This window comes from Alosa alosa, chromosome 9 (genome assembly GCF_017589495.1).
Source record: "Alosa alosa isolate M-15738 ecotype Scorff River chromosome 9, AALO_Geno_1.1, whole genome shotgun sequence".
NCBI lineage: Eukaryota > Metazoa > Chordata > Actinopteri > Clupeiformes > Clupeidae > Alosa > Alosa alosa.
The window spans coordinates 13,796,692-13,857,639 of record NC_063197.1 but is presented as its reverse complement, the minus strand read 5'-3'; the positions used below and the strand labels follow the sequence as shown (position 1 = coordinate 13,857,639).

Below are 60,948 nucleotides of genomic sequence, written 5' to 3'. Positions count from 1 at the left end.
GGGGGGGGCACCAACAAGGAGCACTCAAGAGCAACAGGGGCAAGGAAAAACTCCCTTACCAAGGAAGAAACCTTGGGCAGATCCACTGCTCAAGGGGCTAACCCAACTGCCAGGGGTCTTGGTGTGTGTGTTGGGGGGATGACAGGGGAGATGGGATAGTGTGCTGTGTATGTGGGGAGAGGGCAGTGTGCAATATGTGTATTGGAGAAGCTTCCTCATGATAATGTGGAAGACAAGACAGTGTGCTGTAAGTATGTTGGGGATGTGTGTTGGAGAAGCTTCCTGATGAAATAATGTGCTGTGTATGTAGGGGAGAGAAGTTGAAAAGGGTCCTGTGGCTAGACCAATAAAAATGTGCTATTCTTTTCAGAAATCATGGACTTCTCTGGGCTAAAGAGGAGAGGGACTATTCAACTATCCAACGTATCCAACTTGTTATAGAGCTCAGTTCAAAACCTAGCATCGACGATATGGAGGTGCATTAATGCCTATGGCATGGGCATTTTGCACATCTGGCAAGGCACAATCAATTCTGAATGATGTACACAGGTTTTGAGCAACATATACTGTCATCCAGAAAATGTCTTTTCAGGGAAGACTTCAAATATTTCAGGAAAGCAATGCCAAAATAAATTCTGCACATATTTAAACAGTATTTCTCCATAGAGGAAGAGTCCAGGTGCTAAAATGGCCTGTCTGCAGTCCAGACCTGCATCATGGAATGCCCATCTGCATCATGGAATGAAAAACATGATTAAGAAGTCCCCAGACTTTTAAGCAGCTAAAATCCTATATCGGGCAGGAATGGGACCACATTTCATTCTCTAAATTCTAGCAACTGGTCTCCTCAGTTCCTAAACATTTACAGAATGTTGTTAAATGAAGAGGTGAAGCAGCACAGTGGTGAAAATGCCCCTGTCCCAACATTTTTGGGATGTGTTGCTGCCATTAAATTCAAAATGAACATATTTGTTTTCCAAAAAACAATACAATTTCTCTCCTTCAACAGTTGATATGTTGTCTTTGAACTATTCTTAATTACATATAATATAGGGTTGGCATGATTTGTGATTTGTGTCTAATTTGCATATTATGACGTCATATGGTGGCGGCCATCTTGGATTATAGAATTTTCATGAAAAGTCGCATGTTTGAATGATAAAATGCACCACTTCTTTCCCCCCAAAATGCCCCTCACCTTCTATATTGCACAATACTGAATGCTAAGGTAAATACTAAGTAGTAAACAAACTGTGTAAATCATTACTAATAAATGGCAGAAACAAACCAAATGCATAGCGGTAGGATGGCCTTTTGCTGTAGAGATTTTCCATTTACTACATACAGTAGGCACTCTGATTCCATCTATGGGGCACATATATATTATTCAGATGACACACAAACACAAGTAGACAAGACCTGTTTAGTTCAAAAGCTCACTTGCCACGGCAAGGCACAGATAAGGAGTGAGATGACGAGACAAGACAAGAGACAATGTTAGTATTTGTTTTCTTTTTGTTGTTTTTGTTGATGTTTTTTGTTTTGTTTTTTTCTTAGCTGACAAAGACACACACATCACAAGGACATGAACACACAAAAAAGAACACATATATGTCCTAAATGGTCAGGGAAATAGATAATTGCCAGACTGCCATCTTCTCATCCATATCTGCACAGTTTCAAATATATCCTTAAAGGCAATTATTTTTCAGCCTGAGTTCAAGGCTACATCTCGGACACATAGATGAATCAAAAGAAATATTGCTCATATAAGAGGATGATATTTTTAGGGTTGATTTAATGCTGGTTGCATTTGATTGGTCAGTAGTTGCTGTTATCTTCTCCAAGGATATATCTCCTTCTTGGAGCTGAGAGTTATGGTGGTGAGCAAACCCATTATTGTATCTGTGTGTGTGTGTGTGTGTGTGTGTGTGTGACTTGCATTCATGTGCTGATATACATTTTAGCGAGACAGAAGATAGAGTTTGGAATTTCTATATGACGATGTACTGTGCTTCCCTATTGCAGCATGCAAGTGTGTAGTATATTAATATCTGATACCCAGGGGAAAAAAATTGTGGCTTGAAACCCAAATGAGATTTTCCTGTACCAGAAGTGATAGCTAAGAACAATGGACTTAACTGCTCTTAACACATTCCATCTGCATGGCTCAAGCGCCATGCTCACTTGTAGTGGTGGCAACTGCAGGGAGGACTAACTCAGCACAGGCCGAGTATCGCATGCAGCCATGGCATCTCTCCCAAAACATGAAATGAGGGCTATTTTCAGCTGATTTCTTTACAGTCCATTACTAAACACTAAAACGCTGAAACAAAAATGACTGACAGTCTTGAACATTTATATGGGCAGGTTAGAGTGTCTCTCTCTCTCTCTCTCTCTCTCTCTGTCTCTGTGTGTGTGTGTGTGTGTGTGTGTGTGTGCACATGTGTTTTTGGCACTATTGAAAGAGGTCATTCTTTATTCTTAAGCTCCTGCTGTCATCGGATATGTTGTTTTTAGATCTGTTAAATTTATATGTGAAAGTCTCTCTCTCTCCCTCTCTCTCCCTCTCCTTCTCCCCCTCCCTCTTCTGTCTTTCTCCTTCTCCCTCCGTCCTCCGTCTCTCTCCTCCATCCATGTGTTTGGCCTAGTGGATTAAAATCCCAGCACTGAGGCCTCTGAGTCCAGGATAGAAGCCTCCTAGAGAAGCGCTGTATCCTGTCTGAGGAAGTGTATGCTGTTTCCTGCCCCCCCCCCCCAACCCCACTCCTTCCTCAGCGTGCCCAATCCCCTCGTTAGGCAGCCTTCCATTAGGCCCCCCAATCACCCCACCACCAAGCCCCCCATCCAATGGCCTGTCCGGTCCTCCATACCAGAGCATTATCTGTGGGAGAGTGGGCACCTCCATTAATTGGAACTGGCAGAGCCATGGGGCTGAGGCACATACACACAAACACACACACACACACACACACACACACACACACACACACACACACACACACACACACACACACACACAAATCTGTTCATTCGTGCCACAAAGGGGAAAGGAATGGCTGAGTTATCATGGATGAGAGAAGATCGATTGGAAAGAATATGACAGGGACTTTAATTGAAGATAAACAAGGATTACAAATGCAGGGAGATGGCGTTAGATTCACCCAAAAGTAACTGAGGGTTGGGAGAGCTTTGGAGTCATGGAATTATACTGTGGATGTGTTACCATAGCAAACATGGGTGACTTTGGCAGCATATCAAATTCAAAGTCAGAAAATATGTAAAATCCAGATTCTCTCTATGGGATGAACTCTTGATGAAATTGGTCATGGTTAATAAATCGCAAACTTAATATAATATGGTACTGTCAGGAGAAATAGTTCACTTTGTGTGTGTGTGTGTGTGTGTGTGTGTGTGTGTGTGTGTGTGTGTGTGTGTGTGTGTGTGTGTGTGTGTGTGTGTGTGTACAGTATGTGTGTGTGTGTATGTGTGTATTTGTGTGTGTGTGTGTACAGTATGTGTGTGTGTATGTGTGTATGTGTGTGTGTGTGTGTGTGTGTGTGTGTGTGTGTGTGTGTGATGTCTTTATTAGTACACCTATAGCTGTCTGTATTGTTTTGATTGGTGTGTTAGTGATGGATTATTTCATGTATGGTGAGTTGTCCAGAGAAATACGTTTCTACCAGCAGGACACTTTTCTGTAAAATAGCCAGCACAGAGTTTCCGAGGGAATTCATACATAGGACAGAGCCAAAGTAAATGTGGTAAACCCCCTTCAACAATAGTGTACTGTGACTCTAACATGCCCTCCGTGTGTGTGTGTGTGTGTGTGTGTGTGTGTGTGTGTGTGTGTGTGTGTGTGCACGTGTGGGTATGTACTGTATGTGTGTGTGTGTGTGTGTGTGTATGTGTGTTTCATAGGTATTAACTTTTGAATATGTTTCTCTCTTGAATATGTTTTGCTGTCCTATCTCTTCGGTGTAGATAAAGCTAGTTCACCAGGGGAGCTAGTTCACAAGTGGGTGTTCAAGATTCTTGTCTGTTCAGTAAGCTCAAATAAATTAAACAGATGTTATATCTTAGACGATCTTTGCCAGTGCGTGGAGAAATATAACTGGTCAAAAGGCTTTCATACTGAACCAATAAAATAAGTTATTAAATACCTAAATACAATACAACAGAAATTTGACTGAACCATCTCTTATGCATTTGTCCAGCATAGATGATAAACCAAATTCATCAAAGTACATCTATATTTACTTACAGTCATGGAAGGCATTTATAGCATTTGTAGAAATGTGCACTGTCCTGGGCTATGGATTTCAGCAATGATTTCAAATATTGTCAAATTGAAGTATTGAATGGGATTCTTTTTCAAGATTTTTTACTTTTGAAGTCAAGCAGTTTATATTTGTGTTTATGATGAATGTTTATGACTACAGGTCCTGTAGAAAGTCACAGTAATTGATGATGACATGCTCAAGTAACATTGTAGGGGAAAGTATGAGGTAAAATGTTGATTTGTATGTCACGCTATGTGGGTATCTTTGTTTGAGAATGTGAACGCTGTGAGTGTGTGTGTGTGTGTGTGTGTGTGTGTGTGTGTGTGTGTAGGGGGTCGTAGATGGAAGCACACTTAATCTTCTCTATTTCCTGCATCAATAGAATTATTAGATCGCTGATAGATTTGTTTATGTTCCATCCCTACAAACGGGACGGTGGGAGGGGAGTCACGCAGCCTCACTGCCCGCCGTGCCAGATGAGTCTGAGCGGTTCCAGTTCTCCTCCCTGTTTTGTTTGCCAGTGCCCTCCTCAGACGACAGTCCGGCTTCACACACCTACACAAAGCTAATCTAGTCCACAGGACAAAGAAGACCACACATACAAAGGACTGTACAGAGGTCTTGTGATGTATGGTCCTGATCTCAGGCTTGATTGCAAAATGGTTCTTAAGACATTGTATACTGTGTCAGATACTAAAGGCAAACTAGTGGAACTTTAGATAAATGTACTTTTATTTATCCAAATATGATAACAGTAATTCAAGCAGTTGAATTACAGAGAATGATGGATTGTGTGTTTGGTTTTGTTTGAAGCTGAATTGACACAACTCAAACAAAGAGGAATGTCCTACATGGAGTCACTTAAAACTGATGCCTCTGACTTACTTATTTTGATTTCATAGCTTGTTTTGGTTTAAGGCCATGCTGAGATTCGCCACACATCTCAGAGTAAGTCTACAGCAGAAAAGATATGAACATCCTCCAAGTGGGAATGCAGCTCCTTCACCCAATGAACAACTCCCTCAAAACCTTACAAACAAAGAGTGCAACACAGTGTGACTATCACAACAACAGAAAGAAACGGGGGAGAAAAGTTCCATTTCAAAGCATTTCCACGAGTTCTGTCAGGGTCAGAGCAGGAAGTGGAAGTTTAGGGTGCAGGTGGTGGGGGAGGGCGAGGTGTGTGTGTGTGTGTGTGTGTGGTGATGGTGGTGAATGGGTGGGGTGGGGTGGGGAGGAGGGGTCCCTGCAGAGGTGACCAGGACAGGAAACATGTGGAGGTAAGAGACTTCAACTTTAACCCTGATCTCCTAGACACACACACACACACACACACACACACAAAAGTACACACCAAGAAAAAAAGAAACCCCAATCTCCTTATCATACACACACACACACACACACACACGCACACTCACATACACAAACACATCAGAAAGAACAGGCAGCTAGAAGAGATGTCCTGACTGAACTTGCACAACAACACAGAAAAGCATGAGAAGAAGAGCAAAAAGAAAATGGAGTGAGCCAAGTTATGGGGTTCATGGCCGTACATTAGAGTGAATAGATGAGGGTGGAGGCCTCTGTCTCCGTCTGATTGATCAGTGTGCTACACACAAATAAATTTCTACAGTAATGTGATCTTCCCTTATCTTTACCATTCATCTCCACAGTTTCAACACCTTAATGATCGTTTTTATGTCAACACGTCGCTGTACTCAACAGTCTCTTGGAACACCTCAAACTATAACATAAGCATCCAATCTGTAGGTAAAGTTGCTGTTTCTCACTAGCTCCTTGTTATTGTGCCCAATGTTCCATGTGGTGTATTAGCTGTAAGTAAAGCTGAAGTGTTGTAAATTTGATTTGTGAGTAAGGACCATGTTGTGTATGAGTCATCAATAAAAGTTGCTAAAGCAGTTTGGCCTGTTTGATCTTGTATAGAGTTTCTCACCAGACTTCACTGATAGACTTTGGCACCTTTCTGGCAACCCATGGTTGCATTAGGCCCTCATCACTCCACTGTTCCTCCTCCACCTCCACACCCAACACCCTGACCCCAGCTTGCTCTCCCCATTCCCCCTCCATCTTTCACCCCTCTCCCGTGAGCAGGTTCCCAGTGTGCATTGCTTTCAGCTCCGCTCTCAAACAAGAGGAGTACGGCTGAGTGAAAGTCTAATTCCCCTGTCCGCCCCAGCAGAATGGAATGGCTGAGCTGAGAAACATGACCACACAGCTTGGGAACAACAGACAGCGAAATCATCAGAGGGTCAGCTGGCACTCACATAGAAAAGACTTGCCGCCACTAGACAGCCCCTCAGACACACAGAGAGAAGAGAGGGAGAAAGAGAAAGGGGGGGAAGAGAGGGAGAGAGAAGGAGAGAGACAGAGACACAGAGAGAGAGAGAGAGAGAGAGAGAGAGAGAGACGGAGAGAGACAGCAACAGACATAGACAAAGCGTCAGCCAGGAGGATAGGGGATTTCAGGAGACCGATTCACAGACTTGGCCAGCTACTGTGCTGGTATAGCAGATTTATCAAAACTGAACAGTAAAATATTTGTCCAGCACCACCGAAGATAACAGCGATTTGGGTGAACTGAGGCCAGCTATGTAGTACATCATTTCTACAGTTGTGCTTAAATCAGTGGTTGTTGATGTAACTTAGCAAGCTTACTTTTGTACCACCTAACTGAAGCCGAGATTTGGTGAAAGGTACAATAACACGTTTTTCTCTGAACACAGTGATTCAAGTCAGCAAATTTGAAAACAAAGCTGGCAGGAGTCAGACATTTTTTTTCACTCGATGAACCCTCAACATCCCATGGAAGTTGCCAAATGAATAGGCCTACCTCAGAGGAGCCCACCCATACTTCATGATGTGTTAGTCTATCATTTCCCAATCATGTTTAAGGTGAAAAGATTACATGACAAGGTGAGATAAATTGTCAGTGTCTTTTGGATACCCTTTGTTTACATTAGCCCTCACAAGCTAATCACCTCTGGTGGCTTCCTGTGCGATGTTTGTCATTCATGAAAAAGTAGATCAAGCTCTTGCCTCAGGAATGCAAAGGATGCCTAACTTCCTCTCATTAGTCACGTCCGTTTTAAGTAGGCTAGTTAGTGTTTACTAACGATAGCATTAATCCAATTAAACGTATTGAAATGTGATAAGCACACATTTGTCACACATCACTCCTCACATTGTCCTCACACCTTCAATAATGTAAACTGTGTTAGTAAACTAACTAAAACAAATTTGTTAAATTAAAAGTGAAGATAATCAGTGACACATTGGGAAATACCAGTACACGATGTGGGGTTTTGATAAGCCTATTCGAAAATATGTTACTCCAATGTCCAGATAGTTTTATTAAAATACATTTTAATATGGCAGAGAGATTAGCTTTGGGGACAGATATTTAGTTTAAAAACAAACAAACAAAACAAAAAAAACTGCGTTGCAGATAAAACGTGATGGGAACACTGAAAAATACTGAAGGAAGAATGCGCTCCTCCTAGCATCCCCTTTCTCCATCCCCTTCGCTCCATTGCGTCACAAGCGCACGTTCTCCCTGTCGCTCAAGCCGTTTTCCCCTGAACCGCGCGCCAGTCTACCACTTCAACAGCTCCCCATCTGACTTCATTTGAAACCGCGGCTGAAGTTTTCATCATAGCACCTGATCTATAAATCAGTTCTTTTTAAAAAACATCGCCTTGGAGTATTTTGCCTGCCTGGAAATAAAAAGAACTACAGCCACAAATATCATTATCGGTTTCACATAGTATGGTGATGCGCGCGTGAATACCACCTTTCCTGAAGAAGTTTCCAAATACATGTTCATGCGGGGACTGACCATCGTTTCTGTCAGACGATGGCGAAGGCATTTTCTGTTGTTTATTTGGTATACACTGTCCTTGGAATCAGTCGGGTGACTGGTAAGTTTACTCTTCAAAACATTTAAATACGCGTAATAGCCTAACACAAGCCATTATTAAGATTAATGATGTGAAATTCAGTAGCCTATCTTTGTTTCTACCCTTCTTGAAAATTGATTTGTTCGGTATAGGCTATTCTAAGAAGTGATGAAACATGACATTCCCTAACAGAAGAAATTCATATTTTTAGAAACTTTCCAGAGAAAAGTTTTCTTTTATCTCAAAAAGGCATCTATGCTATGTTAAATGAATGTAAGGGCCAGTATTTTAAAAACAGATTTTGTGTCTGTTTTCTTTTTTATGCTGTAATGCCCTGACATATGATTTACTCAGAGACTGAATCAATCTTTGTGGTATTAAATATTCCCTGCGGATAGGCCTACTTCAATTAATTCTTTTGGTCAGCAGAATGAACTACACATCACTTTAAAAATAATCTCTCCGTGTCTAAATGAATTCCCCAACTCATAAAACTAAAATGTTGGCGCCTACATGTGTTTATGGTGTGGTGATGTTGGAGGCCCATGTCCCCTGCCCTGGTTCCTCTTGAACAGGAACCCCACCTCAGGGCTTTGAGCGTGGTGGAGAACAGGGCCGCGGAGCCCAGCCCTGGCCCATCTGCCCCTCGCTTCCTGTTTTGACACAGCAGCGGTGGACGGCTGCTGCTGCGGCAGTGGAAAAATAGCCCCGAGATCCACTGAGAGGCTCTCTGCATAGAAGCATTTGGGATGTTTGCCCCTGTGTGACATGCTATAACTTGGTTATATTGTATGTTACTCACAGTTGGACTTATTTCCTCATCTCTTGTTAAACATGGACAAGGTGGTTTATATAACCAGACCATGCTGATTTGTGTAGTCCATTCTCCCATGCTCACTGAAGATACAGACAGGTACAATCCCATGTACCTGTCTAGTCTGACAACACATGTCAAAAAAGGGAAGATATTTCACTGTTTCAAGCTGCCACTTTCTTATACTGTTCTTCAGAATATCATTTGTTTTATGTCGGATTCATTATATTGCAAAGGAAAGGACAGCAAGGAGAATCAAAGCCTTTAATGAACTTTCGAAAGCAGTCGTAGGAAAGCATAGTATTTGCCATACTATATAAAAAGGAATGTGCTTTCTGTACTTTCAGCGTTAGAGCTCAGATATACATCTGAGCCACCTGTACTCAGCCTACAGGAGAGTGTCCACAAAATCAATGCTTCTGACACCCTGGAGATTACCTGCAGGTAGGATGACCATTATCTTATTGCATTCTTTTACCCATAACCTCAGTCGTCACCTACACAGTACACTCTGTGTGTCATTATGCTAATGTGACAAAGTCCTGGTCCCCTTCTGTCGTATATTACAATTTCAGGCTGCATGTTACATGCTACATGTTTCAGTTTAATTCGTTTAGTTGTATTGGTCAAGCCACTGTATTGCCAAAGTATTCACAATCCACTCTCTGTTGTTACTATTGAAAGAGGAGATCTTTTCAGTATTAATAGAGTAAATGTGTAGAAGACTTTTCTCAAATGAACTTCTCTCTCTCTCTGTCTGTCTCTCTCTCTCTCACCTGCTTTGTGGTCACATGTAGAAGTAAGCAGCTCCTTGAGTGGGTCATACCTTTCAACCAGAGTCACGTAGATGGCCGCTTGTCCTTCAAGGACTGCAGTGGAGCTGGTCTCTTCTGCAGCACTCTGGTCCTCACCGCGGCGACAGCCAATGAGACAGGGCTTTACCGATGCTCCTTCAAGAACCAGCCGAAGGAGGATGGAAAGACATCTGCCTCCGTATATGTGTTTGTCCAAGGTGAGCATCCCTGCCCCCAATTCAAATTACCCAGCAACTCCAAACATTCTCTCTGACGGGTCAGTCAGAGGAAAAGCTGAAGGAGAAAGATGTCTGTTTGATGTTTTATTTCGCACCATTAAGACACAACAGGTAGAAAAAACTGACACTTTCTTGAGTTGTATTATGATACTGCTGTCCCCTGATAAAAGAGGATCTTCCCCAAAACACAGAGTGGACATATAAACTGAGTTTGAGGAGGAGAGGGGTGTGTAGCTGTACTTCGCTCTGGGCAGTAAGCTCCTCATTATTTGAGCATTAAGTCGACTACTTCAAAGGCGGCTAACCTGATAATTTAGTGATCTAACTTAGTGCAGTGTCTCAACTGCATGTCTCATTAGCCGAATGGGCAAAGGGAAGGCCTCGGGTCAAACACCAAGGCACACGTATGGTGGATTATCATTTCAGTCTTTCACTTCTCAACATCAGGGTCCGAAGTTTGTGTCCTACCTGGGCACACATACAGTCTATCTGAAAATAATGTGAGGGTCATAATAATGATGATGCAGTATGATACGTATGGATTTGTATAATTTTCAGTGATTGTTTGTACTGGGGTCACAATTATTTTGACAAATGCTTCATCTTTTTAATGCTTTTGATGCCATCTTATAATAATTTTTAATTCAATACCTGTGTATATAAATTATGTCCTTTATTTGCACAACAGAACAGAACATCTTTTTTACTTGTATTAGCACCACATTGTTTGACAATTAGGAAACATTTGAAATAATCTGGATACTCTTGCCTGCTTCTAATAGATGTATAGGTATTTAGAGAGATAGTGATAGAGATAGATGTTTTTAACTGGAACACAAGAGGGCAATTCCACGCAAAACTGTCACATCCATAACACCAGAACAATGCCATGGTATTTAGTTGGCGTTATGGACGTGACCGTTTTGCGTGGAATTTCCCAAGATGTCTCTGTTTGGAGTCTATTTCTTACTCATGCTCATACGCTGTCATGCTATTCCTGAATTTGGAGTCTATTTCTGACTCATGTAGGCCTTAGGCAGACCATTGATTTAGTATTGGGGTTTTCTTCTTATGAAGCGCTGATCTCCCAGCATGCCTTCCTGATTAACACTGAGTGTGGTGGGGAGTATTGGGAACTGACACCAGATGTTCCTGTTTACATGGTTCTTCTGACTTGTGAACCCGCTCCTGCTTCTGTTTCTAGACTACAGGTCCCCATTTGTGCGCTCCCCCCGTCCTTACGATGTGGTGTTTATCAGGGAGGGGGAACAGGTGGTCATCCCCTGTCTCGGTTCTGTGGCAGACATCAACGTCACTCTCTTCATGGTGAGTTACTTGAACCCCACTGCAGATGTGTGACCCCTGTGTAGTTTTAATGGTGGTGCAGCTCCGGTTGGTGCAGACTGGATTCCAAATTCTCATATTCTTAGACAGTTATTCATAGGTTCTGTGTAAATGCATGTTGTGAAATTATTATATTTAAATAATGTTCGTCTGGTCAGTTGATGATGACTCAAGCCTTGAGAATATAATGTTTCAGTCTAAATTATTTCATCTTAGCATCGCTGTCACAAACCACTTCAATATGCAGTAATTTGCTCTGATTTTGCCATTTTTTGCCATCTTTGTGAATCATAGCAAAAGAGCCTATTTTGGGTTAGCCACAGTGGTGTGCAATTAAAGGATCAAATATGAATGGCCAGTGGTTTCATCCTTTTGATAGACAGATGTTTTGGATAAGGAAGAGTGGAAGGCAACAAATATTAAGACATCACTATCATAACTATGAGCTTTTTGTACTGCCCCATTTAACAACAAGTAGATATTGTGAATTATTACTGTGGTCATTGTGAGGTTCTTTTGTACCATGCAATAATACACACTGTTTCAACTGGAAAAATGTCAAGTTCTGTTTTAGCTCCCTATTGCCGGGCCCCAATGCCACCACCTTACTCCCTCACATCCAACTCCCCACCTCACTCAAACAGAATGTCTCAGGATTAGAATCCATTTTTCCCTCTCAAGAGTAGGATGAAAGATTCATAAATAAAATAAACATTCTCTGAGTCAAATGCCCTCAGCCTCTTTGAACTGCGAAAGCCTTTCATCACCCACCAGCAGTTGTTTATTGCATGGAGGCCTGTTTGTGATGACAGAGAAAAATAAAAAAGCATCGTGGTCGAACATGTTCTCTTGCCAAGAACCTTTGTTACAGAAGATAATTTCTGATAATGGTTTAAACATTCTATCAGCTGAGTTTACATGCGCACGGAATTCTTGATGTCATCATCACTTTTTGAATGTTTGATTACCTAAATAAGAAATAATTCATTAACTATTAATGGAAGAGTAATACTTAGGAGTGTGTCAGGCTCAATAATGATTTGGACATACATCCAGAGTGGGAATTTAAAAGGTTAAGTGAATATGGTTATGTGGTAAATGTTATTTCAAAGACTTTGTGTTGTTTTCTTTCAGAAGTACCCTTTAAAAGAACTCACGCCAGATGGGAAGATAAAGTACTGGGACAGCAAGAGAGGTTTTGTGCTGCCCAGCCACTTGATCAGCTTTGCTGGCCTGGTCTACTGTCAAACCCACATTCATAACGAGACCTTCTCCTCCTCCTATTATCTCATTGCGGTTGTAGGTGAGAGGATGGTTCACTTTTATTCGGTTAGATGATGGTTGATTTGGAGAAGTGTAGTCATCAATCAAGTTATCAAAAATGGTCATCATGGTTTGAGACTGATCTGTGTTATGTGACATTGGTCATTGAATATTTTTTGTCAAAGGCATTCTGTTATCTGAGTCATTTTGTGAGGAATGTCTGGTAGCCTAGTGTGGTTGGTTGAGCTCATACAGACATGAGTGCCTTTGTGCCATATGTAGTTTGTCTGATGACTATGATTTCAGGAGAACAATACCTCCACCCCCCATCCCCCTTAACTCCTCCACCCACCCGCCCTTCTCCCCCCTTTCCCGGCTTGCTTGCCTGGCTGGCTAACTGTTCCCTCCCTTTTCCGCAGGATACAAGATCCACAGCCTTGCAGTGACCCCTGTGCAGGAGAGACTGTCTGTAGGGGAGAGGCTGGTGCTTAACTGCACAGCTCACACTGAGCTCAACGTGGTGCTGGGCTACACATGGAAGTTTCCACAGGGACAGGTCAGTTCCAGGCAGCCTATGGGGGGCCAAGCCATGCCATGCCAGTGTGCCTTTGACCCACCCAGTGACACCCTACACACCCACACTCCCATTTTCTCCACATGGCTACTACCCAGGAGTTTAGTTTACATGAGATAAGCAGTGTTTGCAATGTTATGTTACATTACAAGTAGAGGTATTCACATATTTATTTTATTTAAGTGAGAAATTGTAATAATTCAAAGCATAAGGTTATTTTATTGAAATACTTGATGACTCAATGATGAGAACTTGATGTATAATTCTTTTTCTTGCCTATACTCTTTCACGCACACACGCACACATGCAGACATCACACACACACACACACACACACACACGCACACACACACACACACACACACACACACACACACACACACACACACACACACACACACACAAAGAGTTGTAAACCTTTTCTGTCACCCTTTGTCAGGTGCACTCCATGAACAGCTCACTGTCCCGTGCCAAGCTCCAGTCTCATAAGAAGAAACTGTGGAACTCTCTGGAGCTGTCCAACACGTTCACCATAGAAAACATAACCATGGACGATGCTGGAAAATATGTCTGCACAGCTTCTAGTGGAGGAATGACCAAGACTTCGAGTGTTACTGTAACAGTCTATGGTAACTCAACTAGTAGAATGCATTCATGTCACTCTGTTATTTGACATTCAATATATATGTATCAAATGAATGTTATCATATGTAACATTCACACAAAACATTACTAATGGTGTTATATCAATGTGCATTTCCCTTTTTAGAAAAACCCTTTATAGAGCTGAGAGAGCCGTTGATTGACACTCTGGAGGTCTATGCCAAAGATCCCTCAGCCAAGATCCCTGAAGATGGCTCAGCCAAGATCCCTCTGAAGTACACTGCCTACCCAGCAGAACCCTCAGTTAAATGGGTGTGTGTGTGTGTGTGTGTGTGTGTGTTTGTGTATTGTGTGTGTATACATTTTCTATAAGCTGAGTGTTTTCGCATGTAAAAGCCTTGTGTTTTCTGCGTAGGTTTAAAAATGACCAGCTAATCAGAAAAGAGGACAACTACAGGATCAGGCCCGGGCGAGACGGCCTCACCATCCTGGACGTGGTGGAGGAGGACGCTGGGAATTACACAGCGGTCCTGACCAACCGCATGACCAAAGAGGAGCGCAAGCATACCTTCAGACTGCTGGTCAATGGTACACAACACTGCTCTCTTTCTCGTCTAGACATCCCTTCTTTTCTTCTCTCCTCTCAAATCACTTCTCTCTTATATTCTGATTCTCTTCTCCTCTTAAAGCAAAACCTTTTCACATAGATCTCTGTTTTTCTCGAAGTCACAGAGTATTGACGGTGAAAAAAAAAAAAAAAGAAAAAAAGAATCGGTGTTACCTAGTTCGAGTTGCTGCAGCCAACAGCTAGAACAGCCAGTCAGCTACAGTGCTACACTCTGGGGGCATGATTTTAAAGATGACAGAGATCTGTGTGAAAAATCGCCAGAGTTCTCCTTTAACATCTCTTCTTCTCTTCTCTTTTCTCTCTTCTCACATCACTTCTCTCTCCTCTCATATCCTTCTTGTCTTCTCTTCTCTTCTCTTTTCTTCTCTCTACTGTCTCCTCTGTATTTTCTACGGAAAGTACAATTTGTATGTCTAATAGTTTGTGTGTGTGTGTGTGTGTGTGTGTGTGTGTGTGTGTGTGTGTGTGTGTGTGTGTGTGTGTGTGTGTGTTTGTATGTGCAGTTCCACCTCAGATCTTTGAGAAACAGGTTGGCGAGCATTTAAATGCTCACATGTACGGCAGTAGCCCCTACCTTAGGTGCACGTCCCGTGGGGGGCTAGCTCCAGTCGAAGTCCAGTGGCAGTGGATGCCCAAGGAAGACTGTCCAATCCTCTTCCAGTAAGTGAAGTCACATGGCTTTGCACAAGCCATTCCTCAAAGCTAAGACATCTTACTTATATGCAATGTTCTCTCTGCGCTTGCATGTGGTTATTTGTGATCATTTCTGTGTTTGTTTATATTCTCATGTTTGTCAGTCATGCTGCTGTTTGTGTTTTCATGCACGCTATGTTTGTGTCAATGTGTTGACTGCAGTGGATATCATATGGAGATTGGTTTTGTTTTTGTGGATGCTCAGAGGCACAGGTGGCTGGGGTTGAAAACATGTGTGCGTGAGGAGGAGGACCACTGATAGGGACAATGCAAGTGACCTTTGACCAGTGAGAGACAGGAGGATGTGATTGAGGTCAAACACAATGAGCTCTGGCCAAGAATTCAAAACACTGCAAAACAGGGTGCTGAATGATTGAGTGTGTGTGTGTGTGTGTGTGTGTGTGTGTGTGTGTGTGTGTGTGTGTGTGTTTGTGTTGCAGTTGTTATATGCTTACTGTTTTGGCACGCAGGTTTTACCAAACAAGCTCAGTATACAGTAGTTGATCCGTATAATGTACTCATGACTAGCACTCAAACAACCAAGAAGACAGGCAGTTCTCTCACTTGACGAAAACACCTCTCAAAGGAAGAGGTTGAGAAGATGACCAGTTAACATTTCAGACATTTCGTAACTTAGGGTTGTATATGAGTAGAATCACGGCAATAAAATAGTGACGTTGCATTAAACGTGAGTTGAGATACGATTTCTGGCGATGGGCTACTTGGGCACGAGTTGAGATTTGCCGATGACTCATGAGACGGGACCTTATCTTAAGACCGCACCACGGCCTACTTCCTGTCCCCCTCATCACAGCTTCCTGTTGTTCCAAAAGTGGACTTTTACAAACGACCTTTTCCTTCAATACGGCCTTTCACACTTCTGTCAATGCTCTCCTTCTCTCTCACTCTCTCTCTCCCCTCCTTGCACCTTATCTCAGCATCTCTTACGTTCTCCTTTAGCTTACTGTGTTTATATCTGGCTTTGTGCCGTCATGGCTGATCCTTGTGTGCTTGAGTTTGTTGATGTTCCTGGGCTCGTCTGGCAGTCTGTAAATAAGTTGTGTAATCACCACTGAAATAGCATCGCCCCGAATGAAAAGGGGGATAGAAAAGCCTGTTCTAAAAACTGTGTTTCTGTGTATTTATAAATTATACACAGCCTAATTCCGTGTGCTTGTGTTTTAAAGCATGTGCTGACAAATTGGTGAGCTGATTTGCGCATGTGGTCATTGTGTTCCCAGGTCCAATAGTATTTACATTCCTCGAAATAGCCCTGAATCAGTTTATTTTCATCTGAGAAGGAATTTCTTTAATGGCTTCACCCAAGCCCACACAAAACAGACCAAAGCCATACATTTCTGAATCTGTGCATACGTGTATAAATTGCTCTGCTGTGTGTGTGTGTGTGTGTGTGTGTGCTGCAGGCGAGGGGTGAGGCCTGTGAACCGACTGAGTGAGTGTACCCAGTGGAGGGACGTTGGTAACGGCACAGCCCTCAATCGCGTCAGCAGCCCCAGTACCATCACTGATGCCATGCTCAAGGTACTGTTACGCCCTCTGATCCCTCACACAACGCACTCACATGCCTTTGAGCATGTCAATCAAACTCACCATACTTAGAGCTAGATAGATAGATAAATATTACATTACATTTGGCTGACACATTTTTAACCAAAGATAGACAGACAGACAGACAGAAAGACAGAGACAGACACCTCTAGCCTTTGATCAAAATCTTTAGCATACCCTTTGAGACTCTCATAGTACTATTGGTTTCTGTGTGGAGGAATCCATTTTTTGTGTCTGTACAGTTGGCTACACCTGATTCTCTAGTAGTAACATAGAAAACTTTTCCTGTGCATTTGTGTGTGTATGTATGTGTGTGTGTGTGTGTGTGTGTGTGTGTGTAGACGGTGAGCACACTGAAGATTCAGAGGGCTGAGGACCATGCTCTCTACAGGTGTATTGCCACCAACAAAGCTGGTGTGGACGACTACATAATTGTCTTCCAGGTCACACGTAAGTCTGGGACTCATTCTCATGCTACAGCTGATACAGCACATGACCGGTCAGATCAGAGCTGAGGAGCATTCATATTTTGCAAACAAAATCCTGAAATAATGGTCTTTAAATAATTATTCCTGTTTAGCACTTAAGGTCATAAGGTCATCACATGTGTGTGTGTGTGTGTGTGTGTGTGTGTGTGTGTGTGTGTGTGTGTGTGTGCGTGCGTGTGTGTGTGTGTGTGTGTGTGTGTGTGTGTGTGCCTCTGTCATGTTCCCATGCTGACAGGGGGCCTGGAGCTCAGTCTGAACTCCTCGTCCGAGCCCATCGAGCAGGACAACGTGGCCCTGCATTGCAAAGCTGACCATCTGCTCTACGGCAACCTGACCTGGTACCGCGTGCTGAACGTGTCAAGCAGCCCGGGGGAGGCGCAGGCCTTCCCTGCCGCCCAGCCCTGCCGCACGCTGCCCCAGCCCCTCCAGCTGCTGCCCCAGGCCGCACCGCTCAGGGTCCAGGGCAGCAACATCACCCTGGAGCTGCTGCTGAACAACGCCTCACAGCAGGACGAGGGCCTCTACGCCTGCCAGGTGGAGAGCCTCTCCTCTCCCTCTGAGAAGACCTGCCTGCTGCACTACCTATCTCTCAGGGGTGAGGGATATTACTGTAACATCTCCTTAACTCACTATCAGCTTTTATGCCTGGGTCAGCCTCAGGCAGGTGGCTCTGCCTTTACTGAGATATGAAGTAGTAGTCCTCAAGCCTTAACCCTCAAACAAACAAACAAATGAAGCTGGAATATAATCATCAGGGGTTTTGGAGTAGACTTTCGGGAAGTGCTTTGAGACAGTGCTCATTTTAATGTGTAAGGTCATCAAAAAACGGAAACGGAATTGAATTGAGTTGAAAATTGCCATAGCAAACTCATCTAGATAAGATCTCGGTGGAGCATGTTGTACCTCCTTCTGCAGTAACGTTATTCTCTGTGCCAGTCACAACAACTGTGACATTTGTTTGAACTTACCAAATCAGCCGTGCTCCAAGATGGGATTGTGTTGGTGACCCCCCCTCTGTTTGTGTATCTAGCTCTGGAGCCAGCCAAAATCACCAGCGTCCTCGCTGACCAAACAGTGAATGTGAGTGACTCGGCCATGATGACCTGTGACGTCACCGGAACTCCAACACCCACCATCATCTGGACAAAGGACAACCAGACTGTGGGAGAGGGAGCTGGTGAGCAGCTTTTTCTTTCTTCGTGTGGTGTATTGTTTTGATAATACCATTTTTTTTATCATTATCTGAGCTGCATTCATTTGCACCACTGCACAATGACTTGTAAAAACGACAACTCATCTTTTATCTTTAGTTTTACTTTGTGTGATAGAATGAGAACAGTATAACAACATGATAATGATACTGAATAATGTGGTCTACCATCTACCCTTGCTTGCATCAGATTTCCAAAGTTTTGTGATGTTTTGGTCACTGAGTTCACAGTAATTTGTTTTCTCAGGTGTGTTTCTGAAGCGATCGAACAGCACGTTGACCATCCTGCGGGTCAAGAAAGACGACAGTGGTCTGTACGTCTGCACTGCCTGCAACAGCCAAGGCTGTGACACAGACCAGGCCACCCTCACCGTAGAAGGTGAGCCCTCACAACAACAGGAAATTACATCACAGACAGGGGAATAAACAGCCATAATCTTCTGACTGCTAATGCAGCTCATTTATACTGTACTCATACCAGTGATGTGAGCACGCCATTACACATTCTTCAAATGGGTTGATTGAAAAAGTGTTCAGTGAGTACTACTACAGCTGACATTATTGTGTTTCAACTGAAAAAGTTACCTACCGTAAGCCATCATAACCCTGACTGGGATGAGGATGGGGTGAGGATGTTCAATGTAATGTTATAAAGTAGTATAGATTCCACACTGAATTCTTTCTACGCTGACTATCCCACGTGTTTGTTTAGATCCAGCTTATTTGTCTTAATGAAACTCTGTTATGTTAAAAATAGCCTCTGTTCCGTCAGGCAGGAAGCTGACCCTTCTGGTGTACATCCTTTGGATGTGGCTAAAAAGAAAGCAGAGCAAAGAGTCCCAGAACACAAAGGGGAGAAGGGACCCCACCTCCTCCTCCTTAACCCCCACCTCCCCTCCACCCTGCTGGCCTCTCCTTCCCCACGTTCTCTCACATTCTTTCCAGAGACGTCCATTACACCTAGCCAGAGTTACACATACACAGAGGGTGAAAAATCAGAAGAACAAGATAAAGACAAAGTAGTCAAGAAAGAATAGAGAGAATGAGACAGAGAGAGAGAGAGAGAGAGAGAGATGTGAGAGTGGATAGAGGAAGATAGAGAGAGAGAGAGAGAGAGAGAGAGAGAGAGAGAGAGATCATAACAACACAGAGACAGACAGACAAACAAAGCTAGCTAGCTGTTAGTGGAGTGTACGTGACTTGTCGCCTGCCACTGTTCTTCGGCAGGGGCGTCACACAGACGCCACTGAGGCTTGCTAATGAGGGGGGACAGGGACTGTAACAAGGAGCCCCCATTCTCACGCTTTCCGCTATGCTAAAGAGATAGTGTGGAAAGAGAGAATGGGGGTGGCAGCTTTTCCTGTTCCCATATGCACATGTTTAGTCTCAGAAAGGTTGACAGTATGACAAGATCCAGGCAGGTGGAAATATTGTAGCATTTAAAACAGTAAATTTAAATTTGAACTAGATTTCAACCTGTGATTTTTGTGCCACAAACTGACACTGATATTGAGCTTTTCATCTTAAAATAGTTTCTATAATGCATGTTCTGTGCACCACAGAAGGAATGTCCCATTTGCTGAATGTCAAGTCAAGTCAAGTCAGTTTTATTTAGTATAGCGCATTTAACATGCACAAAGTACAACCCAAAGCGCTCCACATACAAGACATTGACAAAAACAAAAGACAATAAGACAAAAAATGCCAGGCGGATGATTGTAGTAAAGCCAGCGTTGACACCACATTTAAAAATAACAAACACAAAAGATGGGGACCGGAGGCGTAGTCGCCAGGCGTTCCCGTGACACTAAGACATACAAGACAGACAACACAGCAAATTGAAAATAAATAAATAAAATAATAATAATCATGTTAAAATTAGTCCAATTTCCAACCGGCTGAAAAAGTCCAAGGGCAATGATGACCCGCGTGAAACTGCCAATGCAAGACCAACAAAGTTCTTTCACTGACCAACTCAGAGAATTTACTGTGTCAACACAATATGTTATTGATCATGACCCATGCAGGTGCAGAGGAGAAAATGAACGTGGAGCTGATCGTGCCCATGGGAGCAGTGGTCATCGCCATTTTCTTCTGGATCCTCATCGTCTTCGTCATCCGCAGCCGGAAGCGGGTAATTTGCCACCCAAGACCAACATGAGCTCACACGGACACCCTTCTGAGCATGCACACATGTATACGTTCAACGCTCAAATTCATTTATTAGCACACATGCACAAACATACACACACCCACACACACACACGTACACGCGATTGCAGCACTTTAGTGCTGGCGGCACTTTGACAGATTGGAGCTGGCTGGCAAAGGCTTGGCCAGCAGATCCTCTTTTGTGTGTTCCAGGAAAGAGGCCCTGCTGGTCCTCCAGTAAAGTCACGTAGGCCAGCCAGCTCTGGCCAGCACTCCCCACTGGGTCTCACGGACTGGCGCTGTCCTGTCCGCCAGTGCAGCTGGGGCCTGGGAGTGTGCTGTGGTGTGGGTGGGTTGGTGGGTTGGTTGTGGCGATCGGGCCCATTAACTTTTCACAATGCAGGACCAGGGAATGGATCTTGCTGGGAGATAGGGGTGGGTTTGGGGCTTGCTGTTACTGTAACCCCAGGGTGACCTGTGTGTGCAACCAGGCCAATGCCCCCAATCCCCTTTGTGTCACCCTCGTTGTCTCACTCTCAGTTTCTCTCCATTTTGTTGTTCTCGCTCTCTGTCTTTCTCTCTCTTTCTCTCCATTTGCAATTCTCTCTCTCTCTCTGTCTCTCTCTCTGCCTCTATCTCTCTCTGTCTGTCTCTCTCTGTCTCTCTCTCTGCCTCTATCTCTGTCTGTCTCTCTCTGTCTCTCTCTCTGCCTCTATCTCTCTGTCTGTCTCTCTCTGTCTCTCTTTCTGTCTGGATGTCAGCCAAGTGAGGAGCTGAAAACCGGCTACCTGTCCATGATCCTGGACGACAATGACATGCCAATGGACGAGCACTGCGAGAGGCTCACTTACGATGCCAGCAAGTGGGAGTTCCCTCGAGACCGACTCAAGCTAGGTGCGTCAGAATGAACTAATTTCCAGGCCAAGATTGTATCGCGCTTTTCATTGCTTCCTTAGCTTGAGTTTCCTGAGAACACTGCACATCATGTTCCCCCTGTGTGTTGCAGGAGAGCCGCTGGGTCGAGGGGCCTTCGGTCAGGTGGTGGAGGCTTCAGCGTTTGGCATCGAGAAAGCCACAACCTGCACAACTGTGGCAGTTAAAATGTTAAAAGGTATTTTCTTAAACGTTTTGTAAAGGTCATATAAATTTGGTTCTTGCACATTGCCCCATTGTCAGTAACATGTTTGAGATGTCATGATTGCGGGCGTTGGTGGAGCAGTGATCCCCAATCCAATCCCCAATCCAGTGTCACCTAAGAGAGGATAAGAGCATCTGCTAATTCACGTTACATTACATCAGTTGCAGAAAGTTGCAGAAACACATCCCCCAAGACTTTTGCCTAAACTCTGTCACTTACACACACTGACATATATGATGCTGTTTAGAGTGACATTATATCACCAATATCTCCTCTTGGGAGCCTGAAGTGTGGGTGCCTTTCTATCATGAAGATGATTGTTTTCTGTTACCATTCCCACCAATAGAGGGTGCCACTACCAGTGAGTACCAGGCCCTCATGTCTGAACTGAAGATTCTCATTCATATTGGTCATCATCTCAATGTAGTCAACCTGCTTGGAGCATGCACAAAACCAGGAGGTGAGTTATCATACACACAGAAGCACATACACACACAGAAGCACATACACACACACACACACACACACACACACACACACACACACACACACACACACACACACACACACACTCGCTTCTACCATCAACTGTATGTGTGTTTGATGTATTGTACAACAGCTCATTAAGAGTCTGTGGTTTTGAATGCCACTGTGCCCCACGAGCCCCCTCCACTGCCTTCCCCATCCCCATTACCATCATGCCTGTCTGTATGTTGTGTAAAGTACTTGTTTCCCTAAATGTACGCAGCACATTTGGTTCCCAAAACATTATAAAGCTGTTGATTTTTAATGCAAGAGCATGCTTTCAGTGCAGCTTTCCAAATGAATGTTAATTATAGATTTACTGCCACAAAGATAAAGAGAGGCTGCAAACACTCATGCTGCTCATCTCTCCATACCCTTCTCTTGCCCTCCTCTCTCTTTCATTCTATCTCTCTATCTATCTCTGTCTACCCTTCCATGTTGTTTTTTTCACACTCTTACTCTCTCTATATCTCTCCCTCTGTCTCCTGATTTCAATCTCTCTCTCTCTCTTTCTCTCTCTCTCTCTCTCTCTCTCTCTCTGTCTGTCTCTCAGGTCCTTTAATGGTGATAGTGGAGTACTGCAAGCACGGAAACCTCTCCAGCTACTTGAAGAGCAAGCGTGAGGAGTACAGTCCTTTCAAGGTAAATTCCCCCCAAATGTTTCTCACCAGAGCAGTTGTAAACACCCTCCTTTGCCTCCTCCACTAGCCCATTTTATGCCCCCCAAAGAGGCCTGAGATGTGGTTACTCCAGTTTGTGGTCATTGCACAAGCAGCCACAGATGTTGACTGATGTGATTAGAGGGATGGGGGTCCTTACATAAGGAGCTGAATGAGAGCCAAACACGAAATGGTGTTGAAGATGGTGTCTTTAACTTCAAGTGGTGGATTTAATCACCATTTTTTTACTTTTAATGAAATAAAAAACAAACTAAGCAAAACACAAATAAAGCAGAGAGGACATTTGAAGCAGATTTCATGTGGAGAGTATGGCACGTAACTTTAAAATTGGTGACCGAGGAGTGTTTTTTGTTGACTCATCAATATCATCTGTACCTTAAACAGTTGGAGCCTTTCATATAGAGGGCAATTTACCAGCTTTATTGGTCACACTTTACTTAGATAGTCCGTACACAGACTATCCACAGATGCTCAGATTATCAACAGACAACTGTTGACACTCTGGTAACCACAATTTATGGTTAAGGTTAAAGTTAGGGGTTGGATTTGGTTAAGTTGATGTTAAGTAATTATTCAACAGCATTTTTTCTTAATGGACTTGAATCTTTAGCAGATGGAGCCCTAATTGAAATGCTGGGTGCAAACTCTAAAGTCTAACTAAAGCTTGCTTGGTAATTATACAAAATCGATTTGCAAATGGAATACCATGAGAAAGACCCTAATCACAAACAGTGGTGGGTCAGCTAATAGCTGTCTCACACCACATGGCATTCGTTGGTGTACGAGAACTTAGACTGACTTTGGACTTTGCTCAGCATTTACTGTAAATTAGGGCCTATGATCTTTTAAGTGTCTGTGAGCCGACTATCTAAGTAAAGTGTTGTATCATTTTGAACGGAGTACACTAAAATATTTGGCTTTTACTGAACATTGACACTGGATATTACACAAGGGTATCAGAAGCAGAGCTAGCTGAAAGCTTATCTCCAAATCTCCATGGCCGGCCCTGACACCCATGCTCTCTCTCTTGCTCCAGAGACGAGGTCCGAGCCCCTGGCACCGGGCTCAGGTGGAGGACGACTTCAGCCAGGGGGACCTGGGCCTGGGCACAAGCACCCGGCTGGACATCTGCACGGGCACAGCCTCCTGCTTCCGTGAGGACTGGACAGAGAGCTGCCTGGAGGAGCAAGGTACTGAATATCACTTCCACTTTTCCCTCTCTCACTTCCCTTAGCGCGCTTCTATCCACTACCTCACTTTCCTCCTCTACACACTAACTGATGATCTCTACTTTCCTCCTCTACACACTAACTGATGATCTCTACTTTCCTCCTCTACACACTAACTAATGATCTCTACTTTCCTCCTCTACACACTAACTAATGATCTCTACTTTCCTCCTCTACACACTAACTGATGATCTCTACTTTCCTCCTCTACACACTAACTGATGATCTCTACTTTCCTCCTCTACACACCACACTAACTAATGATCTCTACTTTCCTCCTCTACACACTAACTAATGATCTCTACTTTCCTTCACACTGACCAATCAACTTACATTGACTAGCTCAATGACCGATCATCTAGACTTTCCTTCACACACTAACCATCTTACACTGACCAGCTAACTGACCAGCTCCCATGTCTTCATACATTCGCTGACCTGCTCACTTTGCGTCACTCATTTACTTTCTCACGTTCTTTTATTCACTTGCTAAAAGAAATCTGGGTCACTTTGCATGCTACTGTGTTGTCCTAATAATGCAGTATTTTAGGATTGAATTTGTAAATGGATCATAATTATTATGTTATATAATGATATAATAGTATTAATTTAAACATGAAATGAATTCAACATGGTCTATGAAGTTCCTCACCCTTACTGGTCATTTGTTCCCACAGAGTCTGACTGGGACCATCTCGCCCTGGAGGATCTCATTAGTTACAGCTTCCAGGTGGCCAAGGGCATGGAGTTCCTCTCCTCGCGAAAGGTTAGCTGCGTAGGATAATACTTAGCACCTTGTACATGATACTAGTATCAGGCCCTGGGTCTTTACCTCTAATCATACACAAGTTGAAAATTGATTGTTTATAACCGTTTTGTAAATTACGTAAATTAATTTAAGAAGAGATGAAGTCTTAATTGTAACATCTTTGTGAATAAATTTGCAGTGCATTCATCGGGATCTGGCAGCTCGGAACATCCTGCTTTCAGAAAATAATGTGGTGAAGATCTGTGACTTTGGACTGGCCAGAGACGTGTACAAAGACCCCGACTACGTCCGCAAGGGAGATGTAAGACGCCCCGCATATCAGCTCTCTCTCCCCTCTCCCTTACTTCTGCCTCTCTGCCTTCCTTTACCTCACATGACGCCACGCCGGGGTTTGTTTATCTTGGCTGTAACAAATGCTTCCCTTTTTTAAAATACGCAAAAGTGAGTGCTTGCGGACATGAAAGGGAGCTATAGTAAACACTGCTCAGTTGTTTCCTCATCTGTCTAACGTGTTGTTTACACACAAGGGGATTGTCTCTGAGGTAGACCAGGTGGACGTTGGAATTGGGACACGGTTGTGTGTCTGTCTGTTTGTCTGTTTGTCTCAGGTCAGCACTGTGCCGGAATTCAGGGATGGGTCGTCGAACTGTTTAAAACTCAGAAAATAGATATTGATATATTACGGCTTTTCGAGCATTCAGAACATACAAACATCAACTTCATATTTTTCTTCCTTTAACCCCTGTGTCTCTCTCTGGCTGTCTGTCTGTCCATCTCAGGCTCGTCTCCCTCTGAAGTGGATGGCCCCAGAAACCATCTTTGACCGTGTCTACACGACGCAGAGCGATGTGTGGTCCTTTGGAGTCCTGCTGTGGGAAATCTTCTCTCTGGGTAAACTGGCTTAAGAAGAAAGAATATGAAACTACAGGGCAGGGCACAGGGCACTAACTCAATCAGAGAACACACACAATCTTTAAAGCACTTTAAATGCACTTAAACACGTAATAAACTGTGTGTAAAGGTGGGGCAGTAAACAACTGTGTAAAGGTAATGTCCATTCAATGATCCTGTGCACTGTGGTGTACTATGATAGACCTCCAGCAGACAGCTGTTCTCTGTAACGCAACACAAACAGTTTGTTAAAAAGGAGTATAAATATAGTAGGCTACTTTCAGAGCAAAAGTACTCCAGAATACATAAGTAAGATATCCTGAACTATAGTCATTTCTCAGCTATTAACCAAGGTTTTTTCACCTATGAGGTTAATACATTGGGACGGGCTATATTTGGGTATGCATTTCTTTTCTTCATTCTTTATGATTAAAGCACAATCTGATCCTGATTCATTGGGCTATTGGGAACTCTGGTTAATACTCGGGTGCGGTTAATGGTTTTGTTTTTTTTTAGTTTGCCTAAAACACTGTCCTGCGGTTTATACACAATGTAGCTGCTCCATGTGAAATTACTGTAATTTATAGCTATGTGAAACTAGTCCTCTTCAAATCATGTGCCTCAGATATGTGCACTAAACACTGGCTGATAAGTAGCGCATAGCTGTTATGTAAGTCAGTGTCATTATGAGATCTACCTGGTGCCAGGATTAGGATTAGGGTGTAGATGAGGTAATGTTAGTACCACATAAGGCCTAAGAAGTACATATGATTATTACTTATGCACTCCAGTTAGTACATTGTAATGAGGGCATTTGATATAAAGTCTGATATAATAGGATGTTGATGTAACAGGATGTTTTTCTGTTGTTAGGGATTAGATCAAAAAAGACTGTGTCCGATCCTTATAATGCACACCTGCTTAACTGTGATCTGACCTCTGGATGACCCTCATCTCCCCCTCCCTGTTTCTCTCTAACACAGGGGCGTCCCCTTACCCTGGGGTGGCCATCGATGAGTCCTTCTGCCGCAGACTGAAGGAGGGCACCAGGATGAGAGCACCTGACTACGCCACACCAGAGATGTGAGAAAGACATTTCTATGTTTGCACTGCATCATCTATATTTTTATTTAGACATATACAGTAGGAAACAATCTGTGATTTAGTAGACTTTGCAAAAACCAAGGTATTCTTATAAAAGATGAACTGTAATATAATGTAACTAAGAATATATAAGAAATTTAATCACAACAAAGTGAACCCCAGTGTTTACAAAAGTGTATGGGGTTAGTGTGATGGACTGTGTCATTTATAAAAAAGTTGATAATAAAAAATAAATCAGAAAGAGAGGGGGCTTGTAGCCTGCGTTCTAAATGTAAACAGTGTATTTGTAATGCCTGTAGACCTCTTCATGATGAAGTCCTCTGCCTCCTCAGATACCAGACCATGCTGGACTGCTGGCTGGATCGGCCAACAGACAGGCCCACGTTCAACGGGTTGGTGGAACACCTAGGCAACCTACTGCAGGCCAGTGCACACCAGGTGTGTATATAGCATAGCACAAACCTGTCTTTTAGCACTGCACAACATTTACCGACTACTGTAGTGTGAAATCCACTGGGGTTTCTTCATTTAAAAACATTAATGTTACCCCCCCAACCACCACCATACCTTATTATGTGTGTGTGTGTGTGTGTGTGTATGTGTGTGTGTGTGTGCATGTGTGTGTGTGTGCGCATGTCTGTGTGTGCCCAGGATGGAAAGGACTACATCCCACTCATGTCCGGGGACCAAGAGGGCATCATAGCTTCTTCCCACCCCAGAGGTCCCCTTGGCAGGTCGGCCAGAGACAGCACTGCCGTACAGCTCCACTACGACAACGCCCCAACACTGGGGTGGGTTACACACTTTAACTGTACCATTATGCTTGCTCATCATCCAGAAACATTTTAGGACACTGGTGAACGTTGGTCACTTTAAAGCGCTGCAAATGCACTGATGTAATTTTTACAAGTTGAATATTGTCAGTCTTCATCACAACATTTTAGATCAATATAAAAAAAGTATCTCTTTTGGGTTGTTAATCTTGCTGTTTCCTCAACAAAGGTATCCTCTTCAGGGTGATGGCCAGGCCATATTTGAGGAAATTCCACTAGGCCACAGCCTTGTTCGGGTGAGCACTGCATTAGCCATCAGTAATGCACTCACTTTAAACAAATATATCATAAACTGTATCTTTAAATATTGGATGAACAAATTCAATCTCGTCCACTTGAGCATGCATGCATTTGACTCCTCCCCCAGGATGTTGAGATTGAGAGAGCAATGGGCCTATCAGCAGAAGAGATGAAAAGACTGGGCCACCACAGCACTCTGCATGGCACCTCACGCACACATCTCTTCAGGTGAGATTTCCATTACACTTTATTTTACAGGGTCCTTGTTCCAGTGTATCTACATAATGAAGTAACAACCTATGTAACAATATGTAATATTACATACTTATGTTGTCCATACATAATGTATTTTTGTGTCCCTACAGATCACTAGTACACGTGTAATAAGAAGTGAAGGTTACAATACTTTGCCAAAGTGGCGTCTAGGTTAGAGTTAGGGTTAGGGCGCATCTAGTAATAGCAGGACTCTATGTCTTGCCCAGGCCCCCTTCCATCCGAGGCAATGTGCACCCCACCATTGGGAGCTCCTTTGAGGGTGCACACGCACTGGCACAGGCGGCCAAACAAGTTATGGTCAGGGCACATCTTGTACAGGTGTAATAAGAAGTGCCCTAACCCTAACCTAGAGGCCACTTTGGCAAAGTATTATAACAAGCACTTCTTATTAGACATGTACTAATGATCTGTAGGTACACAAAATACATTATGTAAGGACAACATACAGTAAGTATAGGATATTTAAGGGATAATGTATAGAACGCCAGTCATTAACAGAAAATAAGTCCTGACAGGGCGAACAGGCCCCCGACGCGCCAGTGGACTACGGAATATACTGGAACAAGGACCCTGTAAAATAAAGTGTTACCATCTATTCATTACAACAGTGTCAATTACAAATTTATAATAATAGCAATAACAAAGTGCATTGTGATACAATGTAGTTACATTGTTATTACAATGAATAAACATAATGAACCATGATGACATTTACACTGTAGATCCTGTGTGACTGAAAATTGTTGTTGGTGTAAATTTCCAGCCCTATCCTCCGTTGCAAGAGTAAGGAGTCACTGGAGTCTGAATCATCCAATCAGACAAGTGGGTACCAGTCTGGGTACCACTCTGACGATGCGGAAGTGCCGATCTATGCCAACGAGGAGATGATCCTCAAGAGGGACGCCATGAAGAGGCCACTGCCCAAGCCTGCGGAGAAATTTAGCGTAGATGTGCGTTACAGCGCCCCGCCTGTTTAGCATTCAGCGTACAATTCAACACCAACAACTCTCGAAGGAAAGAACCATAACACCCAAAAACCCTTAATGTGACCCCCTCAGACCAGAATCAACAAGCCAATGATCAAGTTCAAGGAGTGGCCAAGCCTGTAATTGTGATTTATGCAGTTGTCTTTAATATCCTTTTGCCTGTTGCCAGCATTAAGGCAGGCTGATATGAGTGACAAAGCTATCTATCTATGAAAAAAACTTTGTGGATATTGTCTTCAGGAAAAGTGCTGCCTTTTATTTGTCTTTCCTTATTCCACATATATGATAAGTTATTAGATCGTCTGAATATGCAAGTGCCTAACTCCAGTTTGAAAACCTTAAGATCATACCAACACGTTTAGCCTTTTTTGCTACTCAAAAATATTGAGGTCATCCTGTCAACCTGCTGCTCAACCCATTCGCACAACAGTCTCTTGTTTAATTGACATTAGCCATCAAAGTCAAAGTCAAAATCAAAGTCAGCTTTATTGTCAATTTCTTCACATGTTCCAGACATACAAAGAGATCGAAATTACGTTTCTCACTATCCCACGGTGAAGACTAGACATATTTTACCAATTTAGGTCCACAGACAAACATAACATTCAAGTAAACAAAAAGTAAGTAAAAATAAGTAAATAAGAGGGCACATATAATAATGAAAAAAATAAGAGCAGCAAAATTTGGTTGAAATTGTGCATAGACAGTCAATAAAATACTAGTGCAAAGTCAGGCCAATAAAAGGCTTGGGTAGTTCTGTTTGACCTAAGTAAGAAAGAAAGTGGCATAGTGGTGCAAGTTATGTAAGAGCAGCAGAAGTGTTGTGTTTTCAGGACAACAACACCAAGTTGTAAAGTGTACAAGTGTGCAAGTGTGCAAGTGGAGTAGTGCAGTGACCATTTTGGGTCCAATGTCCAGGATGTTATGTAGCTGAGGGTGGAGGGGGGGAGAGGAGGGAGAGAGTTCAGCATCCTTACAGCTTGGTGTATGAAGCTGTTGGTGAGTCTGGTAGTGGGGGGCGCAGGCTTCTGTACCTCTTCCCAGAGGGCAGTAGATCAAACAGATTGTGGCGGGGTGACTTGCATCACTCACAATTTTGGTAAGCCTACTTGGGTGAGGTGGGTGGTGTAAATGTCCTTCAGGGAGGGGAGTGAAGCACCAATAATCCTTCCAGCTGTGTTCACTATGCGCTGCAGGGCTTTCCTGTTGTATTCAGTGCAGCTTCCGCCCCACACAGCGATACAGCTGGAGAGGATGCTCTCAATGGTGCCATGAGAAACAGTCAGGGTTTTTATAGGTATAGAAAGCAAATCAAACACATTGGAACTCATGTTTCCTCAGGGTTGTTGCCCCAATAAGAGAGCTTCAATTCCCTCTAGACTTCCAGCTTACTGTTCAGGTCGTCCCTTGTGTTGAGTGCCTTATGGTGGAAATACCAGTCTGTGACCTTTCACCTTCCTAAAATGTGCCCACAGCATCAGCTTTTGTTAACTCCCAGATACTGGCTAGACGCGCCAATGCCACTTCCATTTGTTTATAAGTCAGTCTGTCTCCTCAACCACTTTTGTTTCTTTGTTTTGAAAAGAAATGTAATACACGATGTGTGGGAAAGAGATTATGAATTTCAAGTGGGTTCAGTCTTTTTTTTTGTTTTGGTATTTTTTGATAACGGCCACACCTTCTTTTTTGTGTGTGTGAGTGGTTGGCAGTCTTAGAAGTGTAATCGTGTTTGTGCAGAAACTGGATGACCCAGGAGCCTGTTGCCAGGGGGACCCTCCCACTTCCTGTGACACAGGAAATAGCAAATGGAATGTGAGACAATCGAGTGAGCAAATGTTTTCTTTCCCATTTTTTTCTCCTCTCGCAATTGTGTTTGATTGAGGCATGGGTAGTCTTTGTCTCTTCTGACTGAGATCACAAAATGACGTCATGTTGTGGGCTTTTCAATTGTACAGTTTATTATGAGAATTTGTTTCCTTGTCAGAAATTCTTGTTTTATCATGCTTATTGTATTATTGTTATTGTTATTTACTGATCTTGTCATAAATTTAACTAGTTTTATAAAAATAAACATACTTGATGATTGAGATGGAGCTGTTTCTGTCAGTGTTATTGAATAACAGATGACTTACCAAATAACATAGTTTGTAATAGTCTGTTTTGACAGTACTATGTGTGTGTCTAACTGTGTTTGTGTGTGTGTTCTGTGTATTGCGACCACCGCTCTCTTCCTGTATCTGTGCTTTGCTGACCCTGAGCAGACAATATACTCAACTCTGAGCCTGTTGTTCTGAAGAGAGAGAAAGAGAGAGAGAGAGTGTGTGTGTGTGTGTGTGTGTGAACCCTCAGAAAACAATGGGTTTCAGCCTTGGGTGTTTTCTTGGGCGAGCACAAACTCAAAATGGAAGCCGAGAATAGCGCGGACGAGGTTAGCGTGAGAGAGAGAGAGAGAGAGAGAGAGGACTCTGTGTTCACATGTTTGCCCGCCTGTGCTAGTGTGTGTGCACCCTCAAAGGGACTCCCAATGGCGGGGTGCACATTGTCTTGGATGGGAGGGGGCCTGGGCAAGACATAGAGTCCCGCTGACAACAGCTTGACCTAGACAATGACAACTTTTTCCTTGAGGCCAAATCACTGTTTAACTTTCTCAAACTTCTCAAGTCTTCACATCAAAAGAACAATTCACAAAACATAACCAACAGCTGAAGTGGCAAAAAACAACAATGGTTATGCTGATAGCATAATGTAACATTTATATAACACCTACTCCATGGACTCCAGCAGCTGAAAAGGCGTTTGTCCCCAATCGCCTGCTTGCCTCCTCACCAGTCTTCTTGCCTGGGAGCTTCCTCTTGTTGCCTTGCTCCCTTGTTATTTCAGGCACCAGGCCCCCACTGTGAGCCGTGTCCCAGCTCACGTTAAGACGTTGTTTACTGCAATCAGGACTGTCCACAATTACAGGTGGCTACGTGGCATCAAAGCCTGCACACTGCTGGATGTGTCAGGACATGTAATTTCACTCGCCGTCTCAAAGACAGAATCAAAAGGGACATGGGGAAATGGCGTTGACCTAGACGACACCTAGACAAACACACACAGTTACAAACACACACACACACCCACACGCACACACACACAGATGCTGCAAACACTAGACTCATACCTACAATACTTACTTACTTATTCCATGTATATAGCACAAGGGTGGAATGTAGCATGGTTTAAGAGAGTGACTCTGAAAGTATGCATGGTTGTATAAAACCCCTTTGTACTAGCATTAATCAGTATACACTCCTAAGCAATGATTATTACCGGCGTAATTAAGCTATTGGGCTTGGCCGTTGTAGTGTTGTCAACCTATTCTCAAGCAACTTATTAAATTACAACCCCAAAACAGAAAAAGTTGGGACGTTGTGTAAAATGTGAATAAAAACAGATTGTAAAAATCTGCAACTTTCTTAAACTCATTTTTAGTTGCAAAAAGGACACAGACAACATATCAAATGTTGAAATGTTATCACTCTGTGTAAACCTGTGTGCACAAATGATGAAACAATGTAATTTTAATGTTTCTTAAGATGCAATTGTGAAGTATTTGGGCAGTTCATCATCTACAGGACATAATATCATTAGAACATTCAGAGAATCCAGAGAAATCTTTGCAAACAAGGGAAAGAGCTGAAAAGCAAATTGGATGGCTGTGGTCTTTTGGACCTCAGATGGCACTGCATCAACACTAGACCTGTTTCCAGACCTGTCATTATTGGGGCTCAGGAAAACCTCTGATAACCATTGGTTATGTGCACAGTTTGATACTCAATTCAAAAACTACAGCCAAAATTGTAACAGTCAAAACAGTCAACATTGTATTGAGACATGATACAGACAATACCATCATCTTATCTGGGCCTAAAATGGACTGAGGTAACATGGAAAAAGGTCCTGTGTTTAGACCAATCAAAATTTGCCATTCTTTTTGAAAATCATGGACTCATCTAGGCTAAAGAGGAGAGGGCCTATCCAAGTATACAACCTATCCAACTTGTTTTAGTGTTCAGTTCAAAACCCAACATCTATGTGGAGGAGCATTAGTGCCTACAGCATGGGCATCTTGCACATTTGGCAAAGCACAATCAATTCTGAATGATGTATACAGGTTTTGAGCAACATATACTCCCATTCAGGCAATGTATGTTCCAGGGAAGACCTTGAATATTTCAGGAAAACAATACCAAAATTAATTCTGCACATCTGCACGTCTGCAGTCCAGATTTGTTAAATTAGGTGCATAATGGAATGAAACATTTCACTCTCAAAACTCTAGCAACTGGTCTCCTCAGTTCCTAAACATTTACAGAATTTTGTTTATTGAAGAGTTGAAGCAGCACAGTGGTAAACATGCTCCCGTCCCAACTTTTTTTGAAACATGTTGCTGGTATCAAATTCAAAATTAACATATATTTTCCATGAAATAGTCCAAAGTTTCATTTTCAACATTTGAAATATTGTCTATGTCCTTTTTGCTGATAAATATTTGTTTACGAGACTTGTATATTATCACATTCTGTTTTTATTTGCATTTTACACAATGTCCCAACTTTTTTTGTTTTGGGGTTGTAATTAAAATAGCCTATTAGCCTTTTTGTATCATCCAAAATGGCTATTCATAGACTTTGCAAATATTATGCAAATATTGATAACAAAACTCAAGCTTGACCTGTGTATGCAGTAAAAAGCAGATCAGCCAGTCCCCCACTAAAAATGATGAGCTCAAAATTAGCTATGACTACAGGGACAAGTAGCGGATAATAGAGTAAACCATATGAATTAAAGTTATTTAATGTAAGTGTAGCCCTCTAGCTCTCCATCCGTGCACGCCGTCGGCTTCCAGCACCTCCACTGCTACTCTGCGTTGTGTTATTATTGTGAACGTGAGGGTGCATCCGGTATGAAGGGAGACACGGACACAGAAGGGTTCGGGATTGTGGCAGACCGTAGTTTACTGGGCTTCATAAACAGCATCTATAAAGTTGATGGCATATACTCCATTTATAACCAGTATGAAAAAATCCTAATGCACTTCAGTTGTACATTCAAATGTTAATCCCCATATTACATTCAAGTGCTAACGCATACCAAAACACTAACTAGCACAGTAACACATAGCTTAGCACTGTATTAGTGGCCACATTACACTCGTTCTTATAACAAAAATAAAAAGTGCTTTTTCTCAAAATGACTCCGCATTTAAGTCTTCAATAACTAGGTATAAACAATAGCTCAACAAAACGAACTTTCTAAGTAGTATTACCCAAGATAATTTATATTTTATAAACTCATGAAAATAACGTGACTTACCTATAAGGTTGATGGCATATACTAAAGAAAAGATGGCGTTCTAGGCTAAACACGCATCAACCCTACGGTGTATCAAAAGGAACAATTAGAGTTAAACTAACGAAAATATAAATAATACATGGTCCTGCAGTGACACCTAATGGCGCTAGGGAATGGGCTCTTCAGAGTGCTGCAGAAAGTTCCATTCACATGAATGGGCCTTCCCAACGTTCGGGCCTATGTTAAATCTATATAAATCACCGGCAAAGTATATAATCACCGCTGTCAATGGCAACGGGTTGATTAACGTCTTTCATATCCCTCCGCAAGAATTCCGTTTGCTTATTGCAATGGAATTTCATTGAAAGGGAAAGTAAGCTAGTACGACGTTGCCACGCAACACCTGAAACTGTCAAGTTCTATCTGTGTGGCGAACTATTTATTTTGTCAGCGGAAGACACAAAACGGTAGCAAAATCATTTTTAAAGATTCATCGTGTTAGGTTTCTTTTCTCGTTTTGGCAAGTAGCCGTGTAATAAGTGGGATAATGTATTGTCCGCCGGTAATTATCAGAAAATCAAAAAACCTTCAGGTCGAAGCAAAACCCCTCCGCTGCACGTCAGGGTTCTGTTCTCCCTGTCGGGACTTATTTTCTGATAATTACCGGCCGACAATACATTATTCCTTACTTATTATACGGCTCTTCACAATGCTAGTAGAACGCTCCATTGACTTGAATGGGATTTCCCAAAGTTCTAGCGGTAAATAAATTCATGTAATTATCGCTGCAAACATATAATTACCGCTGTCAATGGCAACGGGTTTTGTGCTTCTGATACGTCTTTCATATCACTACGCAAGGACTGGAACTTCATTCAAATTTGAAAGCAGACGGTTGATCAGCTGTGTTCTAAAGAATGTTTGATTCAAGTTCAGCAGCATGTGTTGTTGCGAACTATTTGTTTCTCAGCAAATGCCACGATGAACGGTAACAAATAGACTAGGTTATGTAGGCTAAAGTCATATCGTGGGGAGTTTATTATTTCGTTTTGGCAAGTAGTCAGTATAATAAAGCGGGATAATGTATAGAGCGCCGGTCATTACTGTGAAAATAAGTCCCTTCAGGCGGAACAAGACCCCTCGCGCTTGGCGTCGGGTCCGGTTAAGCGCCCTGTCGGGACTTATTTTCCCAGTAATGACCGGCGTTCTATACATTATCCCTTACATAATAGCAAGTAACACTGAAATTCTATGGCTCGCATACTTCAGGTGTTCAGCTGTTATTTGGTCAAGACCACATGCTTTGTTCGCTGCCAGGTATGTGATCTGCTGTGGCTATTTGACCATACAGAATCTCAACTTCCAAGCAATCATGAGCATCAGATGTACATACAGTGGTCTAGCCCAGATGTTGTATTCCATGCTTCACTGATATATGTATAGTTGTCTACTGGTAACACTGGTAGCACTTTACTTGAGAGAACTAACTTACTGTTTACACAGAATTGATTCAGGTGTTTGGCAAATAGAGAGTTAACATCTGACATATCAGCATTCATATCACCCATCTCAAAGATGCAAGTACCTTCACTATCTTTAATGAATGAGCTGATAAAGGCTAGCCTAAGATATTTATTTTCATTTGGTAGCATTCATATGGAGTGTAAACATTTAAAATAATAAAGACATTTTTATCATGTACAACTTTAGTTGCTATGGCCCAGTCTACCTCTGATCAAATCACATCGATCGGTGGGTCATGTTTCCTATGCCATAGAGTGGCCACCCCTCCAGGTATTCTGCCACGCACTATTCCCATACTTAAATCTGTTGTCGACTCCCCTGCACCATAGAAGTTATTATGCACAGAGTTAAGTTTATCTACTGTAGATCTTGTTTGGGTAGCAGAGTCTCATGTATACATAAAGTATCAGAACTTTGTTAGAGCTTGTCAATAACAATACGTTGCGCTTTGTCCCCGGCCCCCTGTCCAAGGCGTAGACCACACAAGTTATATGACACAACTCTCATGATCAGATCATAGTCCAGTCTTCACTGCAGCAGTTGCTCCAGTCTGCTTCAGACACACCATTATACCTATTTGCAGTTTATGGGGGTCGTACGAATAAACAACTAGAGTGTGTAATTGTGAGTGTGTGTTATGTGTTGTGTGTGTGTGCGCACATACCCCGAATAGCTGTCCTTAATCAAGGGTAGCCCAGTGGTTAATTATAGCTTTTGACAGGAAATGAGTTGCAGATTGAGAGACACATGCTTTTCCTTGTCCCTCACGCACAACTATGATAAATATAGTTCAACATGACACCACACATACACACACACACACACATACACACACACTTTTCAGCTGCAGTCACACATGTAAACATGCTCTAAATAAGCATACTATCGCTCATCATTATCGTCATCGTTTCCTCGTCATCATCATCGTTTCCTCACAGCACCAAGCCCACCTGTTTCAACTGAGTGGGCTGGCGTGTGCGTATTCGTGTGTGTGTGTGTGTGTGTTTTTGTGTGTGTGTGTGTGTACACTACCAGTCAAAAGTTTGGGGTCACTTAAAATGTTCCATTACACTCCATTATAGACAGAATACCAGCTGAGATCAGTTGCATTGTTTTTTAATCAGGGCAGCAGTTTTCAGATTACATTATGTGCTTACATAATCACATAAGGGTCTTCGACTGTTATAGAAAGAAATGGCTGATCTTTAATGCAATATCTACATTGCCCACTATCAGCAACCATTCATCCAATGTTCCAAAGGCACATTCTGTTTACTAATCTGATGTCATTTTAAAAGGCTAACTGAGAAAACATTGGAGAACCCTTTTGCAATTATGTAAGCACAATGTAATCTGAAAACTGTTGCCCTGATTAAAAAAAAACAATTCAACTGATCTCAGCTGGTATTCTGTCTATAATGGAGTGGAATGGAAATGTCTAAGTGACCCCAGAGAGAGAGAGAGAGAGAGAACCTGACTCTCTGGTTCTTGATGCTGTGATGTGTTCACTCATACCTAACCATGATCTCATGAGCATCAGGGGCTCAACAGACTAATGCAAGCCAGCAGAAGAAGGAAGGCATGGCCATCAGAGGAAAAGGTCAGAAGAAATGACAGGCACACAAAATATTATAGAAAGAAGCTGCACCTATTGTTATTTTTGTGACCCGATCTGGCAAAAAGAGTCTGAAGTCGCACATTCTAATTTTGAGATACAGGCCGATTACTTCAAAAACCATTGATAATATTGACTTTTCATTTTTGGTGTTATATGAAAGAAGCAGCATTCAAAATTAATTTCATAGTCAACAGGGTTCTAAATTAACACCCGCCAACCCGCCAAATGCGGGTTAAAATAATTTTGGCGGGTATTAATAAAAACTTACTAGCCAGTTTGGCCGGTGATGCGTGAGGCATTACATGCATGATGCATAAGGCTCTGTTCTCGGTCATTTATCCCTGTGGCAGTACTTCCTACATTTCCCATGAACACTGTCGTAATAACCTGACTCTCGCCAGATTAATTGCGAGAGTCAGGTTAGTGCCGTAATGCTACGTGATGACTTTTTATACGCCCATTGGCTGCGAACAGTTTACAGTGAAACCCTTATGTATGGTGAAACCAGTGCGAGAGACCATGGAAACCAGAAAACACAAGGAAGAAGAAGAACGAACAGAGCATAGACTGAAAGAGGAGGGAGTTGGCTAGTAAAGTAAAGTAAAAAGTAGTGCTGTCAAAATTAACACGATTGGTACCAACATTTAGCTAATAAATAGTAGCTTTATTGCAAACTGTTTTTCACTCTTAGAGAAAGTTTACAATGTCAACATGCACCAACAGCATGTTACATAACATGATACTTTTCGGGTACTCTTCATTAACCTCCTGAGACCCTGCGTCCTCGTATGAGGACATAACATTTAAGCTTTGCAGGACTTTCTACTTCAATATTCTGAATACATTTCTGTTGCCCTCATATCATGACAGTTATTTGTACCAGTTAGTGGTAATAAAAGCACATTACACTATACTGGGAAAAAACAAGATGGCGTCGATATCAACCTAAATGTTTTATCAGTGGGCACATGACAACTGTCGTCATGGTAAAGTGCCATTGTAATTTATGGGGTTGAAACTTGTTTATTCATGCTTATTAAAAGTTCTAGTATGATATGGCATACTGGCATACATATGGCAAATATGCCCCCCATCATCTACTTCCTGAATTTTTGGTCAACGATACCTGGGACACCGAACCATCGGGGCACATGACATTTGGTGGGTATGTAGCCCCACTAGACTTTTACAGAAAAATTTAGTTTGGTCCCCGGGGGCCACTCCCCCCCTGCGCTGGGCCCCCTGAAACCCAAAAAATGCAGTTTTTCCTAAATAACTACCTGAACCGTGACACCGAGGTTGAAGAAATTTTTTTGGTATGTTGGTCTCAAGGGCCCACATCAACCTAGCCCATAATCACTCATTTGTGATTTGCACCCCCCCAGTAAAAAATTAAAATGCTATATCATTCTGCTTTAATTGCCCCTCTCTTCAGTTAAGATGTTCAGAACTGCACCAAATTTTAACCTGACATTCTCTGGGGGTATGCCAAGTTTCGTAGAATTTCATCCATGGGGGGGTCTAAAAAAATTAAGTTATGTGTACATTTAGTGACTGTACACTCATTGGCCTGTAGATGGTGGTGCACACATATACACACGCACACACACACACAGGTACGCACATACCATCAGTATCGGCAATTACAACAGCCGATACATAATTACAAATTCAGTAGGATTAAAGGAAAACCAAATATTCATCATAATAATTTCGCTGTATTTCCAGTATTGGCGTCACATAGTCGTTTGTCCACCAGATGGCGCATCGTTGCAGTGAGACGTAATTTTGTTGGAAGTTAATCTAAAGTGGGTTGGAAAGTCACTACACTTCCTACAAGGACAAGACTGTAGTTTACCGCAGAGAACGTCTAATAAGGGTAGGATGATTTCTGCATGACATGTAATTCCCATTTCTTCTTGAAGCCGAAATAAATCTGCGAATATTTATCGGACATGCTTGGTTTTTACTGCAGGTAGGCTACGTTAATCTTAAGTTATATCGATAGCCTAGAGTAGGTAAAATAATGTTACCGTTAGCATTGGTTGAGTGATGGAGGCCAATTTGATTTTTGATGTATTTGTAGAAAACCATAAATGCGGTTATAGGCTACCAAGAAAATTGATAACAGCACTAATTGCATCTTTCGACTGTCATCTCATTTGCTTATAACCATAACCTAGGCTACTAACAGGAGCTAAGTGAGTTAGCCACAACACGCGTTAAGCTACATTGAGTTAGCCACAACACGTTAAGCACATTGATGGTTTTCTAATGGAAAATATAGGCTACCTGAAAGATAACCTGATGATGCATCCTAAACACCGGGCTGGGACATTTAGCTCAAAGTCTCAAAAAGCATCTGAGTCAACGTTCATTCCCAAACACCCATATAGGCTACTTCAATCCTCTATTCAAGGTGATTCAAGTAAGGAAGAGCATGGCTCAAAGTAAAGTAACTAGGACTGAAACTACATAAATTCGTCAAAGTGAATAATTTGTGTCAACTTCGCCCGCAATGTAGATTTATTAACGCTAACCCGTGATCTACATCTCCATTTAAACCAAATGTTTTAGAGCCGCGACGTTGAGAGATGTATCCAGGGCAGGGCTGTACCTACACATTTTTGTTGCACGTGCTACAAAAATCATTCTTTGCGATGGATGATTTAGTACCAACGTTACACCGGTCCAATACAGTTTTGCCTATGGCTATACCTTGAGACTGAGACGTTTTTTGTTTGTTCGAAGTGCGTGTTTAGGGTGTGAGAGGGGAGTCGATGTGCTTTGATTCCAGCTTGGTAGTAGTCTATGCGATTAAAAAACACGTGTGTGTGATATCCAAACAATGATAACACTTTCATTATGGCTGCTTTAGCCATAGACCTTGAGCTACTGTACAGTGGGTTGGGTTCCATTTAGAAGTGTCGCTTTCCGTGATTCACACAGCTGCGTGAAATGTATTACTACTGATATGCAAAACTATTAACTTTTTGCCAAGAGGTGGCAGCTTAAGTCCGCTTGATACTGTAAGCCATTGGTTCCCAAAGGAGATTTTATTTGGGTCGGGAGCATAGCCTAGTGACAATTTATGTTGTGTAATAGGCCTAGCATAGGGCCTACCTTATATAGCTTATAGTTTGTTAACAGTCACGGTTTTGTCTCCCTCTCCCCTAACTCCCTCTATGCATTTTTGCGTTTAGAATAGCTCTGAAACCGGGGGCGAACACCATGGACCTCAGAGTTGCAAAATGCAAGGGAACATGAATCAGCATATTATTTGCACAAACAATAACGGACAGTAGCTCTTCAACTTGGCCTGTTAAAATGTGTAACAGTCTAGCAACGCATTTCATGAAGGCCCTTTTGGACATGTCAGTTATTTGATCTACTGGGTAAAACGGCATTTTGTTTTAAGCTGAATAAAGCTGAATATCATATGAACTAGATGACTAAACTTATGCATATGTAGAAGAAGAAACATTCACAAAAATCCATGACATGACCTATCTTCTTGATAGCTGTTGAAAACTGCATGGAACTGACAGGGATTGTTTTGTTTAATAATAAATAAATAAATAAATACATTATGCTGCTACCTTCTGCTTTTCCCAAATACAATGTAGCCTACAGGTGTACCTTTCATCAGTCCAGTTGCAATGGATGGACTGTGATGAACTGCCCTACTTGTGATTGTTTAGATATTTTAAAGGTTTTATAACAATGCTATACAATTTTCTTGGCAAGTGCTACAAATCTATTCACCTTTGCAGCGCTAGTAGGCTACTTTGTGTGCGGCCCGCAAACACACATTCCAAACAAGCATACACAAAAGTTTCAGGAGTGGGGGATGGAGTAGAAGATGGAGACAAATTCATTTATATGATTTATTTTCGCGGAATGGATGTACAGGACTGAGCGGCGGTCATATTTTGTACCGCTATGCGGTACATCTAGTTTTTAATTGTAACACTTTTATCTTTTATGTCCTCATTTGAGGACATCGGGACTTAAAATGTGTGCTTCCAGATTGCTTCCACATAATAGACCTATGGTGCTAGTTCTAAAAGTTTAGCAGTTTTCAATACACACATGCACACACTCACGCATTTTGCATTGTTTTTTGCATTTTGCACTGTTGTTTTCACACAGTTTTGTCAACTAAATTTAAAATTGATTTTTTTAATTATATGTTCCAATGAATATGCGCTCATTTTACTAAATCATGCGCTCATTTTACTGAGTTGTGCACTCATTCTAGTACAGTGTTTCTCAAACTTTTTCAGACCAAGGACCACTTAACCAGTAAAAAAACCCTCACGGACCACCTAGCTAGTTGATCAGCTGGAGACCTTGCACAACAGACAGACTGAGGAAGTCATTTGTCTCCAAGGCCATTGAACTGTTCAATGCTTCACTTAAGGGAAGAGGAGAGATAGACTTCTCTGCATAGTCTGTCTGCCTCTTCACCCCCTCCATGTTTGGATACTGTCTGTCCACTAGCCACTTTTACCACTGTCTTTCTGCCTCACTGTTTGCGTGCTATATTAGCACATATGCATAACCCCTCCCTCCATGCCACAGCTGAACTGTGGCCACACTTATACCTTTTCTTAATATAGTTATATATATAGATATATAGATATATAGACTTTATTCTTGCAGTGTTGGACTTACTCATTTGCACTATCACTATGACACTCATTCACACAGAGCACCTTACCTTACCTTACTATGCCCAGAGAATCACAGGCTCAGTCCCTGCCTCAGTCATTGCAAGCACCTCTTGATTGATTAATCACCACTATGTGGATACTGTTTTTAGAATTGATTTAGATTAAGTGTTAGTTAGTATAATTTGTATTTTAGTATATTTAGTATATTCTTTATCTTACTGTCCTTATTGCTTAGTTGTGTTTTTTATATTATATACTTTTAATTACTTTTTCTGCTGTTAGTGAATGTGTGTGTATTGTCTGTATGCTACTGAGACCTTGAATTTCCCCTGGGGATCAATAAAGTATCTATCTATCTATCTATCTATCTATCTATCTATCTATTTTTCTATCTAATAGACACAATAGGCCTACTCACTGAACCGCCTTGCTAATTGTCTTTGCACCTTGCTTACTGTGTCAGAGGATTCATATGATTTAAATTGGCATAGCTTACATAGGCAGTGTTGCAGAACTGTTTGGATTTACATAGGCCTACAAGTTGGTTCAATATTGCAAACAACTCATCTATATTATGTTTTACCACGTCTGCCCACGGACCACTTGGGATAGCTTGCGGACCACCAGTGGTCCCCGGACCACACTTTGAGAAACACTGTTCTAGTACATAGTATGCTCATTTTACTAAATTGTCCACTCTTTTTAGTAAATAATTCACTTATTTTACTAAACTATGAGCTCATTTGACAAAAATAGCTAATTTTGCTAAATCATGCTCTCATTGTACTAGATTGTGCACTGAATTTAGCAAATGATGTGCTCAGTTTCGTAAATAGTGTGCTCATTTTATTAAATTGTGGGCTCATTTAGCTAAATTGTACTTGCATTTAGCTAAATTACACACATTTTTAGTAAAAATGAGTGCACATTATCTTGATATACACACAAAATATCTTGCAATGACACCTCCAGGGTGCCATACTATCACACACACACACACACACTTTGCATTATTTTGTACATCCTTGAATTTAGTGTTTAATTTCATTGTTTATGTTTTTGTTATTTAAATAAATAAATAAATCTATTGAAATACATAGGTGCACTCTCTCACATGTACCTGTGTATACACACACGCACGCATGCGCGCGCAGGAACACACACACACACACTAACAAACACACACACACACTTTGTACTTTTGTTTTACTCTTAACTCTGTTATATTCTGATAAAATAAACAGAGTTACACTTTGTTACACAATGGCAATTTAGAGGACATCACTTTTTTATCTCCTTTTTAATAAGAAACGAAATACTGAAAACAACAAAGACGAGGTTAGAGGAGATTGCCAATTAATCCGGTTCCCATACTGACCAGTTAAACGGTCAGTATGGGAACCAGGGCACTTTGACATAGTCTGTACTCTGTGATTTGGATAATGGACAAGAATATAAAGAGTTGTCTTTGCCTTTGCGTAATGGAGAGTCTAGAAGTATTCAATAATTTAAGAGTGAAAGATTATACTTACCTGCCTCACCTGCACCTGTTCAACTGAAGGTTTGTGCACAGGGACACCTATGGACTTTGATTATTCAATAATTTGTTTACATGAAGCACATGATATGCCGATTGAAATGCATCCACTCAGCTAACTAGGTGGCCGGCTACCAAGCTCATAATTCACTTTTAATTGCAAACAGAACATGTCTAGCTAGCATCATGTCAATTACATGCTTCTATTTGGAGGAATGAATGAAAGCTGTTGATACCAACTTAACATCATGCTTATCATAGTTAATATTGTGCTACATGCTACACAATGTTAGAGTTTGTGGACTAGCCATAGGCAGTGGCGGACCTGGACACTTTGAGGCCCAAGGCAAAGGATTCCGAGGCCCCTCCGAGACCCGCCCCCCCCCATGACGGTATATTGGGTGCAAAAGTGGTGAGCACATTTAACCGCAGATTTTGCATGTGCACACTAAAGTCATAAATGTGTAACAGTAAAGTTGAAGTTGTACATATTTTTTATATCTTGTTAACACAAAATAGGGGCTACGGGTTCACAAATCCTTTTTACAGGTACACAAATCCTGTGAGTCACAACTTTCAAGAGTCATGGACACTTTTGCTCCAATCGTTGCAGCGCAGTTGGTGCGAAACACATTTGCACATCCGTGTTTCATAATCTGAGAACATGCACAACATTCGTGCATTTGTAAACCCCAAATGTGAACTAATGCATCCGAAGTTGTGCATCTGTGAAATAATTTCTCATTAATACAATTCTACAGATCGTTTTGATTTTCTTGCACGACTACAAGTCAATTGATACAAGTGCTCGAATCTGCTTCTACGAGTGACGATACTTTTGCTCCTGGCTAGGTGATATAATAGGAGAAAAAAGATTTGTATGTGTGCACGTCGAGCAAATCGATCGAGAAAACAAGGCGGCTGGATCTGGATCGCGCTCAGACTACCATTGCCTGCTCATAAGGTAAATAAGGTAAGTAGGGGTTTGGGGTCTCTGTGTGTGAATATACTCTATGTAGCTATGTACTGTATGAGAGTCTGTCCGTGTAGGCTATGTGTAGAAGAGAGGGAGAGAGAGAGAGAGTGTGTGCGTGCAAACTAAATAAGGTGTTTGATCTTCCAAAAAGCCGACATCCAAAACAATAAACAGCGTATGCACTGACCAAATAAACTAGCCATTTTCTGTTCTGTTTATTCTGTTTTCTGTTTATTTTTTCTCCATTTTTCATGGTAATGTAATAATGTTCAACCGTGAATCTTCTGGGTGGTTATCTGCATTTTTGAGGAATTCAAAGTTATTAATTTGCACGGGGCCTTTTTTAACAATTCAACTCGCTCTGCATCTCTTACGGTGTCTTGCCATAATGCAGGGTCGTCACAAACAATCTTTGGTCGTCACTGATAACTGTAGTGCTCCTAGGTATCGTGTTAGGGCTACTCACGTTACTGGTTTCGTTGCACCCAAAGCTTCTGCTACTGAAATGGTGTCCGTAGCAGCACCAAAAGCACCAGTGCGGACTTCGGCAGTGACAGTGATCTTGTCCCTCACGACTGTTTCACTTAGATCAACATCATAATCATCATCATCATCAGTAGAAGAATATGTAGGCTAGTACAAGTTGCCGGTGGTGGTGCATCAGTACCACAGCTGCTGCAGCTAGCATTAGCTACACCACCCAGCTCAGCAGATGTTGTTGCATCACTGTCCAAATTACTTTCTTCCGTGGAAGAATTCTTCGACTGGAAGAAGTTGGTTAATTTAGGCAATTTCTTTCTAAATTCTTCCTCCTCCCTTTTTCTTTTTTGTTTATCACTTCCACTCTGGAAACGTTCCATGGCGGCAATCGCTCATCTCCACACCTCACCAAGACCTGTTCAGACTAGAAGCTAGCTAGTTGCTGCTATGGTGACAGGAAGCGGACCTGCAGTCATTTGATTTTTTGAGTTTATGAGCAATCATGAGGCAAAATATTTTTTTCAATCTTTATTATGGATTAGAATATATTGTTTGGATGCGGTGGTCATTTATTTAAAAAAAAAAAAAAACGATATGGAGATGACAAGGCCCCCTGGTGGCCGAGGCCCCAGGCAATTGCCTGACCATGCCTAATGGCAGGTCCGCCCCTGGCCATAGGCTATATTTGCATAGAGCTGGTAAAAAAAAGATCGTTATGAGAATGTGTGAACACAATGGGTTTAAAGTGACAGTGCACCATTTACAAAACAGCATCAAATGAGTAATATTTCTTAAGAAATTCATACATACAAAATTACTGTGTCATTATTGTCATTTAAATCATATAAAAGTGTTTTACTTTTACCTTTGTGGTTACTCATTCATTTTGTGATTTATGTTGTATTTAATATGCCAAAGAAGCTTTAGTCTTTAGGGAGAAATTTGTTCTTTTTAATCAGGATTCATCTAGATTAATTAATTTCAAAATATGAGATTAATAAATTAATTGTTTTTAATCGTTTGACAGCCCCAGTAAAAAGTTAAGATTAAACTAAATGCGGCGGGGGTTGGGACAGACTTCTGGGGGCGAGAAGGGGAATGAAGCAGGGAATGAGGATAGAGATAGATAGATAGATAGATAGATCCTCCATAAAATGATCAAATACATTCAGTGGCACTCATAATTTCTCTTATTTTCACCAGAAAAAAAATTGGCTAGTAGAAATTCTGATTGGTTAGTAACTTTAGAAAGTTACCAGCCACATTGGCTGGTGATCAAGAAAGTTAATTTAGAACCCTGATAGTCAAGATAAGAATATAAAGTTACAGAAATATATTATTCAAGGGGGTAACTACTTCCTGCACCTGCCTGTAACCTGTAACTTCAAATGTGATTTTCTCAGTTTTTCAATTAGAAAAAGATATCGGGATGCCATGATTCAAAATGCTCTAACAATTCAAGATGTGACCAGCATACAATCGTGTCCTCTTTCCATTGAAACCAAAATCACTGTGACTCATTTTGCCAGATCAGAACACATATGTTTACTTAGTTCATATGCATTCAATTATTTTAGTGTATGTATTGGTTATTTGAATTCAAAGCAGTGGCTATTTGTTTATCAGTATATATATAGCATATATATGCTGATAAACAAATATAGCATATCAGTATTAAATATTGGGCATCAATCAATCAATCAATCAATCAATCAAAATGTATTTGTATAGCACTTTACAACAACCAGTAGGCGTCCAAGTGCGTCACATCACGAGACTTAGACTAAAAATATCAAGCAGTAAAAAGATTGACATATAGAACTAGAAAAGCATTTCCTGAAGGAAATACAGTGCAGGAAAATGCAAAAAATATGATGTAAAATATCATACAGAGTAAAAACAAACTATAGTGGTTGCTAGGTAGATGAGGTTTAATATAGTTGGAATGACTGAACAGTTAAATAGGTGGATAGTTTATATAGTTAAATGATTTGCTTGGTAGATAAGGTTTAATATAGTTGGAATGATTGAACGGTTAAATAGGTGGATAATTTAAATGGTTAAATTATTTAGGTAGATAATTGACAATAACTGACAGTTGGAATGGCTCTAATAGCAGTTATAACTATGTTATCAAAGATAATAATGTTAACCAAGTTATTGAACTTAGTTAACTTAGCTAATGTTTTCATTTTTAGTAGTTATGCTAACTAGCATGTTAGCAATGCTAACATGTTAACTATGTTAACCATGTGACTTAGCTAACCTAGCTAATCATTTTTAGTAGGTATGCTAACTATGCTAACTAACATGCTAACATGTTAAGTATGCTTACCATGTGACTTAGCTAACTTAGCTAATCATTTTTAGTAGGCATGCTAACTATGTTAGCTAACCTAGCTAACCATTTTTAGCAGTTATGCTAACTATGCTAACTAACATGCTAACTATGCTAACCATGTTACTTAGCTAACTTAGCTAATCATTTTTAGCTGTTTTGCTAAAAATGCTAACTAGCATGCTAACATGCTAGCATGCTAACTATGCTAACCATGTTACTTAGCTAATAATTTTTAGCAGTTTTGCTAAAAATGCTAACTAGCATGCTAACATGCTAACCATGCTAACTAGCTACAGTGGGTAGGAGTCATAGTTGATGACAAGTAACAGTTACAATGGCTGAACAGTTAAAAAATTCAGTAGTTTAAAGGGTTAAATTGTTTAACAGTGAAATATTGTAGTGAGGACTTTTATTTTGAAACAGTTTTTGGCAGAGGAAGCAGTTGAAAAGGATGTGTAGTCTTAATAGGGCCAGTTTGTATGCTTAAAGCCTGAGACTGGCAGTTGGGCCAGGTGGCCTGAACACCTGCCATAGGATTCTAATTGCTGTGATGTCATAAAGGGCAATGTTAAGTCAATGGGGAAATTTTGATAGTTTTTAATTAATAGTTTAAAAAGTATAAAAGTTACAAAGCTGAAAAATACATAGCACTCTTGTCCTAAGTAAGACCTACGTGACAATGTTTGAATGAAGTTTCTACGTTAAACGGTTGAAGCTGCCCTATGCACTATAATTACATAAATAGAATTGTCACACCACTACTGCGTATTAAAACCCATTCTAAACAAGTAAGTCTTTAGTTTAGACTTGAAAAGAACAACGTCTGTAATTGTCCGAATATCAGGGGGTAGCTTATTCCAGAGTTTCGGGGCAGCAACCGCAAAAGCCTGCTCACCCCACCGTTTGTACCTGGACCTTGGGACCTCTAACACCAATTGGTTAGAAGACCGCAAAGACCGGTTGTGCTCACGCAGGGTTTACATCTCGGATAAATATTCCGGGGCCAGGCCATTAAGGGCCTTAAAAACAAACAATAAAATCTTAAAAGGCATATACCAATACCTGTTGCTATGTTGTTTACCTGCAAACAAGGAGCCAGGATGTCTGATTGTCTGACCAAAATAAACAAAAGTGGGTCATCAGTGGCACTTACATATGCACATTGCGCGCGCACACACACACACACACACACACACACACACACACACACACACACACACACACACACAAGCATGTAAAAGAATGGGAGATAAAAGCATATCCTTCACTGCTGCAGGAACTAAGTCTCATTTCCTCTGGAATGGGTAAAAGGGCCCAGGGCATGAGGCAAGGAGCATCAGGAAATACCCACATCCACAAACACACACACACAGACATCCATGCACAAACACACACCTCACACACACACACACATCCACAAACACACACACACACAAGCATAAACACACACAGACATACACGCACAAACACACACACACACACACACACACACAGACACACATACAAATATTCAAAGATACAGGACACCATAATGATCTATTTCAAGCTCACATGCTTGTAAAGAATTGATTCCACTGTCTACTGAGTGTGTTAAGGTGTTTCTTGTTGAATGCCATCGCAACCAAAGCATCCAGATGAAAAACTGCACCATCCGGAGTCAGCTCGTGCTGTTCCAACAGTGTGGTTTGGTGTTTGGTGCCATCTTGTGTGCAATCCTGTCAACTGAACTGTACCTTGTCAGGAAAGCGACGCTTGCTTCAGCCTGAAACAGAGCCCGAGGCCTCGTGTTTATAACTTGTTGTGACTCTTATTTGTGTTTATTTGTTGTCTGATGGATATTTATAGATGCTGTCTATGCAAGTGATGTCAAATTCAAAATGATGATGTGCACTTGTTGTGTGACGCACTCTTTAGTTCACAAAGTAAAACAAAGTAGTGAATCTGGTATTTCCAGGCTAGCAGATTATTACAAAATGATGTTATTACATAATGAAGTGAAATGTATTACATGATTTGGTTCCATAACCTCTAGTCAGTTTTTGCATCTTTACTCACCCCAATGCCACCTTTTATCCCTGCCCAAATGGCATCATCCTTCCCCCCTCTCTCTAGGTTTCTCTGAACTAGTGATCCCATGGAACCATGATAATACACATATCACCCCATGTGTTCATGAATTTGTAGATATAATAGAATGTCTGGAACTGATTTCACCCACTATGCACATCTGCCCCCCATATTAATTCCATGGCTACAGTTTTGCTTTATAGCAAGTGTATGTGATGACAAGCTTGGTGTGTACTGCCGAGTTGTTGTGTTCAGCCCCCCCTGTGGACATTGTGGGAACCTCTTAAAGTTTTTCACAAGTTCTTCAAGTTTCAAGTTTCGAGTTCTCGATGGCTTTGATGCACTTCATGAAACTTGGATCCACTTGATCTTGATCTTCACCTTCTTAGCAGAGCAGACGTCAACCCTGGCAAATGATTTAACACATTTACACCTTTTTCAAATAATTTAACACTGTTCTCATACAAAGACTCCATACTCCATTTGATTAACTGGAAACAAATGGAAAACATGTATTCACAGCAGTTAGATATTGCTTGCAAACTAATGAACTTGTAATGTCAGTGTGTGATTTGCAATTATGGATTTAAGGCACATTTAGAGAAAGTACTATATTGACTATTTGGTGAAGAAAACAGTATACAAAAGCTGACAAGTCTAGGTGTTTACTGTAGGTGTATTTCAATAAAAGATTGTTGCAGTTCAATGAATTTTGTCTTGTCTAGGTGCTTACAGTAAGTCTTACATGTCAATGGCAGTTACATCTTGGGACGAATGAATACAATTATTTTTATTCAAAAATGAAAAAGTAATGGCAAAAATGAAGGCTGAAACTCATCATTTTGACAACAGTGTTTTTCATTTTGGTGTGCAGTGTGATTGATTGAAAGCGTGATTTGAACAGTGATTTGACTACAAGTTGTGTTGTTTGCTGCATGTTTTACTAAATGTTTTGAGAGTGTTAAGAGTCTTTTTGTCAGGGTTGTGCAGGAGGACCCAAATGCAAGACTCCACCAGGCACAAAACCAATTTAATTCTTAACACTAGGGGTGTGACTTTCGAAACCGATGTCTCGAATCAGTGTCGAGGCTTTGAAGCAGAAGTGTTTCGAAACACTGCTTCGAAACGTGGTTCAAAACAGCCATGTCATGTGACCACTACTTCGAAACATCGTTCAAAATCCCCATGTCATGTGACCAAAGTTAAGTGAACCTTCGGTGCATTTCACCGGTGTCGGCAGGCGTACCCACGCATTCAATTAACAGTGTAGACAATTTTTAAGCAATAACCATGATGGTGTAGTGGTTAGTGAGGGCGTTTTTTGTACGGTAGGCCTAGCCCAGGCTGCTCAAATGTGGTTCGATCCCCGTTTGATTTAAGGTATTGTTTCAGATCGTAGGCCTATGTTTATGTTTTCTTACTTCATCATTAACCACAGTTTCAACTAAACTCTCAGAATGGTCAAAAATCGAGAGTTTTTATAAGAAGAAAGTGATTTAGAGAACACTAGCGGCAGCAATACGAATTTCTTTATTGTCACTTCATGTGGTCTCCCATCCAGTAATTGACCAAGGATATGACTGCATAGCTTTTGACAAAGACTGAACACAGGTAACACAGCAAGCCACAAACTTCAAAGACTACATCACCAATACGAAGCATTTGACAGATTTGTTTCACCCTAAACAGCTCTGAGGTGTCGGAATTGTTTCGAAGCTTCGGAACAATTGCTTCGAACGTTTCAGTGTTTCATAAAGCCTCGCTACATACAACCAGTGGGGTATACTTACGAAGCACGTTAGACATATCAAGGCTTGACAAAGCCTTGACTCAGGGGTATACGTTAAGTGATACTACGATTGCAGTTATGTGATCTAGGCTATTTGTCAAACTAGGCTTTCAGCTCAGATCTGTGCGCATTCTCGGTGTTGGGATGACTTTGGCCAATCGTGTAACCTGGAGACGCACAAGACCACCTCTATTTAAAAACAATTACTTCCGCATTCATGAGCGATAGCTTAATCTACACTGCGGTCATTTTTTGTGTCCAACCTTTAACATCAAATATCAATTGTCATCAGTTGTTGTGGTATGCACGTCCATAGTGGGATATTTGCACGCACAGCACTATTAAAGCGCATTCGAGCTCCAAAATGTTAGTAGAGGCGGAGCTCCACCTGTAAGATTTATGACAGAATCCTACACGTGAGATAACTTCGTTTTTAAGACAATTGATTGGTCAGTGTGCGGTAGATTACACGATTTGAGCTAAAATTTAGCACATAACCTCCTCCCGACCAGGTTTGGTTGACAGGATAAGATACCATGGTGATATAGCGACACTAAAACACATCCACTTTCGTCTCACAGCATAGCCTGGCTTTGAGCGCAACATACCTCGCTAACCCACTAATCGAGATTCGCCGTACACCCCACTGGACTTGGTCTAGACAAGGTGAAACAGAGAGACAATCCGACAAGGAACAGAGAAACAGGAGGGTAGAAATACACAGAGCAATTAACAGAGAGACAGAGGACTGGACGAAACCAACGAGACAATAACAGGGAACAGGTGAGGAGGCAGAAATGGAGGGAAAACAAACAAGACAGGAAGCACAGACCAAATAAGGAGATGGGACGGAGACAAAGACAGATGACAGGCAGGTAACACAAGGCACATGGGGAACAGGCAAAAACAAACACAGGACAATACACAAAATGGCCACCAGGGTGGCACAAACTCCAACAGTCCGGGCCAGATCCTGACACTTTTGCAAGCAAAATGTGTCATTTTGGCCAGTGTGATTCTGTTTAGACCTGTCTTAACTGTTTTGACAACGTGATGTCAGAGTTGATGCAAGCGGTCGAGAAAAACTGTAAACACATTTTTTGAACCTTCCAGGAGAAATGTTCATTCTTTACAATACAGTAAATGCATTTTGCATCTAAAAAATAAAACAAAACAATGCAAAGCAACAAAGATTTCATAACTCAGTGGATTCAACATTCACGCTAAATCCAGTAAAAATAAAGTATTGAGAACTGGGGTTTGTGTTTACAGTTTTGAGAAAAGGTTTCAAAAAATGTGTTTTAGCAGTTATGAAAAACTGTATACTGGAAATTATAGGCATTTCAGTATTGTAAATGAAAAGTACATTACAGCCTATAATGCATTCTAATGCCTCACTGATGCCAACCCAGTCTTACGGCAGTTTGTGATGACATCTCGAAAATAAATCTATTCAATAGATGAATTAATGTGACAGTGACACAATCAGACGTGAGACTGGGTTGGAGGGTGTGGGTATTGAACAATTGAAACCTGCTTAACTGCTTAACTGTAAACTCAACAATCAGTCCTAAACACTGGGCAACAGGTGAGCCCTTGTCAACAACAGAAATCGAAGGCAATGTAGCACAGAAAGGATGAAGAGACACTGTTTTGCAAAGTGTTTTTCATGAAATTGAAAACTGTGTCAAAGGCTGAGAATTAATGTTTGATTTCGCAGATTTGGTATGGGGTTATGATATATGATATGGAGTAATGGGGTTATAGTGACATGTTTACTGTAAACAACTGTATGATATGCAAAGACTTTGTGTGTAAGAAATTGAAGAAAAACTGTAGTGTACTTCACAATGAGGAGAGAAAAATGTCCACGTCTGGTCTTATGTGTCGTGTTTGATCAGTATATTCTTGTACTCTAAATCCTCTAAGCATACTTGAATAATACTCCTGAAATAAAAATATCAAGCATACATTATATCCTAAGAAAACCTGTTTTGTCAAATGTGTTTTGCATTAGGTACATTAGTGTGTAACTGATTCAAACATAATCAGATCATATGATGGATGCATGTGATATGACAACAAAATAGAGTTTTGATAAATAATTGTATAGTTTTGACGAAAGTGTTTAATTTTGCAAAAGAGTTAAAGGATTCTGCTATACTTTTTCTCGATTGCTTTGACCTGCTTAAGGAAACTGGGATCCACTTGGTCTTCATGAACGCTGTCTTTGCACAGCAGAAGTCATCTCTTCCGAATGTGTTCACACACATTTTCATTGGGTTTACACATTTCTCACACCCTTTTGCAAAACCAGGGTGGCACAAACTCCAACAGTCCGGACCAGATCCTGACACTTTTGCAAGCAAAATGTGTCATTTTGGCCAGAGTGATTCTGTTTAGACCTGTGTCTTAACTGTTTTGACAACGTGATGTCAGAGTTGATGCAAGCGGTCGAGAAAAACTGTAAACACATTTTTTGAACCTTCCAGGAGAAATGTTCATTCTTTACAATACAGTAAATGCATTTTGCATCTAAAAAATAAAACAAAACAATGCAAAGCAACAAAGATTTCATAACTCAGTGGATTCAACATTCACGCTAAATCCAGTAAAAATAAAGTATTGAGAACTGGGGTTTGTGTTTACAGTTTTGAGAAAAGGTTTCAAAAAATGTGTTTTAGCAGTTATGAAAAACTGTATACTGGAAATGATAGGCATTTCAGTATTGTAAATGAAAAGTACATTACAGCCTATAATGCATTCTAATGCCTCACTGATGCCAACCCAGTCTTACGGCAGTTTGTGATGACATCTCGAAAATAAATCTATTCAATAGATGAATTAATGTGACAGTGACACAATCAGACGTGAGACTGGGTTGGAGTGTGTGGGTATTGAACAATTGAAACCTGCTTAACTTCTTAACTGTAAACTCAACAATCAGTCTTAAACACTGGGCAACAGGTGAGCCCTTGTCAACAACAGAAATCGAAGGCAATGTAGCACAGAAAGGATGAAGAGACACTGTTTTGCAAAGTGTTTTTCATGAAATTGAAAACTGTGTCAAAGGCTGAGAATTAATGTTTGATTTCGCAGATTTGGTATGGGGTTATGATATATGATATGGAGTAATGGGGTTATAGTGACATGTTTACTGTAAACAACTGTATGATATGCAAAGACTTTGTGTGTAAGAAATTGAAGAAAAACTGTAGTGTACTTCACAATGAGGAGAGAAAAATGTCCACTTCTGGTCTTATGTGTCGTGTTTGATCAGTATATTCTTGTACTCTAAATCCTCTAAGCATACTTGAATAATACTCCTGAAATAAAAATATCAAGCATACATTATATCCTAAGAAAACCTGTTTTGTCAAATGTGTTTTGCATTAGGTACATTAGTGTGTAACTGATTCAAACATAATCAGATCATATGATGGATGCATGTGATATGACAACAAAATAGAGTATTGATAAATAATTGTATAGTTTCGACGAAAGTGTTTAATTTTGCAAAAGAGTTAAAGGATTCTGCTACACTTTTTCTCGTTTGCTTTGACCTGCTTAAGGAAACTGGGATCCACTTGGTCTTCATGAACGCTGTCTTTGCACAGCAGAAGTCATCTCTTCCGAATGTGTTCACACATATTTTCATTGGGTTTACACATTTCTCACACCCTTTTGCAAAACAGTTAAAGGAGAATTCCGGTGTGATATTGACCTAAAGTGTATTGAAACATGATATCGAGTGTGAACGTATGTCTCATAGCCCATCTTGGCTTGTCCCCTGCACTCCAAAATCTGGCGCTAGTTAGCCGATGCTACCAACAGCTTTTTCAATAGTGGTGCTTCGCATCGGCTAGCCATGCAAATAAATCACTGTTTTACACCCATTTACGAGGCTCAATGTATCTCCACACTTCATTGGTAGACTTCCGAGGGCCCTGACATTTAAAAAGCGAGACATTGAGAACTTTGAAAAAGCACTGGTAGTTTACTTACAAGACGATTTATACAGACAGTATCTTCACGAAGTTTAGCGTTTGCAGCCATCTTGAATTTAGTCCGCGATAAAGAGAACTAGGTAGTAGAATGAACAGGTATGATAAGGATCAGATTCCAAAATAATTCAGTGGAAATGCATGGATTCCAGTTGCTGCTACTGGAAGAAACTGGAATCCATGCATTTCCACTGAATTATTTTTGGAATCTGATCCCTTATCATACCTGTTCATTCTTACTCGTTGCTCGACTTATCGTGACTAAATTCAAATTCAAATTCAAAATTTAAATCCGAGATGGGCTATGAGACATACGTTCACACTCTGCATCATGTTTCAATACACTTTAGGTCAATATCACACCGGAATTCTCCTTTAACACAGGTGTCATTCAAAAGTCCCAAACTTTATTGGTTTTCCCATGCTAAACAAAAGGAAAACATCTTTTCACATGGTGGTATAGATTCCTTGCATAAGTCTGAATCTCTGATACACCTGTGTGAAACTCCTTTGCACAATTCTTCAATCAGCAATCATTCATTATACATAAAAATATTCATTAAACACATAAAATACATGTGTGTGATGTCTGTATGCTACTGAGACCCCCTGAATTCCCCCTTGGGGATCAATAAAGTATCTATCTATCTATCTATGTTTCCCCAACATGCAATGCTTAATGAAGTCTATAGGGGGCGACACAATGCTGTGCTGAGGAAAGTGAGCTTGTGGACGTCTGGAAGGTTGATCTGTGAACAGTTACAGCATGAAGGAAGAGGAGGCAAAAACACATACAACCTATGTTTGCATATAGTGTATATCTACACCCTTATAAATCATGCACATCTCCATAACAAACCTTGGTGCTCAATCAGAGAAGAGGCAGGAACCTCTTCACCAACTTTCTGCTTCCTTGCTCCCAGATGTGTCAGTGAAGTAAGCACAGAGTGTCTGTTTCTTCTTTGGTTGGGGGGAAATGGTGGTAGGGGTAGATTTTTGATAATTAAATCATTGTCTGTGTTCAGTGTGTGGGTCTAGTTGGTATTGTGTACTGACATAGAATGCACCAGTTGAGAAAAAGAGAAGTCAATTTAAAACACTGCAGTGTAGAAGTAGGCAGCGAGTCATTACTCTTATCACAACATCACTGCATTTACTTAAACATTTGCATACTGTCTTTTATGAAAGTGCTTTTCTCGGTTTATCTTCATCTTTTTAATGTTGTATGTCATGTCTGTGTTGTCTGTGTCTTCTGAATGGACCCTGAGTCTGGCAATAAAGTTAATGATGATGATGATGATGATGATAGTGACCATTCTCTGTAGAATTCTGGTGGATACATCATTGCTAGGCTGTGCTTTTTGGGGTATTTCAGAAGGCTGTTGATATTTGATATTGATATTGAGTGTTTGCATGTTCTGCATATATGTGTGTCGTATTTAAGCATCTGGGTGCCTAAATTCCCCTCAGGATGAAACAAATATCTAAAGTAATCAAATATAAACTATCTCTGCGGTTGTGTTGAGTTGTGTATTGTTGACATAACATCACACATCTTTCATGATCGCACATCACAACACAACATCACACATCTTTCACGAGGTTGGATGTTGAGGATTTTTTTTTAAATCCTGTTGAAATCATGTGGAAGATGCTGTCAAGGTCAACACCTTACACAACTGACTGCAAACTCGCATCGCAAAACTTAATTTCCTATATCTGCATTTCAGAGAGCTGGTTCAGAAAATTCAGGTACGTACAGCAAGTAGCTTCCTGGAGATGAATGTTTATACCACAATGCTTCCTTAATGATAATTCATGACCAATTCTGCGTATTAGATCATTGCATTTATCCAATGAAAAGACGCATTTGAGCGTCTGTGGGAAAACAATATCCTAATGGCATCAAAGAGTTGGGCGAGGATAGGGGGATAGGGGGAAAGGGGAGGATACGTTTCAAATCAATATGATTACGCTGCTGGGAAACTATGACAAATCAGGCCTTAACTTGATTGTGTATGAAAGCCAAGCCGCAGAAGCTGGAGGAGGATGAAATGCTCTTTGATGTGGATGAATGCGCAGTGGTGCTACTGAGGCCTAGAGGTAGAGTCAAAATGTGGTCAGTTTGCCCACTAACAGCGATGGATTCGACGGGACTCCACAGCCAGTTGGGAAAAGGCCGTCCAGGTTGTTCTTGGTCATGTGTACAGTGCCAATTGTGGAAGGACCTGTGAGATTGATGAAACGTTTTTAACACGTTCTTCTCACGTTTCAGAGGATGGCTCCACAGTCGGGGCTGGAGTTCCTCTGGTCCCGCGCTGTTTGTTTTCCCCTCTCAAGATAATACCTTTCAATAATCCACATTAATACCACACAGATCTTATTTAATCCATCCACTGAGTGGTGACCTCTGCATTGATTCAATTAGAAGTATTATATTTTGTTGTTATGTCTACATCGTCTATTTTAAGGGGGCAGATGGATCAGCACTAAATGATAAGCTCTTACATACAGGTGGGTCTCAACAAATTAGAACTAGATGTACCACAGAGCGGTACAAAATATGACCGCCGCCCAGTCCAGCACATTTTTTCCACAAAAATAAATCACGCTGATAGGCCTATATGGTTCTAACTGTCTCACTAAATTGCATTATCCACACTCAATTCTCACTGGTATCTGCTAGACAACAAGTACCAAAACATGATTAGTTCATAGATTTCACATGTAAAATTCATTTGATACAACCCCACCTCCATCTTGCCTGTTTATAATTCTGAGAAATTCTTGATTGTTTGTGTTATGTTTATGTTATGTGTGTGTGTGTGTGTGTGTGTGTGTGTGTGTGTGTGTGTGTGTGTGTGTGTGTGTGTGCGTGCGTGCTTGTGCCTGTGCATGCAAGCGTACATATATCTACTGTGTGAGAATGTGTCATACAGTACGTATGATTACTGTGAATGTATGTGTGTGTGTGTGTGTGTGTATCTGTTTGTGCACATGTGTGCACATGAAATGGGTTAACATGACCCCTGGAGGCAAACATACGGAAAAAAATGGTCATCCTAGGCCCTACAGTTCACAGAGAACTGTGTCTGCCCTACCCTCCTTTCGGGGGGTCCAGTCCAGCGGGGGTGCTACAGATCAAAACGAAAAATGACAGTTCCATGCTATCCATGTGGGGGTACATGCCCACCAAGTTTCGTGTACCCCGGTCTTTCAGTGTCCCGGGAATCCTTGTTGGTGTACGTCACTAAATGTACACATAAATTATTTTATTGTAAGGCCCCCCATGAACGAAAGTACACAAAACTTGGCATGCATTCGGAGGGTGTCATAATGATCCTACACTTTTAATTTTGTGCAGTTTTGACCTTGTCAGCCAGAGATATTGTGATGAATACACCTAATTTTTTGCTTTTTAATTTTTAACTAGGTGGCGCTATACATGAAATAAGTAGTAATGGGATGGGTTGACATTCCCCCTTAAGACCAACATACATAAAAAAGATGGACCTCCTAGGCCCTACGGTTCTCGAGATATTCACAGAAAACTGTCTCCGGCCACCTACAGGCCAGTTGGTGTATAGTAACATAAATTAATTTATTGTGTGGCCCCCATGAACGGAATTCCACAAAACTTGGCGTGCATACAGTTTTGACTATGTTAGGTCACAGATACCTTCAATTACAACACCTCATTTTTACTTTTTTGTGTTGTGCAGGTGGCCCTATACATGAAATGAGTGGTTATGGAATGGGTTGACATGGCCCCTTGAGATCAACATACAAAAAATAAATGGTCCTCCTAAACCCCACGGTTTTCGAGATATTCACAGAAAACTGTGTCTGCCCTACCCTCCTTTCGGGGGGTCCAGTCAAGCGGGGGGGTTACAGATCAAAACGAAAAACGATGGTTCCATGCTATCCATGTGGGGTTACATGCCCACCAAGTTTCGTGTACCCCGGTCTTTCAGTGTCCCAGGAATCATTGACGTAAATTTGGGCATGCGAAAAAAAAAAAAAAAAAAAATCTGACTAAACCTAGTCAGATGCGCGGCGGTCATAATAACATGGAAAAGTTCACCCCCACCCCCTAATTTAGTTCAAAAAGTGGATCTTATCTCATATATTCTAGATTCATTAGATATAAAGTGAAATATTTCAAGCCATTTTTTGTTGTAATCTTGATGATTACGGCTTATAGCTCATGAAAACCAAAAATTAGTATCTCAAAATATTAGCATAAAGAGGTTATAATACAGAAATGTCGGTTTCCTGAGCCTTTAAACTCTTATGTTTATCATGGGAAAGACTGCAGACTTGATAGTTGTCCAGAAGACTCATTGCCACCCTCCACAAAGAGTGCTGTGTGAAAGCATATTCATGGAACGTTGACTGGAATGGAAAAGTGTGGTAGGAAAATGTGTGCAAGCAACAAGGGCAACAGCAGCCTTGGGAGGATTCTCAAGCAAAGTCGTTTAAAAAACTTCCTCACAAGGAGGCTGAGGTCTGTATCAAGAGCCACCATGCACAGACGTGTCCAGGAAATAGGCTACAAGTGTCAAACCACTCATGAATCAGAGGCCAGGTTAGAGTAGAGCGTCTTACCTGGGCTAAGATGAGACAGAACTCAACCTTTGCTCAGTGGTCCAAACTCCTCATTTCACATAAAAACAGAATTTGCATTTCATTTGGATATGAGGGTCCAATCAATGTCCCAAGAATCTGGAGGAAGAGTGGAGAGGCACAGAATTCAAGTTGCTTTAAGTCCAGTTTGATGTTTCCACAGTCAGTGATGATTTGGGGTGCCATGTCATTTGCTGGTGTTGGTCCACTGTGTTTTTATCAAGTCCAGAGTTAATGCAGCCATCTACCAGGAGATTTTAGTGCACTTCATGCTTCCATCTGCTGACAGCTTTATGGAGATCCTGATTTCCTTTTCCAGCAGTACTCGGTACCTGCCCACAGTGCCAAAACTGCTAGTAACTGGTTTGCTTACCATGGTATTACTGTGCTTAATTGGCCAGACAACTTGTCTGACCTGAACCCCATAGAGAATATATGGTTTATTATCAAGAGAAAAATCTTCCTTAGTATAAAGATGCACAAATACACAAGTTGTAAACACATACACAGAAATAAACTTGACACTAAGTGCAGGTGGGCGTACAGTATGTTTGGTTGCAGTCTTTGCAAGGGTGGCCCAAGGCAGGCTTTCATAGGTTTTAGGGGAGAGTGGGTAGGGTAAAAGGAGAGGGCTCCATTTTCACAACAATATAGAGGGAATGCACCAACAGCAGTCTGTAGTAAAATATCTCTGAATTCCTGTAGCATAGCAGCTCTTTTGCATTTCGA

The 60,948-nt window shown here is 41.4% G+C and overlaps 1 protein-coding gene across 2 annotated transcripts; it reads left to right on the top strand.

Moving 5' to 3' along the window:
• Nucleotides 1-7,887: 7,887 nt before the first annotated feature.
• kdr (kinase insert domain receptor (a type III receptor tyrosine kinase)) lies at nt 7,888-29,783 on the top strand. Of its 2 annotated transcripts, none has more exons than XM_048253362.1 (30): nt 7,888-8,224; nt 9,365-9,461; nt 9,815-10,029; nt 11,255-11,376; nt 12,532-12,697; nt 13,077-13,213; nt 13,671-13,860; nt 14,001-14,146; nt 14,251-14,422; nt 14,966-15,122; nt 16,580-16,697; nt 17,066-17,174; nt 17,448-17,807; nt 18,243-18,389; nt 18,670-18,801; nt 20,450-20,556; nt 21,335-21,467; nt 21,580-21,684; nt 22,058-22,171; nt 22,790-22,878; nt 23,953-24,106; nt 24,823-24,911; nt 25,093-25,215; nt 25,694-25,805; nt 26,789-26,888; nt 27,242-27,347; nt 27,561-27,700; nt 27,912-27,978; nt 28,110-28,210; nt 29,022-29,783. In XM_048253362.1, the coding sequence occupies exons 1-30, from the start codon at nt 8,161-8,163 to the stop codon at nt 29,233-29,235; spliced, it is 4,086 nt and encodes a 1,361-aa protein (XP_048109319.1). In that variant the 5' UTR covers nt 7,888-8,160; the 3' UTR covers nt 29,236-29,783. The 2 variants fall into 2 exon arrangements, with proteins under 2 accessions (XP_048109319.1, XP_048109318.1); XM_048253361.1 differs by having other exon boundaries at nt 12,529-12,697.
• Nucleotides 29,784-60,948: the final 31,165 nt, after the last annotated feature.

Excerpts from the sequence above, each read along its gene's own strand:
- kdr (XM_048253361.1), top strand. The coding sequence starts at position 8,161 with ATGGCGAAGGCATTTTCTGTTGTTTATTTGGTATACACTGTCCTTGGA. Across the intron at positions 18,802-20,449 it reads GGCCACCCTCACCGTAGAAG|GTGCAGAGGAGAAAATGAAC; the intron begins GTGAGCCCTCAC and ends TGACCCATGCAG. Across the intron at positions 28,211-29,021 it reads TCACGCACACATCTCTTCAG|CCCTATCCTCCGTTGCAAGA; the intron begins GTGAGATTTCCA and ends GTAAATTTCCAG.